General features: G+C 37.8%; 3 protein-coding genes and 1 pseudogene across 3 annotated transcripts; all 4 read right to left on the bottom strand.

Moving 5' to 3' along the window:
• Positions 1–14,535: 14,535 nt before the first annotated feature.
• On the bottom strand, positions 14,536–15,453 carry LOC101392729 (olfactory receptor 5H2-like; annotated as a pseudogene).
• Positions 15,454–30,173: 14,720 nt separating this feature from the next.
• LOC101403613 (olfactory receptor 5H2-like) lies at positions 30,174–31,106 on the bottom strand. The gene has a single exon (XM_004439933.2). It carries the CDS (start codon positions 31,101–31,103, stop codon positions 30,174–30,176), a length of 930 nt encoding a protein of 309 aa, XP_004439990.1. The 5' UTR covers positions 31,104–31,106.
• A 7,943-nt stretch (positions 31,107–39,049) lies between these two features.
• LOC101403354 (olfactory receptor 5K1-like) lies at positions 39,050–39,994 on the bottom strand. The gene is given in 1 exon segment (XM_014794958.2): positions 39,050–39,994. A coding segment is annotated over 1 exon segment (936 nt). The 5' UTR covers positions 39,986–39,994.
• An 8,888-nt stretch (positions 39,995–48,882) lies between these two features.
• On the bottom strand, positions 48,883–49,839 carry LOC101392476 (olfactory receptor 5K4-like). Its single transcript, XM_014794946.1, is given in 1 exon segment — positions 48,883–49,839. A coding segment is annotated over 1 exon segment (957 nt).
• Between the last annotated feature and the right edge of the window lie 22,250 nt (positions 49,840–72,089).

Raw genomic sequence — 72,089 nt, 5'->3', positions numbered from 1 at the left:
ATCCTGCAGCTTCAGGACCCACAGTGCTCCTTCTGACCTAGTCCCTTCCCCCACCCCTGGTGGTGGCACAGATCTTTCTAGCAGTGGGTACAGCATCCCAAACACAGATTTCCCCAACAGGGATGGGGTGTCCTGACCCGAGGTTTCTAAAAGTTCGACAGTGTGCTCCAGAAACCAGAGGCTGCAGCACCAACAACACCTGCATAAAGCCAGTGGGGGAAACAGAGAGCCAGGTAACTACAGAAGCAGAGGTAGTGCTCAAAGCCTGGTGACACCAATGGCAACACCTGACACTGCAGCCACATTATAAGCAGCAAGGCACCAGCAACCTCAGAGGCACAAGCAGCACAAGGAGGGCACTGACGACACCTCTAGCAGAGGCAGTAGAGGTTGGAATGTACAGGCTCTCAAGTACAACACAGATCAGAACCAAAGTATCAAAAGCCGTACGCAAATAGGAGAGGTGTTTACTACCACAATGCACTGGCAGAGGATCAACTCATCACATACCATGAAGAACTACAATAACACGGCAGAGCAGAAAAAAAATGATAACTCTCTAGAAACCAAACTTAAAGTCACAGGTTACAATCTAACAGAGAATTCAAAATAACTGTCATGAATAAACTCAATTAGTTACAAGAAAACTCAGAAAGACAGTTCACTGAGCCCAGGAATAAAATTAATGAGCAGAAGGAATGCTTCACCAAAGAGATTGAAACTCTAAAAAAAAAAAACCAAACAGAAATTCTGAAGATGAAGAAGACAATAAATGAGATGAAAAATAAAATAGAAAGCATTGAAAATAGAGGAGACCACATGCAAGAGAGAATTAGCAAGCTCAAAGATAGAAATCTAGAAATGATTCAGATGGAAAAGGAGAGAGAACTAACATTTTTTAAAAATGCAGTAAATCTTTGAGAAATATCCATCTCAATTAGAAAGAGCAACAGAAGGATAATAAGTATCCCAGAAGGAACTAGAAAGAAAGGAGCAGAGAGCTTATTCAAAGAAATAATAGCTGAGAACTTCCCAAACCTGGAGAAGGAGCTGGATATACAAGTACATAAAGTTAATAGAACTCCTAATTATCTCAATGCAAAAAGACCTTCTCCAAGGCATGTTATAGTAAAACTGCCAAAAGTCAATGAAAAAGAAAGAATATTAAGGGTGGGTAGAAAGAATAAAATAACTTACAAAGGAACCCGCATCAGGCTATCAACAGATTTCTCAGCAGAAACTCCACAGGCCAGGATAGTGTAGAATGATATATTCAAAATATTGGAAGACAAAAGCTATCAACCAGGAATACTTTATCCAGCAAAGTTATCCTTCAGATACGAAGGAGAAATGAAAGCTTTCCCAGACAAACAAAAGCTGAGGGAGTTCATTACCACTAGACCTGCCTTACAAGAAATGTTGAAAGGAGCCCTCCTACCCGAAACAAAAAGGCAAAGCTTTACGAAGCTTTGACCAAGGTGATAAATAGACAGACAGAATCAGAAAATTGCAATTCTATATCAGAATAGGTTAGTAAACACTTAATAAGAACATAAAGGATAAAGGGAATGACAACATCAAAAATAACTATAACCACTTCAACTTGGTCACAAATTCTCAACACATAAAAGGATAATTTGTGAGAACAAATCATAGAAGAGGAGAGGAAAAGGATGAAAACTGCATAGGCTTATGCAGGCAAGATGCTATTGACAGAAAAAGGACTATCTCATCTATGAGATCTTTTATACAAACCTCAGGGTAACCACAAAACAAAAAATCAGAGCAGAGTCACTAATAATAAATAAAAAGAAAACTGAGAAAAATATCACAAAAAAGCACCAAACTAAATGGCAGATAGAAATACAAGGCAAAAAAGGTGGAAATAATAGAACAACCAGAAAACAAGAAATAAAATGGCAGTATTAAGCCCTCATACATCAATAACCACTCTAAATGTAAATGGATTGAATTCACAAATCAAAAGAGCCAGAGTGTCTGGATGGATTAAAAACAATACCCAACAATATGCTGCCTCCAGGAGACCCATCTCAGCTCTAAAGACAAACATAGGCTCAGAGTAAAGGAACAGAAGATGATACACTAAGCAAATGGCAACAAAAGAAAGTGGGTATAGCCATTCTTATATCAGACAAAACAGACTTCAAGCCAAAGAAGATAACAAGATACAAAAATTTAAGAAGACTGAAATCATATCAAGCATCATTTCCAACCACAATGGTATGAATCTAAAAATCCACCACAAGAAGAAAGCCAGGAAAGTCACAAACATGTGGGACTATACAACATGCTACCGAACAACTATTGGATCAATGAAGAAATCAAAGCAGAAATAAAAACATACCTGGAGACAAATGAAAATGAAAACACAACATACCAAACCTTATGGGATGCAGCAAAAGTAGTACTAAGAGGGAATTTTATAGCAATAAAGGCCTACCTAGAGAAATAAGAAAAATCTCAAATAATATTACACTATACCTAAAAGCACTAGAAAAAAGAACAAAGCCCAAAGTAAGTAGAAGAATGGAAATAATAAAAATCAGAGCAGAAATAAATGAAATAAAGACTAAAAAAATAATAGAAAGGATCAGTGAAACTAAGAGCTGGTTCTTTGAAAACATAAACAAAATTGAAAAACCCTTAGCCAGACACACTAAGAAAAAGAGAAAAAGCTGAAATAAATAAAATCAGAAATGAAAGAGGAGAAATTACAATGGATACCACAGAAATACAAAGGCTTACAAGAGAATAATATGAAAAGCTACATGCCAAAAAAACGGATAACCTACAAGAAATGGATAAATTCTTAGAATCATACAATCTCGCAAAACTGAGTCAAGAAGAAATAGAGAATCTGAGTAGACCGATCACAAGTGGAGAGATTGAAATAGTAATCAAAAATCCCCCCAAAAACAAAAATCAAAGACCAGATGGCTTCTCTGGTGAATTCTACCAAACTTTGAAAGAAGATTTAATACTTAGTCTTCTCAAACTCTTCCAAAAAATTGAAGAGGGGTCTTGGGAGTCAAGATGGTGGCATAAGCAGACTCGGAACTCACCTCTTCCCATGGACACAGCCAATTTACAACTACTCGTGGAAAAATTACCCCTGAGACAGAACTGAAAACTGGATAAGAGGAACTCCTGCAACAACGGACAATCCTAACTGAGGTAGAAGCGGCAGAGACTCCCTTCTGGAGAGGAAAAATGCCGCCTTCACAAGCTGCCAGCTTCATGGCCTCCGGGAGCAGCCCACAGGTACGCAGCCTCCCTGGAGGCGCGGGGCCCTGAGCCGGGGAGCGCCCCCGCTGTGGGCATTTTGTGGACCCAGCACAATCAAGACCAGCGGCATAATATCTGACTTTACCTGCTACTAAAGCATTGGGGAGTACCCCCAGAAAACCCGGTTCACAAAGAAACTAAAACTGGCTCTTAAAGGGCCCGCGTGCAAACTCACCCATTTCAGAAAGCATCCTAAAATCACCAGAAAGAAAGGTGCACGGTGCTGTGGTGAAAGGAGACTCACCTAATAGGCCCTGAGTGCATCTCGGTGAGGGGTGAGACCTCTCCAGGGACTGGGACATTGGCGGTGGACATGGTTGTGGCTCGGTGTGGGCGTGCTGACACAGATGCCATTGGAGTTCTCCCTGAGGCCTGCTAGCCCAGGGTCTGCCCCACCTGCTAGAGCACCTATTTAATCCAGCTCAGCCAGGGCAGGCAGCCCACCCTAAAGACTGACCCCACCCAACAACAAGCCCTCAGGCAACTTGTGGGCCTGCATAGATTGGTGACTGGATTCTCTGCAGCCTGGCAACTGAGCCAACTTGAACAGGGCAGGGTGTGCACAAGGAGCGGGTGGAGAGTGTGGGGCAGTGGTGGAGTGTGTGGGGCTCCCACCGTGGAGAGATTGGGTCCGCTTGGTGAGGTCGGGGCACTCACACGGGGCAGGACTGTGTTGACTGTGTGTGGGGACCTGTGGGTGGCAGGGCTTGTCAGCTGCAGAAGACTTGTGCTTCTCAAAGACCCACATAGGAGGTTTGCCCCACCTTCCAAAGCCTGAAACGATTGGGTGCTCCTGTGCCTGAGGCCAGCCCCACCCAGCTGCAATCCTCAGAGAGCTGACAAGAGACCTAATAGGCTAGAGGCTTACAGCAATTGTAAGGCCCTGAGCCTAACAACCTGCCATGCTGGGGGCCTACTCTCTTAAAAGAAATACTGCAACACAAATGTGGTATTAGAACTTGCAGCCAACTGTGCTGGAGCTCCCCACACCTGATAAAGAGACTGAAGGGCCCACAACAACTACAAGCAGCTGAGCATTACAACAGCTGGCCAGGAGCATAACTCAGCCTCCCTGGGTGCCTACAGGGAGAGCAAACAGGCCACAACAGAAGGACACACATAGCCCACATAGGGGTCACCCCAAGAACATTGAGAACTGAGGGAAGCACACTGGAAGCCTCCTAAGGCATCACTTGCATAAGGTCACCTATCCAAGAGCAGGAGATGTAGCTGACCTACCTAATACATAGACACAAGCACAGGGAAAGAGGCAAAATGAGGAGGCAAAAGAATACATTCCAAGTAAGGAAACAGGACAAAACCCCAGAAGAGGAACTAAGTGAAACAGAAATGAGCAACCTACCCAACAGAGAGTTCAAACTAAGCGTGTTAAGGATGCTCACTGATCTGAGGAAAAGAACAGATGAACTCAGTGAGAATGTCAACAAAGAAATGGAAGATATAAAAAAGAACCAATCAGAAATGAAGAATACAATGCTGGAAATGAAAAACTCATTAGAGGGACTCAAAAGCAGAGTAGAGGATACAGAAGAACGGATCTGTGAGCTGGACAAAAGACTAGAAGAAATTACCCAAGGAGAACAGGTAAAAGAGAAAAGAATTAAAAAGAGTGAGGATAGTCTAAGGGACCTCTGGGACAACATCAAGCACACTAACATCCGTGTTATAGGTGTCCTGGAAGGAGAAGAGCGAGACAAGGGGGCAGAGAACCTATTTCAAGAAATAATAGATGAAAACTTCCCTAACCTAAGGAAGGAAACAGACATCCAGGTACAGGAATCACAAAGAGCCCCAAACAAGATAAGCCCAAAGAGGCCCACACCAAGACACATCATAATCAAAATGTCCAGAATTAAAGATAAAGAGAGAATCCTAAAAGCCGCAAGAGAATATCAAGTTACAAACAAAGGAAACCCCATAAGGCTATCAGCTGACTTCTCAGCAGAAACCTTACAGGCTAGAAGAGAATGGCACAATATATTGAAATTGCTAAAAGGAAAAAACTTACAGCCAAGAATACTCTACCCAGCAAGGTTATCATTCAAAATGGAAGGAGAGATCAAAATTTTCCCAGATAAGCGAAAATTAAAGGAGTTTGTCACCAAGAAACCAGTGCTACAAGAAATGTTAAAGGGACTGATTTAAGGGGAAAAGAGAAGACCACAAATAGGAAAAATTATCTATTTCCATGATTAGAATGTAATGGATACAAATACACAAAAAAGAGGTTAGATATGATAGCAAAAACATAAAAGGAGGGAGGAGGGGAGTTAAGAGTACAGCTTTCAGACAGAGGTCAAACTAAAGTGACCATCAATTCTGTATAGAAGAAGAAAGGAACAGAGAAGGACTACTAAAACACTGAGAAAAAAAAAAAGTTAAAAAATGGCAGTAAGTACATACTTATCAATAGCTACTTTAAACATCAATGGACTAAATGCTCCAATTAAAAGGCATAGGGTGGCTGACTGGATAAAAAAACAAGACCCATATATATGCTGCATACAAGAGACACATTTCAGGCCTAAAGACACCCACAAACTGAAAGTGAAGGGATGGAAAAAGATACTCCACGCAAATGGCAATGAAAAGAAAGCTGGGGTAGCAGTACTCATATCAGACAAAATAGACTTTAAAACAAAAACTGTAAAAAGAGACAAAGAAGGGCATTACATAATGATCAAGGGAACAATCCAACAAGAGGATATAACACTTGTAAGTATCTACGTACCCAATGTAGGTGCATGTAAATATATAAAGCAATTATTAACAGACATAAAAACAGAAATAGACAGTAACACAATAATAGTAGGGGACTTTAACACTCCACTTACACCAACGGATAGATCATCCAAACAGAAGATCAATAAGGAAACATTGACCTTAAACGACACACTAGAACAGATGGACCTAGTAGATATATACAGAGCATTCCATCCAAAAACCGAAGAATACACGTTCTTTTCAAAGGCACATGGAACATTCTCCAGGATTGATCAAATATTAGGCCACAAAACAAGTCTCCATAAATTTAAGAAGATTGAAATAATACCAAGCATCTTTTCTGACCACAACGGTATGAAACTAGAAATCAACTATAGGAAGAAAATCGGAAAAGCCACAAATACGTGGAGATTAAACAAAATGCTACTGAACAACGACTGGGTTAATGAAGAAATCAAAGAAGAAATCAAAAAATACCTGGAGACAAATGAAAATGAAAATACAACATGCCAGAATTTATGGGATACAGCAAAAGCGGTTCTAAGAGGGAAGTTTATAGCGATACAGGCCTATCTCAACAAACAAGAAAAATCTCAAATAAACAATCTAACAATGCACCTAAAGGAACTGGAAAAAGAAGAACAAACCAAGCCCAAAATCAATAAAAAAAGGGAACTAATAAAAATCAGAGCAGAAATAAATGAAATGGAGAGAAAAAAAACAATAGAAAAAATTAATAAAACCAAGAGCTGGTTCTTTGAAAAGGTCAGCAAAATTGACAAATCTTTAGCCAGACTCACCAAGAAAAAAAGAGAGAAGGCACAAACAAGTAAAATCAGAAATGAAAGAGGAGATGTTACAACAGACACCTCGGAAATACAAAAGATTATAAGAGAATACTATGAAAAGCTATATGCCAACCAATTCGACAATCTGGAAAAAATGGATAAATTCCTAGAATCATACAACCTTCCAAAACTGGATCAAGAAGAAGTAGAGAATTTGAATAGACCAATCACCAGTAAGGAGATCGAAACAGTAATCACAAACCTCCCCAAAAATAAAAGTCCAGGACCAGATGGCTTCCCTGGTGAATTCTACCAAACATACAAAGAAGACTTAATACCTATACTTCTCAAACTCTTCCAAAAAATTGAGGAGGGGGGGAAGCTCCCTAACTCATTCTACGAAGCTGACATTACCCTGATACCAAAACCAGACAAGGACAACACAAAAAAAAGAGAATTACAGGCCAATATCACTGATGAACATAGATGCAAAAATCCTCAACAAAATACTAGCAAATCGCATACAACAATATGTTAAAAAGATTATACACCATGATCAAGTGGGATTTATTCCAGGGATGCAGGGATGGTTTAACATTCGCAAATCAATTAATATAATACACCACATTAATAAAATGAAGAATAAAAATCACATGATCATCTCAATAGATGCAGAGAAAGCATTTGACAAGATACAGCATCCATTTATGATAAAAACTCTGAATAAAATGGGTATAGAAGGAAAGTATCTCAACATAATAAAGACCATATATGAGAAACCCACAGCTAATATCATCCTCAATGGTGAAAAACTGAAAGACATCCCTCTAAGAACAGGAACCAGACAAGGATGCCCACTGTCACCACTCCTATTTAACATAGTACTGGAAGTCCTAGCCAGAGCAATCAGGCAAGAGAAAGAAATAAAAGGGATCCAAATTGGAAAGGAAGAAGTGAAACTGTCACTATTTGCAGATGACATGATTCTATATATAGAAAACCCTAAAGAATCCACCAGAAAACTTTTAGAAGTAACAAACGAATATGGTAAAGTTGCAGGATACAAAATCAACATACAAAAATCAGTTGCATTTCTGTACACTAACAACGAAGTAGCAGAAAGAGAAATTAAGAATACCATCCCATTTACAATTGCAACAAAAAGAATAAAATACCTAGGAATAAACTTAACCAAAGAGGTGAAAGATCTGTACACCGAAAACTATAAAACATTTCTGAAAGAAATTGAAGAAGACACAAAGAAATGGCAAGATATTCCGTGCTCTTGGATTGGAAGAATCAACATAGTTAAGATGTCCATACTTCCTAAAGCAATCTATAGATTCAATGCAATCCCTATCAAAGTTCCAACAACATTTTTCACAGAAATAGAACAAAGAATCCTAAAATTTATATGGAACAACAAAAGACCCCAAATAGCTAAAGGAATCCTGAGAAAAAAGAACAAAGCTGGAGGTATCACACTCCCTGATTTCAAAATATACTGCAAAGCCATAGTAACCAAAACAGCATGGTACTGGCACAAAAACAGACACACAGATCAATGGAATAGAATCGAAAGCCCAGAAATAAACCCACACATCTATGGACAGCTAATCTTTGACAAAGGAGCCAAGAACATACAATGGGGAAAAGAAAGTCTCTTCAACAAATGGTGTTGGGAAAACTGGATAGCCATATGCAGAAAAATGAAAGTAGACCCTTACTTTACACCATACACGAAAATTAACTCCAAATGGATTAAAGACTTGAATGTAAGACCTGAAACTGTGAAACTTCTAGAAGAAAACATAGGCAGTACGCTCTTTGACATCGGTCTTAGCAACATCTTTTCAAACACCACGTCTGACCGGGCAAGAGAAGCAATAGAAAAAATAAACAAATGGGACTACATCAAACTAAAAAGCTTCTGCACAGCAAAGGAAACCATCAACAAAACGAAAAGACAACCTAACAATTGGGAGAAGATATTTGCAAACCATACTTCTGATAAGGGCTTAATCTCCAAAATATATAAAGAACTCATGCATCTCAACAACAAAAAAACTGCCAACCCAATTAAAAAATGGGCAAAAGACCTGAACAGACATTTCTCCAAAGAAGATATACAGATGGCCAACAGACACATGAAAAGATGTTCAAAATCACTAACTATCAGGGAAATGCAAATCAAAACTACAATGAGATATCACCTCACGGCCGTCAGAATGGCTATAATTAACAAGACAGGAAACAACATGTGTTGGAGAGGATGTGGAGAGAAGGGAACTCTCATACACTGCTGGTGGGAGTGCAAACTGGTGCAGCCACTATGGAAAATAGTATGGAGATTCCTCAAAAAATCAAGGATAGAACTACCATATGATTCAGCTATTCCACTGCTGGGTATTTATCCAAAGAACTTGAAAACACCAATTTTATAAAGGTACATGGACCCTTGTGTTCATTGCAGCGTTATTCACAACAGCCAAGCCTTGGAAGCAACCTAAGTGCCCATCAAGGGACGAATGGATAAAGAAGCTTTGGTATATATACACAATGGAATACTACTCAGCCATAAGAAACGATGAAATCCAGCCATTTGTGACAACACAGATGGACATTGAGGGTATAATGCAAAGTGAAATAAGTCAGAGGGAGAAGGTCAAATACCGTATGATTTCCTTCATTAAGTAGTATATAATAACAACAATAAACAAACACATAGGGACAGAAATTGGATTGGTGGTTACCAGAGGGGAAGGGGGGAGGGAGGAGGGTGAAAGGGATAATTTGGTACATGTGTGTGGTGATGGGTTGTAATTAGTATTTTGGTGGTGAACATGATGTAATCTATGCAGAAATAGAAGTACAATGATGTACACCTGAAATTTTTACAATGTCATAAACCAATGTTACTGCAATAATCTAAAAATTTTAAAAAAAATTGAAGAGGATGGGACACTTTCTAACTCATTTTACAAGGTCAACATTACCCTGATACCAAAACCAACGACAACACAAAAGAGGAAAATTACAGGCCGATATTTCTGATGAACATTGATGCAAATTCTCATCAAAATATTAGCAAATCGAATTGAACAATACATTAGAAGGATTATATACCACGATGATGTGGGATTTTTTTCCAGGGATGCAGAGAGGGTTCAATATCAAAATCAATCAAAGTGATACACCACATTAACAAAATGAAGAATGAAAATCACGTGATCATCTCAGTAGATGCAGAGAAAGCATTTGACAAGATTCAATATCCATTTTTGATAAAAACTCTCAATAAAATGGTTATAGAAGGAACATACCTCAATATAATATGGCCGTATATGACAAACCCACAGGCAACATCATTCTTAATGGTGAAAAACAGAAAACTATTCTCATAAGGACAAGAACAAGACAAGGATGCTCACTTTGCCACTCTTATTCGATATAGTCTTAGAAGTCATAGTTAGAGTAATTAGGCAAGAAAAAGAAAGAAAATGTATCCAAATTGGAAAGGAAGAAGTAAAACTACCACTATTTGCGGGTGATATGATCCTATATATAGAAAACTCTAAAGAATTCACCAAAAAACTATTAGAAATAGTTAACCAATACAGTAAAGTTGCAAGGTACAAAATCAACATACAAAAATCAGTTGCATTTCTATACACTGACAAGGAACTAGCAGAAAGAGAAATCAAAAATACAATCCCATTTACAATCACAACAAAAAGAATAAAATACCTAGGAATAAATTTAACCAAGGAGGTGTAAGACCTCTTCACAGATCTTACAAAAGTACAAAACAGTATTGAAAGAAACTGAAGAAGACAGAAAGAAATAGAAAGATATTCCGTGCTCATGGATTGGAAGAATTAACATCATTAAAATGTCCATATTACCTAAAGCAATCTACAGATTCAATGCAATCTCGATCAGAATCCCCATGATAATTCTTCACGGAAATAGAACAAAGAATCCTAAAATTTATGTGGAACAATAAAAGACCCCAAATTGTCAAAGCAATCCTGAGAAAAAAAGAACAAAGTTGGACACATCATACTCCCTGAGTTCAAAATGAACTACAAAGCTGTAGTAATCAAAACACCATGGTACTTGAAGAAAAACAGACATACTCTTCAATGAAATGGAAGTGAGAGCCCAGAAATAAAAGTACACATGTGTGGAGAGGTAATCTTCGACAAAGGAACCAAAAACATTCAATGGAGGAAGGAAAATCTCTTCAATAAATGGTATTGGGAAAACTGGACAGTCACATGCAAAGAAATGAAACTAGACCATTATCTTACACCATACACAAAAATTAATTCAAAATAGATTAAAGGCTTGAATTTAAGACCTGAAACCAAAAGACTCCTAGAAGAAAACTTAGGCAGCAAGCTCTTTGACATCAGTCTTAAAAGTGTCTTTTTGAAAACCATGTCTCCTCACGCAAGGACATCAAAAGAAAACAAAGACAAATAGAACTACATTAAACTAAAACGCTTCTGCACAGCAAAGGACACCATCAACAAAAGGAAAAGACAACCCACCAACTAGGAGAAAATATTTTCAAATTATATATCCAATAAAGGATTAATTTCCTAAATATATAAATAACACATACAACTCAACAACAAAGAAACAAACAGCCCAATCAAAAAATGGGCAGAGGATATGAAAGGATATTTTTCCAAAGAAGATATACAGATGGCCAAGAGACACATGAAAAGATGTTCAACATCACTAATCATTAGGGAAATGCAAATCAAAACTGCAATGAGATCTCACCTTACACCTGTCAGAATACAATGGCTATAATTAACAAGACAAGAAATAACAAGTGTTGGAGAGGATGTGGAGAAAAGGGGACCCTCGTGCACTGCTGGTGGGAATGCAAACTGGTGCAGCCACTATGGAAAACAGTACGGAGATTTCTAAAAAAATTAAAAATAGAAATACCATATGATCCTGCTATTCCACTACTGGGTATTTATCCAGAGAACATGAAAATACTAATTCTAAAAGACATATGCACCCCTGTGTTCATTGCAGCCTGATTCACAATAGCCAAGACATGGAAACAGCCCAAGTGCCCATCAACAGATACAGATAAAGAAGATGTGGTATATATGTTCAATGGAATTTTACTGAGCCATAAAAAAAGATGAAGTCATCCCATTTGTGACAACATGAATGGACCTTGAGGGTATTGTACTAAGTGAAATAAATCAGACTGAGAAAGACAAATACCAAATGATTTCACTCATATGTGGAAGATAAAAAAAACCACATAGATAAGAAGAACAGATTGGTGATTACAAGTGAGGAAGAGGGTGGGGGGAGGGTAAAAGGGGTAAAGGGGCATAAATGTATTGTGACTGATGGAAACTAGACTTTTGATGGTGAACACAATGCAGTCTATACAGAAACTGATATATGATAATGAACACCTGAAATTTACACAGTGTTATAAAGCAATATGACCTCAATAAAAGGATTACAAACCAAGGAGACCCCAACAAAGGATAAAAAAAATTGAAAAAGAGTATGCACTCACTGCATTCTATGTACTTGTGCTCTCAGATTCAATTCAATTTTACAAATATTTCACGAATACTTATTTAGGACCTCATGTGTAAACCACTGTGTTAAGCACTGAAAAAGACAAAAAGAGTACTAAAGATGCCCAAATTGTAATCTAAAAAAGCCTGTAGGCCAAAAATATGTATTACACATGGTAATTTGTGTCTTAAAAAAATAATAAACCTCTGAATGATTCATATGAGGGAGAATCCTATCCTCTTTGAAGTAATCTGGAAATGTATCATGGAAGCTGTAATATTTGAGATACACCTTGAAGAAAGGATACCATTTCAATCGTAAAAGAAGATAGAGCATTTATGTGTGTGGGGGGGTGGGATTTTTATGGAGAGACCTGCATTAACAAAAGGATCTGTCTGAGAGGGCGATGTGCCCAGAAGGCTTCCAGTAACTCACTTTGAATATAACACAGGGTCCATCAGGGGAATTGTAGACGCAGAGACTTCAGAGTTTAACCAAAGTTTTATTGGACAGGACTTCAACTAATGCCAGGAAGCAAATGCAGGGTGACGTATAATATATATATATGTATGTTTAAGTATATGTATTTATATATATGTTATATATCATGTAATCTTATCTACATATATGTTTATATATATGTATTTATATGTGTTTAAATATGTAGATATGTTTATATACTTTATAATCTGTACACACACATGAACAAAGAAACATAAACAGATTGACATATATATATGCACACACAGATCTAGATACATATATCGTGTATGCATCTAATTTGTTACCACTGACAATACATTAAAAGTTTTTGAGAGGAATATGATTTAATCAGAGTTCTCTTCTCGAAGAACAATCTGGCAGCAATGTTTGGGAAGTAACAGAGTCTCCACAAGATGTGGGAGATAGTCACTAGAGTTTTGCAGTGCACAGAGACTCTTAGTTATGAGGGTGAGGGCCTGAGTGGTATCAGCAGGAATGTGTATGGAAACAGTGATGAGAGAGGAAGGGCAGGGGTGAATGTGAAGATGGGTCACTCATGATACTTAGAGTATGTAGTGAGATGAAAGCTAACATCGAAGGACTTGTAGGGCACAAAACATCCAAACTCTCGCTCATTTTCATGTCTTCCCCAGACACTCACTGGGCACCATGACATTGTATCCTCTTATATTATTTGAACTTTAGTAGCATGCATTTTGAAGCCTCTCCTGGTCAACAACGCATTCCAATAACCTTTATATATTACTGATTTCTTTACCTTATTAGTTTTCTTTTTTTTTTAATTATAGGAAGATTGTAACCATTTACATCCTATTCCACTTCTGTTTACTCTCTATGCCCAATTAAATTCGGCCATCTCATCTCTTAATTTTTTGAATTAATGAAGCATTTCAGATTATCCTACAAAGTACCAACAGATGGAAAGTGCCTTTCAAGTCATCAATGAGAGGCAACTCTCCCTTATTACTCATGGACACACACTGGGCTAAGAGCATCCTCTTACAGTTTGGCCCAAAATTCACTGTCTTGACACTCTTCTCTTTTTCTCTTCATTGTTTTCCCATTTCTTTTTATATCTCTGTGTGATATGTGATATCACATATATCTCAAGGAGCGAAATTCACCATGTCCCAAACAAAGTGGAATGAAAGACCTTTGATGACTAGCAGAATTTCTGGGATTTGCCTCTGTTCACTCAAACACAGGCCTGCCTCCACTGTGGAGTTAATGTGATGTGTGTCTCCAGGCTGCCCAGCTGTATTATCATCAAAGACATCATAACTGAGTCCTGTTCAGAGTAACTACGCTACTTTACTGCTTAAAGCATTCATGAAGCCACATTGAAAATATACATCATATAAAATATTTTATTTCTTTTCTTCTTTAATTATTTTAGTATGACATGATCCCCTGATTAAAATTGTTTCTATGTTTTTAATTAACATATGTACATATATTGAGGTGTTTATTAGGTACTCCCACCTTGTCACTAAAATGCTAGACCAATTATAACTACAAAAAACTTGCACACAAAGCAAAATAGAGCCACATCTAATCTGCATATTTTGTGGCTGTTTTAATAAAAAGAGAACAGATATTAGCATGAGCTATTAGTATTTCTCTTTTATATTTTTGCCAGTGAATCTTTGACTTTCTTATTTCTCAGGCTGTAGATAATTGGATTTAACAAAGGAATGATGACAGTGTAAAATAGAGAGTCCATCATATCTTGGTCATCTCCCTGTGCAGATCCAGGGCGCACATACTTGAAGAGAAGAGGGCCATAGTATAAAGAGACAGACAGGAGATGGGCGCCACAGGTGGAGAAGGCTTTCCCGATGCCTTGTACAGACTTCCTTTTTTAAGATTGTAAAGAGAACAAGTGTATAAGAGACAAGAACAGTCACAATGGTGAACACCTGTATTGACCCAGAGACAATAAACACCACCAGGACATTAATAGCAGGGTCAGTACAGGAAATCTTAAACAATGGTATAATGTCACAGTAAAAGTGATGTAATATGATAGAATTACAGAAGGTTAATCTGAATAAAAATCCTACACGAATTAAGGCATGAAGAAGGCCACCTACAAATGATGAGACTATATCAGTCGGATGCTTAGTCTATTGGTCATAATCACTGGATAGAGTAAAGGTTTGCATATGGCCACATAGTGATCATATGCCATTGTTGCCAGCAGAAAACATTCCGTGGTTGCACTGATTGCAAAGGAAAAAAATTGTATCATGCATTCAGGGAGAGAGATCATCTTACTTGTGGCAAAGAAGTTCACCAGCATCTTAGGGGTCACTGTGGATGATAACCAAGCATCCACAAAAGCCAGACTCCAGAGGAATAAGTACATGGGGATGTGAAGGTGAGGGTCATTCCATATGAGAGCAATCAGAACAAGGTTTCCCATAACGGTGATGAAATATATAAGCAAGAACACCAGGAACAGGAGGATTTGCCAGTCTGGTTTATATGTAAGTCCTGTGAGAATAAACTCTGTCAGCAACGTTGCATTTTCCTTTTCCATGTCCTCACTGGGTGCTGCCTGAAATGATGTGGAGTAAATGAAAAGCTTATATCACCGAGGACTTATCACATGAAAATACACAGGAGGAGAGTTGAAATAAAATTATCCACATCAGAATTTCCCCTTAATGTTTTTTATTACCTCTATAATAGATGGAATCTATATTGGGGGAATTGAATAAATGGAAAAATGGGGTAATTTCATTTAAAAGTGTGCAGAAACAGATTGAGAAAAAGGGAAAGTCATTCTAAGTGTGTGTTAAATTTGTGAGGAAACCATTGAGTGTGATAGGGAAGTTCTGTTTGTGGAACAAGGATGTCGGGTCAAGGGAAAATAAGTCTGAAGGGCCTGGGTAATGAAATGAATTGAATGACATGTGAGGGATATTGAACTTTATTCCTCAGGCAATAAGCATGCACTGAAAACTTAAAGATGTGGACTGGTCTTGTAAGATAGTTTTAAAATTAAATACACGGCAGTGTAGAAAGTTGTCTGCTGAGAGGGGAAATTGCAGTTGGAATACTAGTTGGGAAGTTGATACTCTTGTCCAGTGGTTCCCAAGTCAAATTACACATCAGAATTGTCTGAGCAATTTTTTTGCCAGATATAGATTCTGAGATATTACTGTAGAAATTGATTCAGTGAGTCAAGAATGAGGTCTAATATCTGCATGTCACAAATGTTCTCCATGTATTCAAATGCATGTGGAGTGCCTAGTCAACGAGTGATATGACATTAGAAGTGATGAGGAGGAATGAGAGATAGATGTAAAAGAATTCAGAGTGGAGAGTCACTAGGACCTGGTGACATATTAGTTGGGAGGAGGGTGGTGAGTGAAGGAGAGAGGAGTCACTTGATGACTGGGTAGATGGTCGTCAGATTTAGATTGAGAACTCAGATGTAGTGGCCAGTTTGTGGAGAGAGCATCCCGTGAACTGAGTGGTATGGGTCAACTAGAACTTAATAGAAATAAGGTCCTTGGAGTCACCAGGGGAGCTGAAGGCATGTTTATTGATGACCTATACACTGGAGAGAGTGCATAAAGTAAAGAGAAGAAGAGCATGGAAAGAAACTTGAGGAAGTGTATTAAGGAAGTTATAAAGTGGATACACAGCGTATATCTATGGCCAACATCTGATGTCCTTTTTTTCTTTTTTCTTTTTTTTTTTTTTGTGAGGAAGATCAGCCCTGAGCTAACATCCATGCAAATCCTCCTCTTTTTGCTGTGGAAGACCGGACCTGAGCTAACATCCGTGCCCATCTTCCTCTACTTTACGTGGGATGCCGCCACAGCATGGCATGACAAGCAGTGCATCGGTGAGCGCCTGGGATCCAAACCCCTGCTGCCAGCAGCAGAGCGCACCCACTTAACCACTATGCCATGGTCCGGCACCTCTGATCTCCTTTTCTACCACTTAATCTTGGTGGCTGGCAGAGGTTACCACCACTCAAGAAGCCAAAAGAGCTGGAAACTGAGTTTCCCATCCCCTTGTACCTGTAGTGAGGGGACTTGTCCTAGATTTGGATTATCAAACCCACTTAACTTACATTTGGAATATGAAAGATGGAGAAAATGGTACAGAAACATAGAGAATATTGGTCACAAAGGCAGCAATAGGAAGACTCCAGCAAATGCATCCTGCACCAGCAGCAAAGGCATTGTCAGTGTGAGCTGCTTTCCAGGGTCAGCAGCAGTGACAGTGGCTCTCATTGAGTTGCTGATGGGACTTGATTTTGGCTGTTGATTGCCCTTTTTGCTTCCTTCCATTCTGCCCATTTTTTCAGCTGATTCCTCCAATCTTTCTTGCATTTCTGTGATAAAGCCGACTTCCATTCAATTAACTCATTTCCTGTTGCAACCAAGGAAAGAAAGAAAGACTACAGCTCACAGCAAAGAAAGACTAGGGAGACACCAGATAAGGATACTGAGTGATCAGAGAAGCAGGAGGGAGACGGGACAGCTGAGTGCTGTGGACTTAGAGGGAAAGACGCTCAGGAAGAATGAAGGGAAGTACACGTGAAATGCCAAATAAATGCTCTAGTAGGACAAGGAGTGCTCAGAGACTGAGTGTGGATGTTAAGGCATTGGTCGTGGCTTTAGTGAGAGCAGTTTCCATTTTGGGATAGACGTGAGGCCAGAAAATCATGAGACGTGAAAGGGAAACCGGTGGGTGGAATGATACGGAGAACTCCAAGAAATGTGGGAACAGTTGGCATTTCTCTTCTTCTCCTAGACACCTGTAGGGTTGTTTTTCCTCTGGAACATTTTAGTAAAAGTTTTCACAAGAGAGGAGAGGAGATAAGGCATGGAGAGGAGGGAGGGAACAGAAGTGGGAAGGAAATATGTAAGAAAGCAACATGGAGGTGAGTGAAGATGGAAAAGAACAGAGACGGATGGTCAGTGCAGGAAAGACCAGGAAGAGGGAGAGAGGAAGTCACTGACAGGCTGAGGGGAAGGGAGGGGCGGCTCCGAGGTTGGGGTGAGTGTTTGTTGTCACCCTGGTGTTGCTTAAGGTTGGCCGTCCTGAGAATCTTGTTTTCCTTTTTTAAAAAATCCAAAGTTTACTTTCCTATGGAATTTGTGTATGAAAAGAGACTTTCATTTTAAATTTCATTTTATAAACCGTTGTTCATAAATATATTGGTGCTGCTCGACAGTTCTTTCCATATTTGAAAGCTGCTTTCTCTCTGTTGTTACAGCGATTAGAACTGACCTGCGCTTGTTCTGCTCTAGAGTGCTCTCCTCTCCACCAGGTGTGGGGGTTTCTGTTTGTTTGGGGGTTTCTTCTTAGGGGAATAAAACTGAGCAGAAACAGGATCCTGAGTACCGGCCATACAAAAAATGAACGTCAGTAATTCCAGGTGTTAAGTAGGTTTTTATACTGAATGGTTTCTTCCCTGCAATCTTGTTTTTTTTTTAATTTTTAATTAATTTCTTCCCTGCAATCTTAATCACTAATTGATTGACCCCTAAAAGTTATTTTGTGTGTGGGTAGTTATTGAGTCATAAATGCTGGAAAGCATAGTAGAGGGACATTTTCTACATAGTTTATATACATATATATATATATCTCAGAAATATATATATCAGGAAATATATATAATTATGCATATGTTAAGATATATAACATTATGTAAAATTACTTGATCTCTATATATATCCATTTATATTCTATAGTACATATATATATTTCTACGGTATAGCTACAAAAGCTCAATAAAATTATCATCAGAAGTGAGTGAAAGGATAGACAAATTAATATTTCAGTATTTACCTTAAAGTTCTAATCTCTGGTTAATTATACAGAATGGATGTGCCTGTCACAATCATCAGAATGATTACTTGTATAGGAAGCATAGGACCTGAAACTTTAAACCCACTTGTAAATTACTTAACTTTCTAGTTCACCAAAATTTACCTTATAAACTCATTATACTTAGGTTAACAAAATAAAAAAAAAAACGCTGTTCGAGGGAAGAGTTCAGTCTACAGCCACTTTGCATATCCCAGTTTTAGTCACAATAAAATAATTAATTCACTATTTTCTCCTTATTGCCACACGGCTACTTTGAAATTTACTAAACCCAATCTAAAATTATTGTAAATTAAACACTATTTTAATTTTTCTATAAAAGAATACTGAATATTACAGAATTCATTTTACTCTTACTCATATCTTGTAGGAAATTGTGGCTATCCGTTCTCGGACTTAGGTTTCTGAAAGTAGAAAAATATACAACAGCACAGGAATGACAACAAAATAGGAAGCAACTCTTTGCACACTGATTCACTTTGGAGGCTTCATTTCCCATGCTCAGGAAAATGTGGTTTATATTAATTTGCTCTCAACACACGTCAACCAATGGTACAACTGTGTGCTTTTGCCAGAAGAGAAAGCAGTGAAGAAATAAAATTCCCCTGATAGCGCCCGAGGATTCAATTTAGAGCAAAGCTAAGCTGTTGTTCTGGGCATCAAGGACTTGGACATGTGTGAGAAGTCCAGGTTGTCCCACGGGGCATTACAGACTCTGAAATCATGAACATAAAGTCATTGTAGACGGTGCTTTATGCTAAATTTTTACCATAGATGACACTTCTGACATATTTATGCAAACTCCAGTTTATGTATAAATTTTGAGGCTCCTAGTGCTTTGGTTAGTATGGTCTTGTCTGAGCTAATCATACATGATGTTAATGAGGCCAGAGTTGTAGATTCCCTTCAGGAGCCAACCAGAAGAAAGTTGTCCTCCTCATGCAAACTGCAGTTCACATTCAGACCTGGATGTAACTCCCCACTTTAGGCTGAAATCTTATGAGAAATCTTACTAGGCAGAGGTCAGGGAGGAGCAAAGTGAAAACAGAGCAAAGAACCACAGTGAGAAGAGGCCCAGATCAGAGCTTCCCAAACTTTAATTCCTGTGAATCTCCTGGAGGCCTTGATAAAATGCAGATCCTGTGTCAGAGGTCTGAGTGGGGCCTGAGGGTCTTCATTTCTAACAAGGTGATGCCTGTGGACACCTGCCATGCACAGGGCCTCCTTCATTGGAGGACCTAGGTTATCAGAGAGCTAGGTCACTGGAGAAGCTCAACATGGTAAATGAGGCTGGCATGCCACGAGAGAAGTGGGAGGAGCCAGATGGGGTCCGGGAGGCCAGCCTGGGTGGGATCACAGGGGGTCTGGAGGCCAGGTCAGGGCCTTTGTGCTTTAACCCAAACTAAAGTTAAGACTATTGAGGAATATTGAACATGGTGCTAAAGTGCTCAGATTTGCCTTTAAGCATTAACAGAGTGTTGACAAAGAATGTTCATTTAGAAAATCAATGACATTATTATATCAAAAACGTATAACGTGAAAATAGTAATATTTTAGTTTGATATCTGAAGAGTAGAAAGATGTTTAACCTCCACTCAGGACTTGATTGGAAGCTAGGGGGAAAGCAAAGGGCGTATTTTTTGGTTGACTCAATTGTCACTAATACTGTGTCCTTAGAATTTTGCTAGTGAAAGTCAAAAAAAAGAAGAAAAGACAACATATGTAAAGGAAAAGTGACTGCAAAAACTCAGCAGACAGGTGAGTAAGCTGTGTGATGTGCAGAGGTAGCTGCAACATAACCCAAATTTGACTTAAATTTACTGCCCGCTTCAATTCTGTGCCATTATCTCCTAACTCAGATGTTGCCTGTCTGGGAGTACAGAGGTCTACATTGCTGCCTCCAGTATGAGCAGTCTTTCAAATTTAGTCATTTTAATATATGGGTCGTGCTACCTCCTTGTGGTCTTCATATGCATTCCCCAATAATGAATTTTATTGAGGATATTTTTGTCTTTATATGACATCTGTATATCTTGTTTAGTGAAGTGTCTGTTCAAATCTTTCACCCATTTTCTGATTGAGTTATGTATTTTCTTATTGAGTTTTGAGAGTTCTCCATATATCCTGGATACAAGCTTTTCATCAGATATGTGATTTGCAAAAATTTTCTCAAGGCTCTGGATCTTCCTTCCCTCCCACAAAATATCACACTCATCCATTATGCTGATTGGACCTGGTGAGCAAGGAGAAGCAACTAGCAGAGACTTATTCTTAGACATGTATATGCCAGAGGGTGAAAAATAAATCCAGCACAAGTTCAGGGCCCACTGATCTCAGTGACATTTCTAGGGGTCCAGTTGTGTGAGTCGTGTGAAGACGTCCCTTCTCAGGTGAAGGATTAGTTATTGCATCTGGCCCCACCTGCAACCAAAAAAGAGGCACAACACCTAGTGCCGCCTGTGGCTTCTTGAGGCATCATTATCCAAATATGGGTGTATTCTTCTGACTTATTGAATGAGTACCCAGAAAAGCTGATCGTTTTATGTGTAGCTCAAAGCAGGAGAAGGATTTTCAAAAGGTCTAGGCTGCTGTGCAAGCTGCTCTGCCGCTTGAGCCGTATGATCCAGCAGAAACGATGGTGCTGAAGTGGTGGTGGCAGATAACCATGCTGTCTGGAGGCTTCGGCAGGCCTTTATGAACAACACACTTCGCAGACCCTTAAGTTTGGAGCAAAGCCCTGCTATACGCTGCAGATAACTGCTTTATGTTTGAGAAACAGCTGTTGGCCTGCAACTGGACCTTAGTAGAGACTGAATGCCTACCCAAGGGCTACCAATTTCCCATGAGACCAGAAATGCCTTCCGTGAACTGGGTTTTATCTGATCCACAAGCCATGAAGTTGGGAGTGCAAAGCCGCACCATCATCCAATGGAAGTGGTACATACATGATCTACCCTGAGATGGCCCTGAGGCACCAGCAAGTTACATGAAGAAGTGGCCCAAATGCCTGTGGTCCCCACACCTGCTCCACTGGATTCTCTATCCCAGACTGCACTTACGGCCTCTTGGCGGAGGTTCTAGATAATAAGTAGACAGAGAAAGAAATTACCTGGGCCGGGTTTACTGATGGTTCAGCATGATATGCAGACACTATTTGAAAGTGGGCAAGTATAGCACTACTGCCACTCTCTGGGACATCCCTGAGGGACAGTGGTGAAGGAAAATCCTCCCACTGGGCAGAACTCTGAGCAGTGCACCCGGTTGTTCACTTGCCTAGAAGGAGAAATGGCCAAATATGTGATTATGTAACGATCATGGGCTTTGGCCAATGGTTTCCCTGGATGGTCAGGGAATTGAAGCAACAATACAGGAAAATTGATGACAAGGGTATTTGTGGAAGAGTTATGTGGATAGAGTCCTCTGATTGGGCATAAAACATGAGGATATTTGTGTCTCATGTGAATGATCAACATGTGACCTCATCAGTGGAGGATTTTAATAATCAAGTGGATAGGATGACCCATTGTGTGTACACTAGTCAACCTCTTTCTCCAGCCACCCCTATCTTCACCAAATGGGCTCATGTAGAAAGGAGCTATAGTAGCAGGAATGGAGGTTATGCTTGGGCTCAGCAACATGGACTTTCATTCATGATGACCAATTTAACTAAGGCCATTACTGAGTACCCAGTCTGCCAGCAACAGAGACCAACACTCAGTCCCCCAATATGGCACCATTCATCAGGGTGATCAGCCAGCTACCTGGTGGCAGTTTGATTACATTGGGTAGATTCCAATGTAATGGAAGGGGCAGTGTTTGTTCTTACTAGAATACACACTTATTCTGGTAATAGGTTTGTAGTCCTGCATGCAATTCTCCTGCCAAAACTCTTTCCATGTTCTTCCAGAATTCTTTATCCACTGTCATGCTATTCCACACATTGCTTCTAATCAAGGAACTCACTTCATAGCAAATTAAGTGCATCAGTTACCCCATGATTATAAAATTTACTTGTCTTACCATTTTCCCCAAGGTACTGGTACAGGTAGTTTGATATAACGATGGAATGGGCTTCTGAAACTCAGTCACAACACCACCTAGATGGCATTACCATGGAGGGATAGGCAAGATTCTCTAGAAGGCTGTATATTTTCTGAATCTGCATCCAATATTTAGTACTGAATCATCACACAAAGAAGGAAGTTACTGTGCTGGCTGGTGTGACTGACCGTGACTACCAAGGAGAAATTTGGTTACTCCCACACAATGGAGATAAGGAGAAGAATGTCTGGAATTCTGATCACTTAGAGCGTCTCTTAGTAGTACCATTCCTTGTCATTAAGGTGAATGGAATCCTTAACTAACCACGCCAAACAAGACTTCTAACTGCCCAGACACATCTGGAATGAAAGTAAAGAAATATGACCATGTAAATGAAACTGACCAACCGAGGTGCTTGCTGAAGACAAAGGGAATATGGAATGGATAGTAGAAGGAGGTATTTATAAATACAAGCTATGACCACATGACCAGTTACAGAAATGAGACCTGTCATTGCCGTGAGTATTTGCTCTTCAGTTTGGTAAGAATACATTTGTGTGTGTGTACATCTATATATGTGTGTGCATATATATGTATATTTATGTATGCATCCATAATACATAGCATGTCTTTGTTTTCTTTCACTCTTATTCTCTTATAATGTAACATAATATGTTACTTTATCTCATAGTAATTAAGTATTGTTAATTTTACATCATAGTATTTGTTACTAGATATCAATGAGAAGAGTAAACATTACTCAAGGATTTTTACCTCCTCCTCTGTGGAAGGGTTTAGCGCATTTTCGGTTGTATGCACATAGTTGTATCATGTTAGATGGAATTATGATCTTGCTTTTGTCTTCTTTGGAGTTAAGAATTGTTTGGGAAGTTGTGTATGGGTACCATGTTGATAACGGCTATACTTGTGATGGTTTGTTTTATGTGTCAACCTGATTCAGCCATGGGTTGCCCAGATATCTGGTTAAATGTTATTTTTGGTTGTATCATCTGTGAGGATGTTTCTGGAAAAGATTAGTATTAAATTAGTAGACTAAGTAAAGTAGTTGGTCCTCCCTAATGCTGTTGGGCATCATCTAATCTGTTGAGGGCCTGAATGGAACAAAAAGCAGAAGAAGGTTGAATTTGTTCTCTGCCTGACTGGCTAATCTGTGACATTGATCTCCTGCCCTGGGCTCTCACCCATTCTCAGGCCTTCAAACTTGCTGGAATCTATACCATCAGCTCCTCTATTCTCGTGCCTTAGAACTACAACGTTGGCTTTCCTGGGTCTCTACCTTGCAGAGAGTAGATCATGAGGTTTCTCAGTTTCCACAATCATGTGAGGCAATATCTTTATGTAATTAGATATAGACATGGATAAGATATATCTATGAATTGATTTAGATTTACCTACTTATCTATATCTATATATATATGTATATTATTTGCCCAGTACTCTGGACTACCCTGACTAATACAAACACTAGCTCTACATTTAGTGAACTTCTTTCTTTAACTTCAATAATAGAGGGAAGTATCATGATGCAGTTGTTAGCTGTGAACCTCAAATACAACTGACTTAGAAGGTATGTTCTCAGAAGAGGTATCATCACATTACAACAGCATAAGGATGATCTTGTATATGAAATTTCTTTGAGAATGACGGTCCAAAAGTTGATCCATCTTGACAAAGTTTTTAATAAGGAAATTTCCTTCTCATTAACTTTATTGACTTATGGCAGTGGGTTTTGACTGGATAATATCACTGTCAATCATGGAATAATCCAATTAAAGAATAATTCACTTCAGGTGTATGATACTTGTGATTGTCATGAAAGAAACTTAAGAAGGTGTGCTGGCCAGCAGCAGCCATCCCAGTAATCTACCAGGGCTCATTACAAAATCGAAAAAGAGTGGACATCGGCACCATGGTGGAGTGAGTGGTTCCTTTAGTCTCTTCTTTCTAAATTACAACTAGTCAGATATCCATTGACCAACAAAGGACTCCCTGCATAGCACACCAAATGCCTGAGAGATCCATGCATCTATACATCTGAAAGTGAATGGACTGCACCACTGAGAGGCAGTGGAAGTAGGGAGCATCTCCCTCCCACTCCCCAGTGGAGGTGATATTAAAGATGGGTCTTCAAAGTGCGCCAGCAAACAAAGGCTGTAGGGACTGACTCGGCGCTCTCGGCTTAGCCCATGCCCTCCCCTAGTGGTGGCAGTGCCCACACATCCTGCAGCTTCAGGACCCACAGTGGTGCTTGTGACCCTGCCTCCTCCTCCTCCCCTGCTGCTGGCACAGGTCTTTCTCGCAGGGGTTACAGCATCCAAAACACGGATTTCCCCAGCAGATGTGGGATGCCCTGGTCTGAGGTTTCAAAAAGCATGATGGCATGTGCCAGAACCAGCAACAACATTGGCAGCTTAGCTCCTGCCCCTCCCCCAGCAGTGGCAGGTGGCATCTGTATTCTGAGGCTTCAGGAACCACAGCAAACCCATGACCCATCCCCCAGTGGTGGTACCACAACACTGGCTCTACTAACAGTGTTGGATGTATACAAGTCTCTGGACCCCTGGCAGCAAGAGCGACACCTGTGAACCCAGAGCCACTGGCAGCAGTGCTGCCAGCAGTCCCAGATTACCCAGGAGCAGCAGTGTAGGTGGTGTATGTTGCAGCAACACCCCAGCCTGTGGGGAGCCTGTGGAGAGCCAATGGGAGAAAAAGAGACCCAGGCAACTCCAGAAGCAGCAGAAGTGCTCACAGCCTGGTGACCCCGATGGCAACAACTCATACTGCTGCAGGATCATAAGCAGCAAGGCACCAGCAACTCAGGGGCACAAGCAGCACCAGGAGGGCCCTGAAGATGCCTCTAGCAGAGGCAGTGGAGGTTGGAAAGTGCAGACTCTCAGACATAACCAGAAGCAGCTCAGAACCAAAGTCTCCAAAGTTGTACCCAAATAAGAAAGGTATTTACTACCACAAATGCACTGGCAGAGGATCAACATAGTATTGGAAGTTCTAGTCAGAGCAATTAGACAAGAAAAAGAAATAAAACGGGTCCAAATAGGAAGAAAGAAGTAAACCTGTCACTGTTTGTGGATGACATGATCCTATATATGGAAAACACTAAAGAATTCACCAAAAAACTATTAGAAATAATTAACCAAAACAGTAAAGTTGCAAGGTACAAAATCAACATACAAAAATCAGTTGCATTTCTATACATTAACAGCAAATGAACTAGCAGAAAGAGAAATCAAGAATACAATCAGAAAAAAACAGAATAAAATACCTATGAATAAATTTAACCAAGGAGGAGAAAGACCTATACACTGAAAACTATAAGACATTATTGAAAGAAATTGAAGACATAAAGAAATAGAAAGATATTCTGTGCTCATGGATTGGAAGAGTTAACATAATTAAAATGTCCATATTACCTAAAGCAATCTACAGATGTGATGCAATCTCAATGAGAATCCCAATGACATTTTTCAGGAAAAAAGAACAAAGAATCCTAAAATTTGAATGGAACAATAAAAGACCCCAAATAGCCACAGCAATCCTGAGAAAGAAGAACAAAGTTGGACGTATCACACTCACTGAATTAAAAATGTACTACAAAGCTATAGTAATCAAAACAACATGGTAATGGCACAAAAACAGACACACAGGTCAATGGAACAGAATTGAGAGCCCAGTAATAAAACCACACATCTATGGACAGTTAATCTTTCACAAAGGAGCCAAGAACATATAATGGAGAAAGGTGCACCTCTTCAATATATGTTGTTGGGAAAACTGGACATTCACATCCAAAAGAATGAAAGTAGATCATTATCTTATACCATACACAAAAATTAACTCAAAGTAGATTAAAGACTTGAATGTAAAACTTGAAACCATAAAACTAGAAGAATCCATAGGTGGTATGCTCTTTGACGTCGATCTTAGCTGTTTCTTTTTGAAAACCATGTCTCCTCAGGCAAGAGAAAGAAAAAAAAATAAACAAATGGGACTACATCAAACTAAAAAACTTCTTCATAACATCGGAAACCATCAACAAAATGAAAAGACAAAGGCAGTGGCAGAAAATATTTGCAAATCATATATCCGATAAGGGATTAATTTCCAAAATATATAAAGAACTCATACAACTCAAGAACAAAAAAATGAACAACCTGATCAGGAAACGGGCAGAGAATATGAACAGACATTTTTCCAAGGAAGATGTACAGATGGCCAGCAGGCACATGAAAAGATGTTCAACATCACTAATTATTAGGGGATTGCAAATCAAACCTACAATGAGATATCACCTCATGCCCATCAGAAGGCTATAATTAACAAGACAAGAAATAGCAGGTGGTGGAGAGGTTGTGGAGAAAAGGCAACCCTCATGCACTGCTGGTGGGAATGCAAACTGTTGTAGTCACTACAGAAAACAGTATGGAGATTTCTTAAAAAATTAAAAATAGAAATACCATATGATCCAGCTATTCCACTTCTGGGTATTTATCCAGAGAACATGAAAATACTAATTCAAAAAGATATGTGCACCTCTATGTTCATTTCAGCATTACTTAGAGTAGCGAAGACTTGGAAGCAACCCAAGTGCCCATCAATGGATGAATGGATAGAGAAGATGTGGTATATATGTATAATGAAATGCCACTGAGCCATACAAAAAGACGAAATCATCCTGTTTGTGAAAACATGGATGGACCTTGAAGGTATTATGCTAAGCGAAAAAAATCCAAGAAAGACAAATACCCTATGATTTCACTCATATGTGAAAGATAAACAAACAAAAAACCATAGGTACAGAGAACAGATTGGTGGTTCTGAAAGGGGACAGGGGTAGAGTGAGGGTAAAAAGGGTAAAGGGGCATATATGTACGGTGACTGATGAAATCTAGACTTTTGGTGGTGAACATGATGCAGTCTATACAGAAACTGATATATAATAATGTACACCTGAAATTTACACAATATTATAAACCAATATGACCTCAATAAAAAAGAAATTGAAAAAGAGTAATGCACTCACTGCATTCTACTTACTTGTGTTCTCAGATTCAACTCAATTCTACTAATATTTCACAACTAGTTATTTAGGACCGCATGTGTGTAAACCACTGTGTTAGCACTGCAAAAGATGAGAAGGGTACTTAAGACTTCTAAATTATAATCTAAAAAGGCTGAAGGCCAAATATAGGTATTACACAAAGTCATTTGTGTCTTAAAAGAATAAATAAACTACTGAATGTTTCACATGAGGGAACATTCCTATCCTCTTTAAAGTAATCTGGAAATGCATCATGGAAGCTGTCATATTTGAGACAGGCCTTGAAGAAAGGATAGCGTTTCAATTGTACAAGAAGATGGGGTATTTGGTAGTGGGGTAGGGGGCGTTTTTGTGGAGAGAGCTGTATTAAAAAAGTATGTACCTGAGAGGATGGTGTGTTCACAAGTCTTCCAGTAACTTGTTTTGAATATAACACAGGGTCCATTAGGAGAACTGTAGAAGAGACTTCAGAGTTTAACCAAGGTTTTATTGGAAAGGACTTCAAGTAATGCCAGGAAACAAATGCAGGGTGAAGTATAAATATATATATATATGTTTATACATGTGTGTTTACATATGTGTAGATATGTTTATATATCATGTAATCTGTACGTACACATGAAGAAATAAACATAAAGAAATGCATGTATGTATATATATACACACAGATCTAGATACATATACCATGTATGCACATAATCTGTTAGCAATGACATACATTAAAAGTTGTTGAGAGGAATATGATTTATCAGAGTTCTCTCTCTTTTTTTTTTTTTGTGAGGAGATCAGCCCTGTGCTAACGTCTGTCAATCTTCCTCTTTTTTTGCCAAGGAAGACGGCCCTGGGCTAACATCCATGCCCATCTTCCTCCACTTTATATGGGACGCCGCCACAGCAATGCGTCAATGCGCGCCCGGAATCAGAACCGGCGAACCCCGGGCCGCCGCAGCGGAGCTCGTGCACTTAACCGCTTGCGCCACCGGGCCGGCCCCCGGAGTTCTCTTTTGGAAGAACAGTCTGGCAGCAATGTTTGGGATGTAAGAGAGCATCCACAAGATGTAGGAGATAAGTTACTAGAGCTTTGCGGTTCACAGAGACTGTCATTTATCTGGATGAGGGCCTGGGTGGCACCAGCAGGAATGTGTATGGACACGGTAATGAGAGAGGAAGGGCAGGGGTGGATGTGAAGATGGGTCACTCACGATACTTAGAGTATGGAGTGAGATGAAAGCTATTGTTTACGGACTTCTAGGGGACAAAACATCCAAATTCTTGCTCATTTTCATCGTCTTTCCCGGCCACACACTGGACACTACAACATCATATCCTCTTAACATTAATTGAACTTTGGTAGCATGCATTTAAAGTCCCTCGTTGTCACAAACACAATCCATTAACTTTTATATATTACCTAATTTCTTTATCTTAGTAGTTTTCTTTTTTTTTTAATTCTAGGAAGATCAAGCCATTTCCTGCCTGTTCTGCCACTTCTTTTTCCTCTCCATGCCCATCCCAATTCAATTCTCAAGCTCATCTCTTAGCTTTATGAATTAGGAAAGCACAGCAGATTACCAACAAAATATACACCACTGGAAAGTACATTTCAAGACATCATAAACAATGAGAGGCAAACCCCCTTCTCCTTACTCATGGACGCACACAGAGCTAAGAGCATCCTCTTACAGTTTGGCCCAAAACTCACTGTCGTAACTCTCCTCTCACTTTTTTACTCATTGCATTTCCATTTCTTTTTAGTTCTCTGTGTGATCTGTGAGTTTTAGCTCCACAGAAGTGAAATTCACCATGTCCAAAAAAGTGGAAGGAAAGACCTTTGATGGCTAGCAGGATTCCTGGGATTTTCCTCTGTTCACCCAAACACAGACCTGCCTCCACTGTGGAGTTAAATGTGATATAAGTCTCCAGGTTGCCCAGGTGTATTATTATCAAAGACATCATACTTGAATCCTGTTCAGAGGAACTACACTATTTTAGTGCCTAATGCACCTATGAAGCCACATTGAAAATATACAACCATGTAAAGTATTTTATTTGTTTTTCTCTTTAATTATTTTAGTATGACATGAACACTTGATTAAAATTATTTCTGTTGTTGAATAATATACACACATATATTAAGGTCTATATTAGGTATTCCCACCTTAAGTCACTAAAACACTAGTGCAATTAAAATTACAAAATCTTTGCACACTAACCAGAACAGAGCCATATCTAATCTGCAAAATTGTGTGACTGTTTTAATAAAAAGAGAGCAGATATTACTATGAGATCTAAACATTTCTCCTTAACATTTTTGCCAGTGAATCTATGACTTTCTTATTTCTCAGGCTGTAGATAATTGGATTTAACAAAGGAATGATGACAGTGTAAAATAGAGAGTCCATCATGTCTTGATCTTCTCCCTGTGCAGATGTAGGGTGCACATACATGAAGAGAAGAGGGCCATAGTATAAAGAGACAGACAAGAGATGGGCGCCACAGGTGGAGAATGCTTTCCTGATGCCTTGTACAGACTTCCTTTTTAAGATTGTAAAGAGAACAAGTGTATAAGAGACAAGAACAGTCAGAATGGTGAACACCTGTATGGACCCAGAGAAAATAAATAGCATCAGAAAATTAATAGAAGGGTCAGTACAGGAAATCTTAAACAATGGTATAATGTCACAGTAAAAATGATGTAATATGATGGAATTGCAGAAAGTTAATCTGAATAAAAAACCTCTATGAATTAAGGCCTGAAGAAGGCCACCCAGAAAGGAGAAAACTAGTAGCCTGATGCATAGTCTATTGGACATAATCATTGGATAAAGTAAAGGTTTGCATATGGCCACATAGCGATCATACGCCATTGTTGCCAGCAGAAAACATTCTGTGGTTGCACTGATTACAAAGGAAAAAAATTGTATCATGCATTCAGGGAGAGAGATCATCTTACTTGTGGCAAAGAAGTTCACCAGCATCTTAGGGGTCACTGTGGAGGATAACCAAATATCCACAAGAGCCAAACTCCCAAGGAATAAGTACATGGGGATGTGAAGGTGAGCGTCATTCCATATGAGAGCAATCAGAACAAGGTTCCCCACGATGGTGATGAAATATATAAGCAGGAACACCAGGAACAGGGGGATCTGCCATTCTGGTTCATATGTAAGTCCTGTGAGAAGAAACTCTGTCAGCAACGTTGCATTTTCCTTTTCCATGTCCTCACTGGGTGCTGCCTGAAATGAAATGGAGTAAATGAAAAGTATATATATCACCGAGGATTTATAATGTGAAAATATGGGCAAGAAGAGTTGAAATAAAATTATCCACATCAGAATTTCACCTTAATTTTTTTTATTACATCTGTAATAGATGGAATCTATTTTGAGGGAATTGAACAAATGGGAAAAAATGGGATAAATTCAGTTCAAAAAATGTAATGAGCAGATTGAGAAAAAGGAAAGTCCTTCTAAGTATGTGCTAAATTTATGTGGGGAAACCATTGAGTATGACAGGGAAATTCTGTGTGGAACTGGATGTTGGGTCAAGGGAACAGAAGTCTGAAGGGCTTGAGTAATGGAATGAACACAACAACATGTGAGGGATCTTGAACTTTATTCCTCAGGCAATAAGTACACACTGAAAACTTAAGAGATGTGGAGTGTTGGTGTAAGATATTTTTGAAAATGAGTACATGGCAGTGTACAAAGTAAGCTGCTGGGAAGGAAAATTGGAGTCAGGAATATCAGTAAGGAAGCTGACACTCTTGTCCAAGGGTGGTTCCCGAGTTAGATTACACAAGAATTGTCTGAGGAATTTTTTGTGCAAAGATAGGTTGTGAGGTATTACTGCAGAAATTGATTCAATGTGTCAAGAATGGGGTCTAATATCTGCATTTTAGAAATGTTCTCCGAATGAATCAAATGCATAGTCAATGAGTGATATGACATTGGAGTAATGAGGAAGAATGAGAGATAGAGGCGAAAGAATTCAGAATATAGAGTCACTGGGACTTGAAGACATATTAGATGGGAAGGGGGTGGTGAGTGAAGGAGAGAGGAGACACTTGATGACTGGGTAGATGGTTATCAAAATTGAGACTGAGAACTCAGATGCAGCGGCCACTTTGTAGAGAGAGCATCCTCTGAACAGCCGGGTGAGATAGCTTACGAGTATGAGTCTACTAGAGCTTAATAGAAATCATGTCTTTGGAGTCACCAGGGTAGCTGAAGGCACACTTATGGGTGATCTATCCATTGGAGAGAGTGCATCGAGTAAAGAGAAAGATGTGGAAAGAAATTTGAGGAAGTTGTTAAAGAGGTTATAAAGTAGAGACATGGCATATATTATATGGCCAAAATCTAATCCCCTTTTCTACCACATAATCTTGGTGGCTGGCAGAGGCTACCACCACTCAAGAAGCAAAAAGAGCTGGCAACTGACTTTTTCATCCCCTGTGCACCTGGCCTGAGGGGACTTGCCCTAGATTTGGCTTATCAAACCCACTTAACTTACATTTGGAATATGAAAGATGGAGAAAATGGTACAAAAACATAGAGAATATTGGTCACAAAGGCAGCAATAGAAAGACTCCAGCAAATGCATCCTGCACCCACAGCACAGGCATTGGTCACTGTGAGCTGCTTTACAGGGTCTGCAGAAGTGACAGCCCCTCTCATTGAGTTAGTGTTGGGGCATGCTTTTGGCTGTTGATTGGCCCTTTTGCTTCCTTCCGTTCTGCCCATTTTTTCAGCTGATTCCTCCAATCTTTCTTGCATTTCTGTGGTAAAGCCAATTTCCATTCAATTAACTCATTTCCTGTTGCAACTAAGAGGCCTGGCTCACACCGAAGAAAGACTAGGGAGACACTAGATAAGGATACTGAGTGATCAGGGAAGCAGGAGGGAGACGGGACAGCTGAGTGCTGTGGACTTAGAGGGAAAGACGCTCAGGAAGAACGAAGGCAAGTACAGGTGAAATGCCAAATAAATGCTCTAGTAGGACAAGGAGCGCTCAGAGTTCACTGAGTGTAGACGTTAAGACATTGGTCGTGGCTTTAGTGAGAGCAGTTTCCATTTTGGGATAGACGTGAGGCCAGAAAATCATGAGAAGTGAAAGGGAAACCAGTGGGTGGAATGATACGGAGAACTCCAAGAAATGTGGGAACAGTTGGCATCTCTCTTCTTCTCCTAGACACCTGTAGGGTTGTTTTTCCTCTGGAACATTTTAATAAAAGTTTTCACAAGAGAGGAGAGGAGGTAAGGCAAGGAGAGGAGAGAAGGAACAGAAGTAGGAAGGAAATGTGTAAGAAAACAACACGGAGGTGAGTGAAGATGGAAAAGAACAGAGACGGATGGTCAGTGCAGGAAAGACCAGGAAGAGGGAGAGAGGAAGTCACTGACAGGCTGAGGGGAAGGGAGGGGCGGCTCCGAGGTTGGGGTGAGTGTTTGTTGTCACCCTGGTGTTGCTTAAGGTTGGCCGTCCTGAGAATCTTGTTTTTTTGCTTTTTTAAAAATCCAAAGTTTCTTTTCCTATGGAATTTGTGCATGAAGAAGAGACGTCAATTCTAAATTTCATTTTATAAATTTTGCGTTGTTCATAAATATATTGGTGCTGCTTGACAGTTCTTTCCGTATCTGAAAGCTGCTTTCTCTCTGTTGTTACGGCGATTAGAACTGACCTGCGCTTGTTCTACTCTAGAGCGCTCTCCTCTCCACCAGGTGTGGGGGTTTCTGTTTGTCTTGGGGTTTCTTTTTACCAGAATAAAACTGAGCCCAAACTGGATTCTGAACACAGGCAATACAAATAATTACATCAGTAATTCAGTTGTTAATTAGACTTTTATATGGAATGGCCTTCCTTCCCTGCAATCCCAATCACTAAAGAATCGAAAACCCTCCAAGTTACTTTGTGTGTGGGTACTTCTGAGTCATAAATGCTGGAAAGCATGGTGGAGGGACATTTTCTACATATTTCCTGATATATATATATAGTTGATATATATAAATATGTATCTAAATACTTAATGGTCTCCATATATGTACATTTATATTCTATAATACTCATATATATTTCTATGATGTATATACAAAATACTCAGTAAAATTAATGTCAGAAGTGGGTGAAAGGATAGAAGAGTTACTATTTAAGTGATTTATCTTAAAAGTTTTAACCACTGGTTAATTAAAGAGAATGAGTTTTTTTGTCCGAATCACCAGTATGATTTCTTATATAAAAATCATGTGAACTGAAACTTTAAACCCACGTTTAATTATTTAACTTTTTAGTTCACTAAAATTTACCTTATAAAATCATTATGCTTAGATTAACAAAATAATAAAACATTGTAGCAGGAACAATTCAGTCTTATACTATTTTACATATCCCAAAGTTAGTTATAAAATAAAATACACAATTAATTATTTTCTTCTCATTTCCACATGGCTATTTTGATATCTTATAAACCCAATATAAAATTATTATTAATTAAATACTATTTTAGATTCTATAAAAAATACTGAATGTTACAGAATTCATTTTTCTCTTACCCATATCTTGTAAGAAATTGTGGAGATCTGCTCAAAGAGTGAGGCTTTCTAATGCAGAAAAATATACAATAGCACAAGAATGACAATAACATAGGTAGTGACTCTTTGCACACTGATATATTTTGAAGGCTTCATTTCCCAAGCTCAGGAAAATGTTGTTTATGTTAATTTTCTCTGAATACAAGAGTCAACCAATTGAACAAATATGCTTTTGCCGGAAGAAGAAGGAGTGAAGAACTAAAATTCCCCTGATAGCGCCCGAGGATTCCCTTTAGGACAAAGCTAAGCTGTTGCTCTGGGCATTGTGGGCTTGGACATGTGTGAGAAGTCCAGGTTGTCCCACAGGGCATTACAGACTCTAAAATCATGAACATCAAGTCATTGTAGACAGTGCTAATTTTAACACTTGAAATTTCCACCACAGATGACATTCTGGTATGTTTATGCAAACTCCAGTTTATGTATAAATTTTGATGTTCTGAGAGCTTTGATTAGCATGGTCTTGTCTGAGCTAATCAATCACAATTTTAATAAGGCCAGAGCTCTACATTCCCTTCAGGAAACAACCCCCAGAATGTTGACCTCCTCATGCAAACTGCAACTCACATTCAGACCTGGACCTAACTCCCCTCTTTAAGCTGAAATCTGCTGAGAAATCTTACTGGGCAAAGGTCAGAGAGGAGCCAAGGAAAAACAACAGAGGACCACAGCGGAAGGAGGCCCAGATCAGAGCTTCCCAAACTTTAATGCCTGTGAATCTCTTGGAGGTCTTGTTAAAATGCAGATTCTGTGTCTGAGGCCTGGGTGGGGCCTGAGGGTCTTCATTTCTAACAAGGTGATGCTTGTGGACACCTGCCATCCACAGGGCCTTCTTCACTGGAGGACCTAGGTTATCAGAGAGCTAGGTCACTGGGGTAGCTCAACATGGTAAATGTAGCTGGCATGCCAAGAGAAAAGCAGGAGGAGCCAGGTGGGGTCTGGGAGGCCAGCCTGGGTGGGATCACAGGGGGTCTGGAGGCCAGGTCAGGGCCTTTGTGCTTTACGCCAAATTGAAGGAAAACTATTGAAGGATTTTGAACAAGGCGGTAATGTGTTCATATTTGCCTTTAAGCATTAACAGAGAAGTTGACAAGGAACATTCATTCTGAAAAGAATGACATTACTTTTCAGTTCTGGCTCCCTCCCTTCTGGTGTTTACCACGCATTCATGTGCACTGGCACTCTGATCAATCAGATGAAACCTGGAGGCATAGATAGACATAATTTCTTCTTAAAGCTTTAACTATAGAAGTCTCAGTTCACCAGGATAAGATAATTAAACAGAACATGTGCTCTAAGTATTTAAAAATATGTTTAAACAACAACGTGATTTCTCCATAACCCAATAGAAATAAGACAAGAGTCTTATTTTTCAAAGCATAATGAAAGGTTCTTAGTATTCTCATATACAAAAACATATTTCCAAGAATATCAAGATTTCTTTTTTTCCAATTCTTTGGAGCTTACTTGAAATATACTGCTTTCCTTGATATGATCTAGGAATTAATTAGATATTTATAAAAGTCAATTTACTTGACAAAGAACATGTCAAGAATTTTCCATGTTACTGTAGCACTAAGGCTTGGTAAATGCCCATAATGGTAACAGAATATTGTTCAGTACCTGCAGAAGGAAACTATATCTTCCAAGAAAGTTTGAAAAGGCATCATTGAAATTACACATGTAATGAAGTTAAATATAAAAGTCTTGGAAAAGGAATTCATGTTACCCATTATCTTTCTTATTTTTCCACTTAGCATTTCTCAGCCCACTTGACAGCTTGGCTTCTTGAAAGTGTCCCTCTCATGCTACCTTTAATTCCTTGTGCTGTGTACAGTATGACTCGGTGGTTATGAACGTGGTTGTGCAGCCAGATAGTCTGGTTTGGTCCCTGAGCTCTACCTTAGTATTTCTGTGGGCAAATTATGAAGCCTCTCTGTCCCTCATTTTTTTCACTGAGTTTATAGGAAATTAAAATATCGTAATGAAATTAAAAGACAGTAGATGTGCTGAATAGTTAAATGGATAGTGTTGAAGAGTATGTATAAGCTGAAAGAGTGTCTGAGGATTAATTTAAAAGAGAGTATAAAATGAGAGATGAGACAAGGGACATGAATGTGTCAGTCAGTATTTATTCAGTTGCAAATAAAGCATCTTTTCCAAACAAGCATAAACAGTGGGAAGATCTGTTGGATTATACAACCAGAAAGGATGGTTTATTCCAGAGACTCTGGGTCTGTTCCTCTGTGATTCCCTCAGCTGTGCTCACCCTTGTGGGCTGATTTCATCTCCAGGCTCGTTACTCTCTGGATGGCAGGATGGACGTAGCCTGTGGCAGATGTCATATCCACACACCGTGAAATTCAGAGGGACAAACACTACCCTTTTGAGGGATCTCTTCTGAAACAAAGGAAACATATTTCCCAGAAAATCTCCTCTTTTGTCTCATTGGCCCCCAAAAAGGCACATACTCTTCCCTTAGCAGACTTCTGGGATTCAGTGTTGCTATGGGTTGGGGGTGGGTGGTGCAGAAATACATAACCGGAATTGTGGTCCCCTTAGAAAAGAGAAAGGGAATGAATGCCTGCAAGTCTGACAGCTAAAAATATCCACTCAAATAGAGGGTGGATCCAGGAGACACAGCATCCATCTAATCCAGAGCTTCTCAAAATGTTTGGTATCTGAATTTGTTTACACTCGTAAAATATATTAGACCCTAAAGAGCTTTGTTTCTGTGCATTATATCTATCGGTATTTACAATATGAGAATTTAGAACTGAGAAATTAAAAATTACTTATTTATTAATTCATTCAAAAATCAAAATAATAAGCCTATTGCATATTAACTTAAATAATTATGTTAAAAACATACTGAAGGAATGTTTATTGAATGGGCAAATGTGGCAGGCACCTTATTCAGTATTGGTGATATGAGATCAGTTATGACATGGATGTTACTCACAGGAGGAGACAGGCCTTCACTTTATTACCCAAGAGTTACAAGTTACTTTCTTTTTTAAATGTTTCTTATATCTGCGCATTCCTTTCTTTTTAAAGTATTCTCCAGTTTCAGCTCCCATCATCTAGTATGTAAACTATTGAAGTTAGTCTCCTTGCTTCCAGCCTCTCTCCAATCAGATCAGTTTTCTGAAACTTACAATCATGTTACTCTGCTCCAGGAAGACTTCAGTGTCTGATGCCTCTAAGGTAAATTCAGATTCCTGAGGGTGGTATTTAAGATTCTCAATAACCTGATCCAGTTCCTCCCTTATTTCCCACACTCAGCAACAGCTCACTAACGGGTTTTTTAAACCATTTTTTAAGGCACATGTTACTTCTGATGTTACTTAAGAACTAAATACCCAGGCTAGAAGGATCTCCATTTTCTGACCTCCCAAGCGTGTGGGGAAAAGGGAGTATTGATTCAAATTCTCGCTCGGTTTGAAAGACCTCTATGAACAACTCAATATTTCAAAGTATGATATTTTTACTGAGGAAAAGCATGAAAAATCCTGTCTAACCAATTGGTAGGTAATATGTTTGAAAGGTCTAACTTAGTGCCTAGAACACATTAGGTTCCCAAGAAATTATTTTTTCTTTCATGTTTGCACACATAAGTAATCAATAAATATTTTTTTTAGATATTTAGAATTTTCACTATTTTCTGCCACATTTATGCTTGAACAGCACCTCCAGCTTTTTGTTAATGCTGTGAAAATATCAATAATTTACACTGGCATCAGCCCAGGTTGGTGGTATTCCTAAAAACAAACAAGTAATAATATCAAAAAAGAACCCCTTTATTTAGTACTATATTTAGGATTTCACTGTCCTTTATGATGAATAACTAATTAAACTATACTAAAATATTCAAATACATATGGATTTCAGTGTAAATAACATCATTTTCAACTACAGATTAATAATTCAGCAGTGCACAAATATTCTATTTCAGAGAACTGGAGAGTAAAACTACCATTAAAGATGAAAATGTTCTTGATTACAGAATACATATTATGTGTGAATTAAATTTCAAACAGCATCTCTTGAACAAAATCAAAGAAGTTTTGAATTAAATTTTTAAATATACAGTTTACTTTTAACATATGGAGTTGCTTAAGAAGGGTTTAATATTTGAGAACTTGGAATGTGCTGGAGTTTGTAAGATTATGTTTTGTGATTCCAGATATTTGCCGACAAATTAAATGGAGATGACCTTCTGTGCATACAGAATTCTATTCCTAGCATTTGTTGGGTTTGTTGAAAACTGTAACTCGCTATCCTCTGAAATAGGTAGTTACTAGTGTAACTAATTATACTCTGAAACGATTTGTGACCTCAAGAGTTACTATTTAGTTCACTCCTGATAGACCTTACTAGCTTAGATTTGGAACCAATGGTAGCAGAATCTCTCCTTTCTGAACTTATTTATTTGACTCATACACCATCATGTTTTAGTAACTTACTGTTTTATATACAAAGTGACCATTTTCTACTTCCTCTGTGTTCCTTGATTTTGAAAAAAGTTTTATCAAATTAAAATCAATTATTCCACAGAGGATATTTGTTTCACAATGTTATGAAATTATTTTCATAACTTTTTTCATAACATTTATTACTTCCTTATTTCTTAGACTATAAATAAAAGGATTTAATAAAGGAATTACTATTGTATAAAAAACAGCAACGGGTATATCTTTATCCCCTTCTTTAACTGAACTTGGTCGAATGTACATGAAGAGAAGAGAACCATAGAATATCGAGACAGAGAGAAAGTGGGATGCACATGTAGATAAGGCTTTACCTCTTCCCTCTTTGGATTTCATTTTGAAAATTGTGAAGGGGATGCAGAGATAAGAGATCAGCACTATGGTAATAGAGAAGATTTGGACTGACCCTGCAAAGGTAAATATCATCAATTGATTGATATAAGGGTCCACACAGGAGAGTCTGTATAATGGAAGAACATCACAAAAAAAGTGATTGATTTGATGAGACCCACAGAAAGTTAACCTAAACAGAAGCCCTACATGGATCATGGAATGCAGGTGTCCAGCGACGTAGGCCCCTGTGGTCATCCGAATGTAGAGTTTCTTCGACATCATGGTGTGGTACTGCAGTGGCCTGCAGATGGCCACACAGCGCTCATAGGCCATTGCCGCCAGGAGAAAGCAGTCCGCAGTCTCAGCAAGGCAGAGAAAATAAAATTGTGCCATGCATTCATAGAGGGAAATCATTGTGTCCTGTGAAAAGAAGTTCTCTAACATCTTGGGGGTAATGGCACAGGCACAGCAGGAATCCGTCAGAGCCAGGTTGCCCAGAAAGATCTACATTGGCGTGTGAAGACGGAGCTCCATAAAAATCAGTGCCACCAAGCCAAGATTTCCCACCATAGTGATCAGATAGATGGCAAAGAACACCACAAACAGGAGGGTCTTCAGCTCTGGGTGATCCGTGAATCCTGTGAGGATAAACTCAGTTGTCAAGGAGTGGTTATCTTCAATCATGTCCATCTTCTCTGTTGAGACAAGAATTATGGAGATATAAGATACTGATTTAGAGTATGTATAATAGTCTCTTCAAATTTTTCTTTTTACGGCAAGGAGAGGAGCTTCTTCTTTAAGCTTACCCTACTGTCTCTAGGATACAGGCACACAATCTCTCGGGAACATTCATTCCCCTAAAATGTTAGCTCCAGTGATCTCAACTCTGAAACTCAGGATTCCCAAGAATCTTTTGATAATTCCAGGGAGAATGCTTACAGTGGAAAAGGTTTGTCTTGATGAATTTATGCAACAATAGTGTACAAATTTAGTGTATCCATATTTTCTTCAGTGTTGCTAAATAAATTTCAGTGTTAGTTTATGTATTAAAGATCCTTAAAATAAACTTGAAATCAGTTTTCATTCATATACACACTTTTTGTGTGTGAGGAAGATCAGCCCTGAGCTAACATCCATGCCTATCCTCCTCTTTTTGCTGAGGAAGACTGGCCCTGGGCTGACATCTGTGCCCATCTTCCTCCACTTATTATATGGGACACTGCCACAGCATGGGCTGACAAGCAGTACATCGGTGGGCACCTGGGATCCCAACCCTGGGCCGCCACCAGTGCAGCGCACACACTTAACCACTACGCCACGGGGCTGGCCCCCGTATGCACACATTTTAACTGAAACAAGAAGTTTTCAATAGTCTCCCAGTGGAGTGAGTGTTTGGAAAGAGTATACAACAGATATATTAAATTTATATCTCATGAATTGTAAAAGAAAGCAAAGGATTAAGGAAAGGACTCTCGTCTTTAAAGAAAATTACTTTGGAAATATAAGAAAATAAATGTACATGGATTGTTACCTCTGTTGTCCCTTTTCCCAGGTTTCACACACATTTCCGTAAACAGTGACTTTGTCTTTGCCATTATTCCTGTTGAGTTTTCCCAAATACCAAAATCTTTTCCTTCTTCATGTAAAGCATAGTTTACATATAATTCTACTTAATACAGTTTTAACTAATTGCCCTAGAACGCACTGAACTCCATTTTCTGAATCCACGGGCATATTGTATACACCCAACACAATCTAGAATTGCTTGTATATACTCTACATGGCTTTTCGTTTCATATGTGTGTGCACAGTTTCCTTATTAGATTGTCGACATTTGAGGTGAGCTGTGACTTACAGTTCTTATAAGAGTTGTACAATGCTATAGACAAAAAGCGGTATTGATGCCAGTCCTGGCTCCGCCCCGAACACCTGGGATGGGTGAACTTGTTTTTAGTCCCTACCAATGGTCCTCAGTGACCTCTTTGGTTTCTGCAAGTTGAGATTGTCAATTTTGAAGAAGAATCTACAAAGGAAATTATTCAAAATTCATTATTTTAAAAAATTTAAGTATCATTCTTTTATCTGAATTGACGCACCAACTATTTTTCTGTTTCCTAGGAAAATTATGTAAGATTTTCTGAAGTATATCAGAGTAGGTTAAAAGCCAATAAAATTACACTTACCTTTATACTTTAGTTTTCTAACACTTAGGAGAAGAGAAAATCATTTAAATATTAATATGGTTTTTGAGAACAAAGTTTTTTTTCCACGAAAAGGCTATCTTCTGTCATTATTTAGTGATCCATTACGACATATTGACACTTGTGTCTCATCATATAAATTCTATGGTCACTCTAGGTTCATGTTTCCATAATTAAAATGTCCAAATAATGGCACAGGCTGAAAATTTTATTCATTTCTTTGTTTTAAAATATTAAATATAAGCCACTTAATTATTCAGCTAGAAATAACTTTCAGTGCATGTGCCTGAATTATTTAACAGAATTACTCTTTGTTCATACCTGTACATTTTGAAATTCTGCCTTATAATCAGAGAAGGTCAGCATGAATTGCAGTGAATTTTCTCATCCTAGTTTCATAGCCCTCAGTTTTGAGAATAGCGGGAACCATAAGTAGGAAGTTGAAATCTAAGAACAATGTAAAAATATCAAATAATTCAGATAAATATTTATGGATGCTAATATTAAAATTAACAATAAATTAGAATACTTCCCTTACCTAGATCCACTCAGAAGAGTTTGGTAACATCTTGTTATTTGTTTTATGCTGTTAGGTGTCATAAAATGTCAGATTATAAATTTTGTCACCAAAATATTTGGGATTAAAAGAAAGATTAGGTCTTTCTTTTAGGTCAGTGTCAATAATTATGTCCCTTACAATGCAAAGCTAAATTTTCCATCAAATCCTGAAGCGATTTCCCTGCACTGACATCAGTGTATTTCTATGGGGAGGTTCAGTCCCCAAAACAAATAAACTCCGTGACATTAATTAAAGATGCCTTGTGAGACAATGAGGTTAAGGCAAACGACCTTCACTAAAGTCATTTGATGATCATGTCGCTGGCTTTTATGTAACTGACCTCATTATACAATTCTGTTTATTATTCTGTGCATAAAATGTGAAAAGAGCAGAAATGAGCCTCAGATTGGTTTGACCTGTAACTGGAGGAATTGATGTGGTTTATGAAAGATGATTAGGATGTGGAGAGGAGAGTAAAAGGTGTGGTAGGTTCGGCCAGGGTCATCACCTTCTTCATCCTATGAATTGAATCTGCCCCACATCTTGCAAAATACTCATTGGAAACTTTGATATTATTATTTAGTCCCACATATGGATTACTGAAACACAACCTTACTTCCAAAGAAAGGAAGTCACATTTACATCCCAACAGGACCATACAAAGCAAAATAACTGTGGATCAATATACTCAATAAACTCAAGGAAAAAGTGTGAGCCAAGGATTTCATATCCAGATAAGCTATACTTTCCAGTTAATACATGTAGAAGGAAGCAGGGAAATAGAACACCACTATTAGAACACAATGGTAATAATTGCTGTAGGCAAGATGCCTTGGTGGGCAAAACTTTAAGGAAAAAAAGGACATTTTCAGAGTCTCTAAATATCCCTCCCAAATATTTTATTAATCACTGGGGTGGTCTCAACATATTTCCACAGCGTCTGTGATACTCCTCCCTCCAGGAGATACAGCACAGTCCCCTCCCCTGAGTGTAGCTGGACTTAGTGACTTGTTTCTAGTGAGTGGAGTATGAAAAGGGGAAATAGTTAACTCTGCAGTGGAGAAACTAGCAGACCCACCTTAACCCAGTGGTCAAGGTTAACATCACCAGTAATAAGTCATGTTGATGTCATGTACCCCGATATGATACAGTGAGAAGGACTCTTCACTTCTGTGATAGCCTCCTCAAAATCCATAACACAGGTCTAATCATGAGCAAATATCAGACCATCCAAAAATTTAGAGACATTCTATAAAATATTTGATCAGCAATCTTCAATATTGTCAAGGTCACGAGAGACAAGGAAACACTGAGAAACGGTCACAGATTGGAGGAAGACAAGGAGACATGAAAACTAAATGCAAACTGGGATCCTGGACTGGATCCTGGAGAAGAAAAGTGGCATTAGTGGGAAAACTGTTAAAATAGAAAATAAAGCCTGTAGTTAACATCCTTGTTTTGGTAAGTGAGCCGTGATTAATTAATATGCTAACATTGAGGAACTTGGGTGAAGTCTACATGGGAACTCTCTGTACTCTCTTTGTAACTCCTCTGAAAATCAGAAATCATTACAAAATAAAAACTTAAGAAAAAGTAAAAGAAATAAGTGGAGGAGAAGGGAGAGAGCTAATGTAAAATATGCTCATTGACTGCCACTTAATATGAATTGTAGACAAATAATATTATTCAAAGCTGACAAACCAAAAATAGCATCATAAATACAGAACAAGAGGATTGGATATGTGATAAAGGTCTTAACATAAGGGTAACAACTAAAACAAAACATAAATCGTCTAAAACAAAAAAAAGAAATGCAAGAAATAAAACAAGCTGTATAATGAAACAGTAAAGATAACCTAATACAGCTGGTAAATGCTGAATGAAATAATATGAGAGAGTTTGGATCAAATACATCAGTCATAAAAATTAATGTAAATGGAATTAATTTACCTATTAGAATAAAAAGATATTCAGATTTGCTCAAGAAGGAAAACTCAGTTCTACACTTTGTACAAAAGCTACAACTGAAATGATGTGATTCAGAAAGGCTACAAGTAAAGTTCAGAGTAGAGATGTGTCAGAGAAAACGTAGGAAACAGTTTAAACACCCACTCATAGGAGACCAGATGTCCAGGTCCTGTTGTAAAGTAAAACAAAAAAACTTCAAAGTGTGCATGTGTGTGAGTATGTGTGTATTTTGTGTGTGTTGTGTATGTATATGAGTGTGTGTGTATATGCATGCTAACATTTGAGTAAGAAAGAAGGGGGAAAATAAGATGTAGATATGCATGCATGTTTGTGTATATGTTTTCTTATTTTTTCAAAGAGAGGAAATATAGACCAGAAACTAGTGAACATTATTGCTTAGACATTAAAGATGTCTAATTCCCTTTCTGAGAAAGGAAATGCACAGGTGTAGCCTAGACATCTTGTACAATCAGAGATGACTGCAGTCCTATCAGAAGGACTCAGGAACCATCTTGAAGTTTTTGAGCTGAGTTCCTGCTAGCCAAAGATGAGACAATTTTGGCATCAAAGTGAATAATAATTATAATGGTTTTAACCTGATAAAATGTATTCAGATCTATGAGTTCATAATGACAATTTTTTACACGTCAATGATCTTCACAGGGTATTAGGAAACAACTTATTCTGAAAATTGCTAATTAGATTCATTTCTTCTGCTTTTTCTCTGTGAATTTCATCTAGTATGTACTCTCAGCTTTGTTTTCATTGAGGAAGGAAAACTGTGAATCTTTAAAGTAAAAGAAAGAAGGCGAGAGAGAGAATGGGAAAGAGGGGAAGTGAGGGAAGAATGGAAAAGAGAAAGAAAAGAATGGAAAAAGAAAGGAATGGAAAAGTGAAGAAATATGAAAAGAGAGCCAAGCAGCCAAGGAAAAAAGAAACAAAGAATGCACCACTGTGTAGAAAAATTAATTTTAAAAAATTCCAGATATTCATTCTGAGATTTTATAAAGCCAGTGATAAGGAAAGCTTCTAAAACTTTCCAAAATCAACAAACGAATGGGATCAGAGTGACATGCAATTTCTCCAAAGCAATATGGCTTGCTAGACTATAAAGGAAGAATGCCCTCAGTGTTCATAAGGAAAATTATTTCAGGTCTAGAATTCTATAGAAACCAAGCTATTAATCACGTGTGAGGAAAGAACAAGATCATTGCAACATGTCTTGGCTCTAAATCTTGACTGGCAAAGAGGCAATCAGGAATTCTTAGCAAAATGAGAGGATGAACATGAAAAGGAAGACAGAGAGCTTGGACACTGGGCATCTAACACAGGAATTCAGTGAAGGGAAGTCTCAGCAGGACAGGTGAGCACTGGGCCGGGACAGCAACTTTTGCAGACTGGAACAGGAGGATGGAGAGCACCAGGAGAAAGTCTCAAGGATGAAAAAAAACCAAAAGATTGTTTAATACACTTGACTTTTTGAAGGAGATATTTGATAGCCACATGATGGATCTAATTGAACAAATGGGAAAATAAATTTTTATTAACTTTTTAAAAAAATCTCAAAGTCATACATAAAAGAAAATATAATCAAGGTACACTAGTTGTCAGCAGTGGAAAGTATTTGCGTGTCTCTGATAAAAACTGATTATTGAATTATCGAAAATTGTGATATACTGTCCAGGGTGAGCGAAATGGGAAGGTGTTAAATAAATAAATAAATAAATATTCATTTACCATAACAGGAAGTTGATTAATATGTCTACAGTTAATACTAAGAGACACAAAGGCAAATTTTAAGAGAAATAGTTTTCTAAACACAATTAGAATTTGGTTGTAGCTGAAATTCATAGGTCATGGCAAACGGAAGACTATAGTTTTTGCAATACGCCCTTTAGTACTCTATTTAAAATTGGTTTCTGAATAAAAATGAAAAAGAAATAAAGGACAACAGCAGGGGAGAACAGCTTGAAGCTATTGATGTTGCTCAGGTGAGGGATGATGGCAGCAGGGAACTGTGTGAAATAGCGTAAATGGAGAGATTTGGGCACATTTCAGATAGATTTCAGGGATAGAGTCGACAGATTTTGTGAAAACTTGGACGCACAAGGAAATGGAGATTACTCCTAATTTCTTCCTTGCCCAACTGCTTGGAAGACGCTATCATCAAGATGGAGAAGACCAGGGAGAACTAAGTTTACGGGAAGATTCAAGAGTTCCCTTTTGTTCATGTTAAATTTGAGATGTCTTTGAGACATTCAAATAATTACGTCCTGTTTGGCAGTTGAATACACGAGTCTGGAGATAGTGGACAGGACAGAGCTGGAAATAACATTCTGGGTCATCTTCATACTGATGATATTAAAAGTCCTAAAAAATAGATGGGGTCACATAGAAAGAAAGAATAAAGAGAATAGAATAAAGAATCTTATATCTGAACCTTATAGAATCCTAACATTTAAACTTTGAGTAGAAGCAGAAGAGTTTTCCCCAATCATAATACATATTACTACTTAGTTTAATTACTTTTTAAAATGTCTCTCTTTCCTACTAGAATATAAGTGTAGAGACTGATACTGTTGTGTTTTTGTTGTGCAGACCAGATAGGCTGGAAATAGACCTCTCTGTGATGCATGTGTATGTGAGTGTATGATTGTGCATGAACAAAAAGAAGGCATAAGAAATCAATGAGTAGGGGAAGAGTTGGTTAATAAATGCTTTTGGAATGACTGTTTAGCCATAAAAAATCAAACTTTATTTCTCATTTCACAGCATTCTAAAACGAATCCCAGTTGAGAAAAAGTGCTCTGTATAATAATTTAAGCTATGAGAAAAGAAAAAATACAAATTATGCTTATAAAATATCTCTGAATGAGAGGGAACTTATAAATTTTAACAAAAATGGAAGAGATAAACAGTTAACCATTTGATCTGGGACCATTCACTAATCAATCCTTTCTTTCCTCATTGATTTGTGATCTTCTTATTCTAACTGGGAGTTTACTTCAGACAATTTGGTTTTTTCCATTGATCTATCAACTGATTCTTGATTTTAAACCACACTGTTTTAATTATTGGAACTTCATCATATGTTTTAATATATAATACATCAAGTCTATTAGTTTTGTTGATTATTCTTTTTCTAGAGAAATTATAGAATTATTTTGCCAAAGGAAGTCTTCCTTGGATGTTGATTTGAGTTAAAATAACTTGTTGATTATTTTTGGTGATACAAGCCAAATAAAGTTGCATCTTCAATTTGTGCCACATACTAAATAAATTCCAGGCAGAATCAAGAGTGGTGTGCAAAAATTTACCTATCAAAAAAAGAAGGAGAGGGGGCGGGGGGTAGAGAGAGAGAAAAAATAAAGAGAGAGATAAAGAGGGAAAGAGAGAGAGAAGGAGAGAGAGAGAAAGAAAGAAAGAGGAGAGAGAAGAAGGAAGGAAGGAAGGAAGAAGGATGGAAGGAAGGAAGGAAGGAAGGAAGGAAGGAAGGAAGGAAGGAAGGAAGGAAGGAAGGAAGGAAGGGAGGAAGGGAGGAAGGGAGGAAGGGAGGAAGGGAGGAAGGGAGGAAGGGAGGAAAGGGAGGAAGGGAGGGAGGGAGAAAGGAAGGAAGGAAGAAAGAAAGAAAGAGAAAGAGAGAGAGAAAAAGAAAGAAAGAAAAATGGGAGGAGAAAAATGAGGAAGAGGAGGAGATAGAAGAAAAAGAGTAAAAGAAATATCATTTAATCATAGACCTCAGATTAAGAAAAGAAATTCTAAACAAAAAAGCATGAAGGATCACATAAGACAACGTTAATAAATACAAGTATAGCAAGTTAAAGTGTTTACCAATTATAAATAATACAAACAGATATGAAAATACTATGAACACAGAGAGAAATTATTTGCCACAAATAGCTACAACATTTTAATATCTTTTCTCTATAAAGTGGGAAAATTAGGATATATAGGAAATACAAATTAGGAAATAAAAGTAAGACAAAGGAAAAATGAACAGATAATTCATAGAAGTAAAATGGCCAATAAACACATAGAATATTAATTTCACTATTATTCAAAAATATAAAAAATAAAACAGAGTCTTCATTAATATGTTTTTAAATGGTTATTGAGTGTTTACTATGTAAGTTACTGTTCTGTATTCCATAATACATAACATGATTGATCCCTTCAGAAAGGTAAAGGACCTTCATCGTACTTCAGGTTAAAGGAGATCTTAAGCTACTGTAGCCAATTTCTTATAATTCATTGTTAATTGTTCTACAAAATATATATGTAACTGTGTGTGTGTGTATTCCTTCTCATTCCATTTTTTCCACATTCTTGGAGTCTTGTATATACCAAACTTCATTACTTTAAATATAGATTGCTGCAATTACTTTGCTTCTAGTCTCTCTCTTCCCAAACTAATTCACATATGTCTGCCAGGTCAGTTTTCTGAATGAAAATGGTCATTTCAATCTCCTACCAGGAAATTTTAAATGTTTCAAACACTCTACATAGGATCAGATATAATGTCTTCCATTAACTAGACAAGGTTAATCAAGGCTGACTCTTTTACATGTTTAAACATTTAATTTTGATGCTATGTTGATTTATTAAGGTTCGGAACAATAGTCGGACACAATTGCATGAGAGTGATGAGAATTGATAAGGAAAGTTATCATTGATTTACTGATCAGTTATCACTGACATTCTGGGAATGGTGGAATTTGGATTAATATTTGCCAGACAATTTTTAAATTCCATTCATATATCTTTTAATAAACACAGTCTAATGATTTACATATTAGTATTATATGTAAAAATGTATTTTTCGTTTCCTACCTCACTTATCTATAAAACATTTTAATAAATTAGAATCGGTTTTCCACAGAGGATGAAGTCTGTTTCAGAATATAATTCCACATAATTTTTCTCAGAATATTTATCACCTCCTTATTTCTCAGGCTATAAATAAAAGGGTTTGATAAGGGAATTACTATTGTATAAAAAATCGTCACTGGTATATCTTTATTCCCTTCTTCAAATGGTCGAATATACATGAGGAGACAAATGTAGAATATTGAGACAGAGAGAAAGTGGGATGCACAGGTAGAAAACGCTTTGCCTCTCCCCTCTTTGGACTTCATTTTGAAAACAGTGAAAAGGATGCAAATATAAGAGATCAAGATGGTGGCAATGGTGAAGATCTGAATTGGCATTGAAAAGATATATATCATTAGTTCATTGATAAAAGGGTCAGTACAGGAGAGTCAATAGAGTGGAAGAATATCACAGAAAAAGTGGTCAATTTGATGAGAACTGCAGAAAGTTAACCTTAACAGAAGCCCTACATGGATCATGGAATGCAGGTGTCCAGCGATGTAGGCCCCTGTGGTCATCTGAATGCAGAGTTTCTTCGACATCATGGTGTGGTACTGCAGTGGCCTGCAGATGGCCACATAGCGGTCATAGGCCATTGCCGCCAGGAGAAAGCAATCTGCAGTTTCAGCAAGGCAGAGAAAATAAAATTGTGTCATGCATTCATAGAGGGAAATCACTGTGTCCTCAGAAAAGAAGTTCTCTAACATCTTGGGGGTAATGGCACAGGCACAGCAGGAATCCATCAGAGCCAGGTTGCCCAGAAAGATGTACATTGGCGTGTGAAGACGGCACTCCATAAAAATCAGTGCCACCAAGCCAAGATTCCCCACCATGGTGATCAGATAGATGATAAAGAACACCACAAACAGGAGGGTCTTCAGCTCTAGGTGATCTGTGAATCCTGTGAGGACAAACTCAGTTGTCAAGGAGTGGTTATCCTCAATCATATCCACCTTCTCTGTTGAGATAGGAAATGTAAAGAAATGAGATTTTAAATTAGAGTGTGTCCAATTGTCCCCTCGAATTTCCCCAAGTACAAAAAGAAGCTCTTCTTCAATCATCCCGTGCTGTCTCCTGATGAGTAGCACACGCACAGTAGATCAAGTCTGTGAGGACTGAAGTATCACAGAGTGTGTACACAGGATTGTCTAGAAATGCCCATGTGAATTCCCAGGACAGAAAGCTTTTGCTGCATGCATTATCTAATGCTGACGTACAAATTCGTAGTCAGTATATACAATTTGCATTTCCAAAATTAGAAGACATTTTCTTACGATGTCTTTTTCTCCAGGAAAAAAATAAAAAGTTTTAAATCCTATACTATGGGATTAATGTAATGTTTGAAAATAAATTACTTTAGACATTTTAAATGTCTAATTTTTAAAACTCCACAGAATCTCAGTGGGTTTTAAAAATGGTTTCTCTAGTTTAGTATTCCTTCATGGATAAGCTTACCAAGAAATATTTTCAAGAAAGACCCATTTATCCTTTAAGACAGGATAAGAATACAGAACATCTTTAAATTTCCTGAATAAGTTAATTTTGATACCACTTACATTTAATTCAACACATTCTGGATCCTACTCCTGTATTGGTCTGACACATTTCCCCAAGAAGTTATTACTCTTAATTATCCATTTATCCTAATACTTTCTGTCTCTAGTTTCAAGTGTCCTAAATGCATGTCCAGCATTATGAGATTTGGTTACCAAGTCTCCATTCACAGTGTTTATATTCCTCATGATAAATACCCATCCTACACTCTCTCATACTTCTACAGAAACTCACGTCCTCATTTTTGCTGAATCCCGTGGAGATTCTACATTTATTATATGATTATTTATATTTATAAACTCACTATTTACTCCTAATCCACTATATATTTATTGGAATTCGATGATGACTCAAGTTTATTATATATTTATTATAGTTTAGCAATCATAATATTACAAGAAATATAGGTTTTAAGGAACTCTAAAATCCTCTTTCTTTTCTTCCAGAAATTGCTAAAAGTGTTTGACCTCATCATTTTTCAGATAGACAATTTTGGAGAAGAGCCTGTTGATTCTTCAAAGTACATTGTTTTAAAAATATATTTTGGTTAGTTTTTTTTCCTCTGCTTCTTTTCCTTATCTAAACTCAATTTAATATGCTGTTTTTCTATTTTCTCACATAATATAGTAAGGTTTTCTGGAGTTTTCTCACTAGAGAATTGTAATGAAATGAATAAAATGTTTGCTCTGTATATTTTAAGTCTATAACACTTTAAAAAAATCTTTCAGAATAATAGTATTTTGCAAAAACTTAGTAAAATTATTCAAAGATAGCTTTTTATCATTATTTAGTAAGGCCCAATGGTAAATCAACTGAAAATACTTTGTGGTCTCTGGGTTTAGTTACTAATAATCACAATTTTATATAGAAGATACTGGATCAGAAGAAGAATGAGTGAAAACTCATTTTCTCTCCCCCAATTTGAAATATAAATATTCAACTGAATTAGAAATCAGTTTTACTTTACCTTCCAGAATTACTTTACAAAGTCATTTACAGCCTTACCTGTGTATTTACTGATAGGGCAATGGTACTTTTGAACTCAGAATAGGTCAGAATCATCCACTGTGCTGTGTCTCATTAATGCTTTCCACAATGTCTTCAATTTAGAGACAAACCAAACAGTTATTAAGTAGGTAAAATGCATAACCAATTAAAAATGTTGAAGTACTTTAGGGAAATGTGTATTTCTGCATTTTAATAAATTAGAAATCAGTCCTCATATTTTGAGTTCACTGACAAATATTTTACAGTAGCTGATTGGCCACCTGATGTTATTTGTTTTTAGAGAAATTAAGCATAAAAATCTTAGTCTTTAAAACATTTGGGAATAAATTATGAAAATCTATGACACTCTCTCTGCCAATAGGTCAGTGACAATAATTATGTTAGCCTCAGGGCAAAGGTAAAGTTTTCCATTGATTTTAAAGGGATTTCCTTGGCATAGGCCTCTGGGTATTTCTGCAGAGACTCTTAACCTGAGAGACATGGTTCCCAAAACACAGTAAACCAAAAAGCATCAACTAAAGTTGGATATCCATTGAGACCCTGGGGTTAAATCAAACGGCCATCACTAAAGTCAGGTTAAGGATCATGTCGTAGATTTTCCACACAGTTGATCTCTCTCTCTCCCTCTCTCTCTCTCTCTCTCTCTCGCACTCTCTCTCTTTCATCATCCTTACTTAAAAACTATAGTGGAGACAAAAAAATTCATATTGATCACTTAATGGAGGAAGTAGGACTTCAACTAGATTTGAAGAGAGATTTGGATTTGTAGAAAAGAGATAAAAATGTGTGATCAACCAGGGTTGCATTCTTCTCCTTCACTCCTTTTGATGGATCTGACCAAACCCTATAGATCCATCCTCCGAAACAACTTTGACATTGTATTGTTTAGGTTCACGTATGCATCACAAGAGAACTTTTTAATTGGTCTTCCATATCCGTCCTTTTCCTGTTGTAGATGTGCTCTTATGCACTGGAAATGTTTTTGGTTCCTCATTACTCTCCAAACCAAATCTTTGTCCTTTATCTTAGTATACCAAGGGCTCCATAGGCTAGGCTTATATCACGCATGACTTTATTTTCTACCTTTCACCTTTAAGAATCCATCTCCAGAGACCTACCCATCACTTCTCTATTCCTTGGTGCACTTGGAGTTAAATCCCAACTCAGAATATTTACTCAGAATCTACTCTTCATCTTAAATGCCTTCTTTGATGTAGTCTTCTATACAAATCCTATTAATCTTTATATGAGGTCTGATTCACTCCATGAAGACATCTTCAACTTTTTGATCTGGAAAATACTTATTATCTTTATAATGCAAAGAGTTCTTCATCCTGCTTGACTTGTATGTCCTTCCAGCTCTTTTCTTTTCTTTTCTTTTCTTTTTTTTTTTGGTGAGGAAGATTAGCCCTAAGCTAACATCCACTGCCAAGCATCCTCTTTTTGCTGAGGAAGATTGGCCCTGGGCTGACATCTGGGCCCATTTTCCTCTGCTTTATAGGTGGGATACCTGCCACAGCATGGCTTGATGTGTGGTGCGTAGGTCCGTGCCTGGGATCCGAGCCTGTGATCCCCGGGCCGCCAAAGGGGAGCGCACGAACTTAACCACTACACCACCAGCCTGGCTCATGTCTAGCTCTTCTTCATCTGAAAGTCTTGTTTATTCTCAGCTGGATTAATTTTCTTTTTGACTTTCCACATTGCAAACTCTCATAGTTCCAGATAATATAGGCCCTCAAAGAATGCTTATTGAATTGGTTGCAGAAATTTCAACTAAATTAAATTCAACATTTATAAAATGATTATGAAAGACAAGTCACTGAGTCAGACCATGAGTAAAGAGTAGCCCACAGGAGGGCTGGGATTGGGAAGGAAGCTGCATAGATAGATAAAAAATAATCCTGCCTCACGGAGCTAACAATCAAGAGAGCGAAATCACTTAACTGACTATATTTAGAGCAGCTCAGACTGAGTTAAATAATAAAATAGGGCCATTAGCAAGGCATATGGGACACAAAGAAGGAGATAACCTAGAAGACTAAGAGAAGACATCACACAGACAGGACATTTGCTGTGATTCTTGAAGGATAACTCAGATCTCAATAAGCAGAAAATGTGAGCTAAGGTATTGTGGGCTGGAGGAACAGCGTGATTAAAGGGAAAGGCATGGGAGCTTTAACACATGAGGCATATTTAAGAAATGGAGAGTAAACCAGGGCAGCCAGGGGCTGGGCGCATCCTGGGAATAGAAGGAGACGTTGGGAGATTCCGGTTGCAGCTGGTTCTGCTTCTGCCCCCTCCATTTCGCTGCCACTGCTCTCTCACCACAATCACCACTCATCTCCTAATCGCCAAATCCAGAGCACATTTGTCAGTTATTACCGTAATTAGCTAACTATATGATTTGGCACTATTGACCACACTCGGAAACTCGTTGCCTCCTCAGGCCTCTGTGGTAACATTTTTTATTCCTGCATCTCTGGCTGTTTTTTCTTCATGTTTTGTTTTAGATCCTTCTTTCCTCACAAATACACATTTGTTGAAATAAACAAGTGCGTCCTTGAGTGCCTTTAGAAAATTATGGCACTTTGTTTTAAACACCAGCTACTAATTTATAAAGGACTTTCCTAATATTTAACTAGTAAATTACCATATTCCATTTTATCAATCAGCTGCTGTTGCAAACTAATCAGAATGTGCTGAATTTTTATATTTTTAAATAATAGGCTCAGGGCCAGCCCAGGGGTATGGTGGTTAAGTTTGCGTGCTCCTCTTCAGCAGCCCTGGGTTCCCGGGTTCAGATCCTGGGCATGGACCCACACACTGCTCATGAAGCCAAGTTGTGGCAGGCGTCCCACATACAAAATAGAGGAAGATGGGCACAGATGTTAGCTCCATGACAATCATCCTCAGCAAAAAGAGGAAGATTGGCAACAGATGTTAGCTCAGGGCCACTCTTCCTCACCCAAAAAAAAAAAAAAAGGCCCAAACCTCATTGAAATTCTTTAGAATATTTTTATGTAGGTGAGAAAATTCTGTTTCCAAGTTTTTAAAAAATATATGCAGACACGAAAATTTTTAATATGTTATTCAGATAATTTTTGCCCAGAAAATTGTATCAGGATATACTGAAAGACAAATATGTTTTCAAAATTCTATCTGCATTGCATGATTTCCTTTTGAAAAGCAGTTACTTTCACTCAAATATCACATTTATATTAAAGGAAAAAATAAAAGTGTTAATCGTTTCTAAAATATTTTTTGAATGGCTACTTATTCTCAGAGAATGAATCATCAAATTTAGACACTTGCCTTTTATTAGAAGAAAAAGTCATATCTCATCCTAAATCCAGCCACTCTTTTTTCTTTGTTAATTTTTTTTTTGAGGAAGATTGGCCCTGCCCTAACATCTGTTGCCAATCTTCTCTTTTTCTTTTTTCTTCCCAAAGCCCCAGGGCATAGTTGTGTATCATAGTTGTAGAGTTGTAGCTCTTCTATGTGGGACACTGCCTCAGCATGGCTGGATGAGCAGTGAGTAGGTCCCCGCCCAGGATCGGAACCGCGAGTACCGGGCCACCGAAGTGGAGCATGCAAACTTAACCACTATGCCACCAGGCTGGCCCCTCAAGCACTCTTTTAAGTATTAACACGATGCCCAGTGAACCTCTGTTCTGTGCATGGCCCCTTGTCCTCTGACTTCAACATATCATAAAGATTCTAGTATTTTAAAGACCATTTTAATTAAAAAATTGACCATAGCAATGCCACCGTGTATGTTCACATGCACTCCTGGCTTCAGCGTGTTTGCTGCAGTAGCTTGCCTGTGAAAGGTGAAACAATGATTTTCAAATCAAGTGGTATCTCTGCTTGTCCTGTTCACTGATTTATCCTGCAACAGTTTTCAGTGATAAAGGAACACATTTTACTTTGTTGCTATATTGTTTTTCTGTATTATTTCCACCAATTTTTAAACCAGTGCAGATATTTTCACTGAATAAGGAGGACAGGCGTTTCCCCAATGACAAATAGCTTTTTATTTTCACTTTTAATTAAATCACCTCAGTGAGGGCTTCTTCACCTTTATCCTCAGTCAAATGGAACTTGTGCTAGTGTGGAAGGGGAAGCACAACAACAGTCAGCAATGACTGAGCAGCTGTTTGTGCTAGACCCTCTGGTAACTTGTTTCATCTTCATCCCAGTCCTACAAGGTGGGTAATGTTGTCATTCCACTGCTGTATTTGAGGAAGCCGAGACACACTGAGCTCAAGTCACCCCCCAGGTCCCAACAGCGACAACTCACCGGCATTTGACCCAGTGAGCTTGACCCTAGAGTGCAGAGTCTGTGCTCTTAATCACCATAATGTCTTGTTTTATGTTAAAGGATATGAAACATAGAATTAAAAAAAAATTCGAGTCCTTTATGCCCTAGGTGCATGGTTTTAAATGTTTAGCCTGTAGTAATGCAGTGATAGCTCTATGTTTTCAACAGCTGGTATCACAAATCACATTTCAGGATGAGTTTCACTATTAATGATTGATAAAAACTCAAATTTCTAATGAAGTTTTTGATGTTATTGATATATTCTTTTGGCTTGCCTTTTTCAGATGATATTAGGGTCATAAATCCAAATCTGATTAAGTGCTTATAATAAGTGTAAGGGAAATGTCAGTTTGGCCATTTTCTTCCTCCTCCTCCTCCTATTATTATTATTATTATTATTATTAGCTTATACTTGCATAATAGTATTAATTTCAAACATTCATTTGCAGAAATGTATTTTTCACTTGACCATTTCATACAAAAAGTTGAGTTAAAATTATTAAAGATATGGGGCTTTCCCAGTGGCGTAGTGGTTGAGTTCGCGCGCTGTGCTTCGGCGGCCCGAGGTTCACGGATACAGATCCCAGGCGCGGACCTAGGCACCACAATCAAGCCGTGCTGTGGCAGGCCTCCCACATATAAAGTAGAGGAAGATGGGCACAGATGTTAGCCCAGGGACAATCTTCCTCAGCAACAAGAGGAGGATTGGCAAGCGATGTTAGCACAGGGCTAACCTTCCTCACCAAAAAAAAAAAAAAAAAAAAAACCGAATTATTAAAGATAATCTGTAAAATCACTTAACTGAGCACAGGTAAACTCAATGTACCACGACAGGCTGAAAACAAACCCGTGAGCATGGGAGTCACTACCAACACTTCTGAGTGCAGAATTCCTTCTTGTTTCTCAACATACCCACATACCACCACTGACACCTGACCGATTGACCCAATGCCCTTTCAAAGAATAACCGAAATTTGTTCATATACAAGGGAAATCAATCATTTATGGACTGATTGTCACTGAACAAAGGCAAAGAGAGATTTACAAAAGAAAAAAAACTCTATGAACTGTGAGACTTGATTTTTCCCTTGAGCAAGCGAGTTGTCCAGATACTATCAGGGAGAGCACTCTGTCCTGGGATAGACTGACTAACAGAATCTGTTATTTTCTGAAAAATCTTGTGATTTTAGCTAAGAAGTAGGGCATGAACATCTATGGTTAATGGCTCCTGGCGTCCTTGTGCCGCAGGCCCCCTCTCCGTTAAGTGAAGACTATCATTTCCCTCGTTTTAATTCCCTCCTTTTGGTCACTCTCAGCTACCGGAGAGTCAGGTTGACCAGCAGAGCTTCAGTATCACATTGATGCAGTATTCTCAATTGGATGTCAGCTCATGGAAATGGCTGGGAAGCAACATTGGAAGCACATGGACGTCAGACAGTACTGAAAAGAAAAAAGTATGCAGCCTGAGAGACTGAATGTACAAACAGACAATGGCCAGACCCTAGACAAAAGTGGATCTCTGACCCACAACCTGCAGCCTAAGAAACCAACCCCTTAGCTACAATAAACAGCACAGGAGGCCAACCTGCTACCTCCAGCAACAATCCAGGAAGTTAAATAATAACTTTTGTACCAGTTGGCCCCAGATGACCAGGACTTAATAACTCTCAGCTTCCTATTTTTTTCCCTGTTTCCAACTGAAGATGAAACAGAGAATGCCAAATACGCACCTATAACCAACCACATAGGATGCCCCACTTCTAGTTAGCCCGCCTGGAGCTTCCTCATGACAATAGCCTCCAGTGAGGGCACACCTGAAGCCTTCTGTTTTTTACCACTATAAGCTTTCCCACCCCTTGCCTGTCTGAGTCTCTGCCAGAACACAAGTGATGGTGGCTGCCTCCCTTGTTGTAGCAAGCTCTGAATAAATAGCCTTTGCTTTTCTCATTTGGTTGGTCTTTGTTTATTTCCACAGGACAATCACTAATATTATGAGAACTTTGGAGTCTGCTTTGTGTCTAGCCTAGGCCTATCCTAGAGAGTAAGTCCAATGGATGAGTTTGGTCAACTGAAAATAATCAATCGGCCCTTTATCTTAATTGATTGAAAGTTATGCTTTTCCTAATGTGTGCACCCAGGCATTAGTTATCGTATTAACTCTGTCTTGCCTGGCCAATAAATAGTTGACATCATTCTGTTATCTTGAACTATGACAGTTAATAAAGCTATGCTTGTCTGTAGGTGTCCTGGTAAATTACTGCATCAGGCTTTCAGTAAAATATGAGTAACCAGATTTGTTTATATACATAGAAAGGCCAGATAATAACATCAAAATACACATTTTAATGTGGAAATCACTGGAGGGCCATCTGATTAAAGAAAGATATCCCCAAGGGCATATTCTGAGATGATAAAAAAGTAACAATAGTGAATTTGATTTCTAAGTATCTTTTTCAAACAAAAAAGAAGAAGAAGAATTGGCCCTGCTAAGGCATGTAGATGTTTTGGAGTTACTCCTTATTAGAGAGCTCAGGGGGGTAAACAAATCTGACAACTCTGAAGATTGACAACCATGATGAATTTTTCATTCCAGCTTTATTGAGATATAATTGATATGTAACATTGTGTGAGTTTAAGGTGTACAATGTGATGATTTGATACGTGTATATATTGCAAAATGATTACCACAATAAGATTAGTTAACACATCCAACACCTCTCATAATTACAATTTTTTATGTGTGGTGAGAACATTTTAAGATTTACTTTCTTGACAACTTTTAAGTATATAATTAACTTTCAAGTTTCAAGGTAACTGTAGTCACCATGTTGTATATTAGATTCCCTGAAGTTTTTCATCTTATAACTGAAAGATTGCACACTTTGACCAACATCTCATCATTTCCCCCATCCGCAGCCTCTAGCAATCACCATTCTACTCTCTGTTTATTCACCTTTGTTTAGATTGAACATATAATTGAGATCATGCAGTATTTGTCTTTCTCTGTGTGATTTATTTCCCTTAACACAATGCCCTCAAGGTCGATCCTTATTGTCAAAAATGGCAGGATTTCCTTCTTTTTAATGACTGAGTAATATTCCACTGTGTATATATACCACATTTCTTTACCTGTTCATCCATTTATGGGCACATAGGTTGTTTCCATGTGTCGACTATTGTGAATAATGCTGAATAAACATAGTGGTGAAGAGGTATCTTTAGGATAGTCATTTGATTTTCTTTGATATATACCCAGACATGGGATTCCTGGATCATATAGTAGTTCTATTTTTAATTTTTTCAGAAAGCTTCATGCTGTATTCCATGGTGACTGTACCAATTTACTTTCCCATCATCAGTGCACAAGGGTTCTCTTTTCTTCATATCCTTGCCAATATTTATTATCTCTTGTCTTTTTTTTTTTTTTGGCTGAGGAAGATTCTCCCTGAGCTAACATCTGTTACGAATCTTCCTTTTTTTGTTTGAGGAAGATTTTCCCAGAGCTAACGTCTGTGCCAATCTTCTTCTATTTTGTATGTGGGTCGCCACCACAGCATGGCTGCCAATGAGTGGTGTAGGTCTGTGCCCAGGAACCGAACCCAGGCTGCTGAAGCAGAATGTGCTGAACTTAACCACAAGACCATGGGGCCAGCCCTCTCTTGTCTTTTTGATAATAGTCATTCTACAGGGGTGAGGTGATATCTCATTGGGATTTTGCTTTGCATTTCTGTGATGATTAGTGATGTTGAACATCTTTTCATGTACCTGTTGCTTATTTGTATGTCTTCTTTGGAAAAAAGTCTATTTGGGTCCTCTGCTCATTTTTTAACCTGATTTTTTAAAAAAAAATTTGTTGAGTTGTATGAGTTCCTTATATATTTTGAGTATTAACCCCTTATCAGATATACAGTTTGCAAATACTTTTTTCCATTCCATAGGTTTCGTTTTAATTTTGTTGATGGTTTCTTTTGCTGTGCAGAAGGTTTTTAGTTTGATGTAGTCTCATGTGCTGATTTTTCCTTTTCTTGCTTGTGTTTTTTAGTGTTACATTCAAAATATCGTTGCAAACCCCAATGTCAAAGGAGCTTTTCCTCTATGTTTTCTTACAGGAATTTTAAGGTTTCAGGTCTTACATTTTGTTTTTAATCCTTTTTGAGTTAATTTTTGTGAGTAGTGTAAGACAGGGATTGAGTTTCATTCGTTTGCTTGTTAATATCCAGTTTTCCCAGCACTATGTATTGAAAAGATGATCTTTTCCCCCATTGAGTATAGTTGGCTATTTTGTCAAATCTTATCTGACTGGATATGTGTGCACTTATATCTGGGCTCTCAATTCTGTTTCATTAGTCTATGTCTGTTTTTACGCCAGTCCCATACCGTTTTGATTACTATACATTTGAAGTCTAAGTTGAAATCAGGAAGTGTGATGCTTCCAGCTTTCTTCTTCTTTCTCAAGATTGTTTTTGCTATTGGGGCTCTTTTGTGGTTCCATAAGAATTTTAGAATTGTTTTTTCTATTTCTATGAAAAATGCAGATGGAATTTTTATAAGCGATTGCATTAAATCTATAGATGGCTTTGGGCAGTATGAACATATTAACATATTAATTCTTCCATTTCATGAACACATGATATTATTCCATTTATTTGCATCTTCTCCAATTTCTTTCATCAGTGTCTTATAGTTTTCAGTGTACAAATCTTTGACCTCTTTGGTTCAGTTTAGTCCTAAGTATTTTATTATTTTTGATGCTGTTATAAATACAATTATTTTCTCTATTTCTCTTTGAGATATTTTGTTGTTAGTGTACCGAAATGCAACTAATTTTCATGTTGATTTTGTATCCTGCAATTTTACTTAATTTGTTGATTAATTCTAGCAGTTTTTTTGGTGGAGTCTTTAGAGTTTCCTTTATATGAGACCATGTAATCTACAAACAAGGCTAATGTTACTTGTTCCTTTCCTATTTTGATGCCCTTTATTTCTTTTCCTTGCTTAATTACTCTGACAAGGATTTCTAATACTGTGTTGAATAGGAATGGTAAGAGTGGGCACCCTTGTGTTGTTCCTGATTTTAGGGGAAAATTTTAGCTCTTCTCTATTGAGTATGATGTTAGCTGTGAGCCTGTGGTATATGGCCTTTATTGCGTTGAAGTACATTACTTCTACATTCAATTTGTTAAGAGCTATCATCATGAAAGAATGTTGAATTCTGTCAAATACCTTTTCTGCATCTATTGAATGATCATATGATCTTTATCTTTCATTTGTGTAATATGGTGTATCACATTTATTGATTTGCATATGTTGAACCATCCTTGTATCCCAGGGATAAATCCCACTTGATCATAGTGATTAATCCTTTTAATGTGCTGTTGAATTCAGTTTGCTAGAATTTTGCTGAGTATTTTTGCATCTACATTCATCAGGGATATTGGCCTGTAGTTTTCTTTTCTCGTAGCGTTATTATCTGGTTTTGGTATCAGGGTAATGCTGACCTCATAAAATGTGTTTGAAAGTGTTCCCTCCTCTTCAAGTTTCTGGAAAAGTTTGAGAACTATTGTTAAGTCTTCTTTAAATGTTCAGTAGAATTCACCAGTGAAACAGTCTTTTCCTTGGGAAGTTTTTGATTACTTTTTCAATCTCCTTACTTGTTATTTGTCTGTTCACTTTTTGTGTTTTTTCATGTTTCAGCCTTGGTACATTGTATATTTCTAGGAATTTACCCATTGGTCTAGGTTATCCAACTAGTTGGCTTATAATTGCTCGTAGTAGTCTCATATGATCCTTTGTATTTCTGTGGGTTGTCATGCCTCTTTTTTCATTTATAACTGTTTGAGTCCTCTCTCTTTTATTCTTGGTTAGTATAGCTAGAGGTTTTACAATTTTGTTTATGTTTCAAAAAACCAACTCTTGGGGCTAGCCCCATGGCGTAGGTTAAGTTTGGTGCAGTCTGCTTCATATGCCTGGGTTCACAGGTTCAGATCACAATGATGAAATCACTGAACAATGCATGTTTCAGAATGTATCCCTGTTAAGTGATGCATAGCTGTATATATTCAAAGGAAATGAAATCAATATTTTGTAGAGATAACTGCATCCCCATGTTCATTGGAGCATTATTAACCATAGCCAAGACATGGAAACAACCTGAGTGTCCATTGATGGATGAATGGATAAAGAAAATGTGATACACACACACACACACACACACACATATACAATTTAATTCAGCCTAATAATGAAGGAAAACCTGCTGCTTGAAACAACATGCATAGACTTTGAGGGCATTATGCTAAGTGAAATATGTCAGACAGAAAAAGATAAGTACTGTATGATCTCACTTATATTTGAAATAAAAAGTCAAACAAAAAAACAAGCTCATGGATATAGAGAACAGACTGGTGGTTGCCTGGAGGAGGGGGTGGGTGAAATAGGTGAGGGGAGTCAAAAGTACAATTTCCAGTTATAAAATGAATAAGTCATGGGTTGTAATGTACAGCATGGTGTCTGTAGTTAATAATACCATATTGCATGTTTGAAAGTAGCTAGGAGAGTGGATCTTGAAAGGTCTCATCATGAGAAAAAACTTTTGTAACTATGTATGGTGATGGATGTTAACTGGACTTATTGTGGTGAATATTTTGCAATATATACAAGTATTGAATCAATATGTTGTACCCCTGAAACTAATACAATGTTGTCAATTATACCTCAATAAAAAAAGAAAGAAATTGAAATTACAAAAGTAAAAATTAAAAAGCCAAGCTTATAGAAACAGAGAGTAGATTGTTGGTTACTGGGGTGGGAGTGGTGGTGGGGAAAATGGGTGAGGATGGTAAAAGGGAACAAACTTCCAGCTATAAAATGAATAAGTTCTGTGGATATAATATACAGCGTGGTGACTAGTTAACAATACTGTATTATATAGTTGAATGTGCTAACAGAGTAAATCTTAAAACGTCTACCACAAAAAAAAGGTAACCATGTGAGGTTATGGGTGTATTAACTAACTTTATTGTGGTAATTATTTTACAATATATACATATATCAAATCATCATATTGTACACATTAAATGTACACAATGTTATATGTCAATTATATCTCAATCAAGCTGGGGAAGGAAAAGAATAGGTCTGTCTAGTAATTGAACAAAATGCCATCCAATTAAAAAATAATGCCCCCAAATTCTAGGAAGCTGTGATAGAACCTGTTCGTTCACATTTGGAAAAAGACCAGAACATTCAATATCTAAGTTTAATGAGATTTCCCACGTTCAAGTGTGTCTATTGCTATCATCTTCTCTGACCTGGAATAGTTGTGTATACATGATTCCAAGAAGACTCAGTTTTTCCAGGAACATAATAATATTCTAGCTAGCATTTGCTAGGCTCTTTCTATGTGCCAGGTTCTGTGTTAAATATTTTACTATTACTCTTGTAAATCTTCACAAGTCTCTGCAGTCAATGATATTCTCACCCTCCTCAACAATTTACAAATGAGAAAACAGAGGCACAAAGAGTTTGTGACTTAGCCAGGGCCAAGGGCTAGGAAATGGTGGAGCCAGAGTGCAGAACCCAGGGGTTTAAACCTAGAGTTTATGCCTTTGCCATTCTATTTTGCCCTCATTAATAATTGAGGGTACTGCCGCCCTGGACCAGGATGATATCTCATTTCTTATATATAATTAGTCCAGGGAGATTTGGGGAGGAATTGGAGGCACTAGTGAACTCCTGAGGCAGATTTCCATTAATGTAATCTGGGGTCAGCTTTGGATTCAGATTAGCAGAAGATGACCACTCCTTTCAAGTACGTAGGACTCAGGACTACCAAATCTTGGGAATCCCCAGGGAAGTATGGGATGGAGAATTGAGTTAGATATTAAAGGGAAAAGAATAAGTGTTAATGAGTCAGAAAGAACAGAGAGAGGGGTTATAAGAAATTTCAGAGAGCAGCCATTACCACTAGCATCTCGCTCTCATGAGTGAACCACAGCTTGGTAGTAGGTGAGAGGAGGGAGGATGTGCAGACAGCTTGGCTTAGGGCCAGAGCAGAGAAAAAGTCTTTTGTCCTCAATGCTAAAGTTGACTTTGGGTTTTATCAATATTGTGTAAACACTATTCTCATTTGGTGACATCAATGTTACCTTTCCTAACAATTCCCTGTTGGTTCCCTAATAATGTCCACTGAGCATTGCTCATAAATTATGGATACACGTTTACAATTACAGAAGTTTCCCTATTCCCAGTCTCTAAGCATCAATCTTTTAGTAGAGTCTCTGGAGAAGACTCTCAGATTCACTCTTGTATTTTCAACAGAGAGTGTTAATTGTCTATGCATGTCCTCAGTTAACAAGAGAAGGAGACTATTAGCCAGGGTACTGTCCTCGTGATTCTCAGTTGATGGATTATTTTTCAAAGACTAATAATAGTCTCAAAGAGGGAAATATTTTGGTCCTTTCTGTTCTAAGAAATAAGTGAAGAAGCCCCTCCCCTCATTTAGTAATAAAACGAGAGAAGATTCTCTGGGTCTTCTGTGTCAGATTTGTCGAACTTTGTTGCTAGTGCCATGGAGTAGATCCTGACTCCTAGTGCCCCTGTCGACAGCAGAGGGAACCCTGCCTCATCTTTTGCTCCATCCTCTCACCTTCAGTTGCTCTATCAGACAAAGCTCTACTGCTATGCATAGGGTTTTCATGGCCAGTTTTTTCAGAAGTGGGTGGACAGATCCTTGTTCCAGGTCTCAGTCTGGAAGCTCCACTGAAACGTGTCCACCATGGATGAGGCTGGTATTTGAAATCCCAGTGGCATAGCTTTCAGCATCACAGCAACATGCAGCCACCACAATATGACAACTGACAACCAGATTGTGTGGTTACCCGACCGGGGCAGAAACCTGGGCTGCTGCAGTGATCCCCAGATCATAACGACTAGACAATCAGGCCTGGCTTTGTTGAAGCTATGATTTATATTTGTAATACATGAAAAATCAGTATAAACAATGGAGACTAGTCTAGCAGTAAACTTTAAAATAATGGAGAGAGAGGAACAAATTCCAGCTTCTTTCGGAAAGCCTTAATTTAATCCATTTGTAATTATGTAGATAATTGTAATGGGTATAAAGCATCAGGGAGTGACTTCCACGTCTCTTTTCTTCCTTTTTAAATCCTTTCTTCTTCCCTTTCCCAGTCTCTAGTTCTACCTCGGTCTCTTATCCTGACCTAAATGTTGGTCTTCTTCCCCCCTTTTCTCTTCCCCTCTCCTTCTTTTTCTCAGTCATTTTCTCAGAGCTCCTTTGCTTGTCCTTTACTCTCCCAACTTGTCTCCAGGTGTGAGAGTGGAACTAGGACGGTTCTACCTTCAAGCCTGGTGTTCTCTCAACTCTTTCAATCTATATCTTGAGGTCTACGCTGGGTTTTTTTCAAGGAGAGAGCTAGTTGTTCTAGATTTGTCTTGAACCAGATCAGATCATGTCCCAAGGGAGGTTAATCTAATTTAAGTGAGAGGAATGAGAAACACATTTTTTTTGAGACTAAGTTCTGTAGCAAGGAAAACTGAAGCTAGTTCTTTAATTATAAACTAGCAAATTCGTCATATTGTATATCGGCTGCTTACTGGACATGTCTATGTAAATGCCTAGTAGGCATCTCAAGTTTATCCTGGGCAAACCTGAGCTTCTCTGCTACTATCAAACCCCAATTCTATTTCTCTTGTGTATTCCCCATTTTAGGAAATGGTGACTCCATTTTTCCAGTTACTCAGTCCAAAAATATGATCAGTCGTCAAATAAATGTCAGCACTACTATCAAAATGTATTCAACTACTTAATGAAGGAAATCATACTGTATTTGACCTTCTCCCTCTGACTTATTTCACTTTGCATTATACCCTCAATGTCCATCCATGTTGTCATTAAGTAGTAGATAATAACAACAATAAACAAACACATAGGGACAGAGATTGGATTGGTGGTTACCAGAGGGGAAGGGGGGAGGGAGGAGGGTGAAAGGGATAATTCGGTACATGTGTGTGGTGATGGGTTGTAATTAGTATTTTGCTGGTGAACATGATGTAATCTATGCAGAAATAGAAGTACAATGATGTACACCTGAAATTTTTACAATGTTATAAACCAATGTTACTGCAATAAACAAAAAATTAAAAAAAAAATGTATTCAAAATCCAACCACTTTTACCATCCTGGTGCAAACCACCATTTCTTACCTGTTAATGCAAAGTCGTCCATCAAATTTCCCTGCTTCCACTCTGTCCCCTACAGTCTTGTCTCAACAGAGCACCCAGAGTTACAGGTCGTGTAATGTCACTCTGCTCACAACACCTCAGTGGATCCCCATTTCACTTGTGTGTAAAAGCCAAAGTCCTTACAATGGCTTATAAGGTCCTGCCTATTTTTCATTGGGAGGCTTGTTTTGTTCTAATTGTATTGTAGTAGATTTTTATATATTTTAATTACTTGTCCTTTGTCAGATATGGTTTTGCAAATATTCTCTCCCTGTTTGTGGTCTGCCAATTCATTTTCTTAATGGTATCTTTTGATGAACAGAAATTTTCATTCTGATGGTCTAATTTACCATTTTTTGATGGTATTTCTTTCTATGTCCTGCCTAAGCAGTTTTGCCTGCCCACAATTCTTGAAGATAGTCTTCTGTTTTCTTCTAGAAGCTTTATGGTTTTAGCTTTTAGATTTAGGTCTATGATTAATCTTGAATTAATTACTGTGTATGATTAGAGGTAATGGTCAAGGCTTATTTTCTTCCTGTAGCTATCTAGTTTTTCCAGTGTAATATGTTGACAAGACCTTTCTTCCTCCATTGGAATGCTCTCAAATGTCTATTGAAGTTACTTTATTCATATGTGTACGCCTGTTTCTGGGCTCTCTCTTCTCTTCCACAGATCTGCTTGTATAACCTTGTTCCTATATCACTCTGTATTAATTACAATAGCTTCATAATTAGTATTCAAATCAATCAGTGAGTCCTCTAATCTTTTTAAAAAATTTCCTAGATTATTCCAGCTGTTTGCATTTTCCTTTACATTTCAGAATCACTTCGTAAATTTCTACACAGGATCAGAATATTTTGGTTGGAATTGCATTAAGTCTACAGATAAATTTGGGAATAATTAACATTCTAATGATATTGACTCTTTCAGTCCATGAACATGGTATATTTTCCGTTTATTCAGGTTTCCTTTAATGTCTCACTGCAAAGTTTTACAGTACTCAGAATACAGGCCTTTCACATCTTTTGTTAAATTTATTCCTTAGTAATTTATCACTTTTATAATATTGTCAATAGGGCTTCACTTTTTATTTTATTTTCTAAACATTTGTTGCTAGAGTATATAAAATTACAATTGATATATATATCATTTTATACTGCCACTTTACTAAATTAACCTATTAGTTACAATCATTATTTTATAGATTCCTTAGAATTCTCTAAACAATCATGTCCTCTTTGAAGAGGGAGAATTTTGTTTCTTTTTTTCTTATCTTTATGCCTTTTATTTCTTTATCTTGCCTTATTGCAATGACTAGGACCACCAGTAAAATATTGAATAGAAGGGGTGAGAGTAGACTTTCTCATATTTTTCCCAATTTCAAGGCAAAGTGTTCAATATTTCTCGGTCTATATAATATTAGCTGTAGGTTTTACATAGATGACCTTTAGCAAGTTGAGGAAATTCTATATGTAGACTGCTGACCATTTTTTTTTCCAAGAATGAATGTTAGATTTTTCACATGCCTTTTTTACATCTATTGAAATAATCACTTTTTTTCTTTGTTCTGTCAATATGATGAATTAAAATGATTGATTTTTTAATTGTTAAATCAATCTTGCATTTCTGGAATAAAATCAAATTAGAATATCTTATCCTTTCTATTTCTGTACTGTATTTGGTAATATTTTATTAAGCATTTTTGCTTCTATGTTCAGAGGGATATGGACCTATACTTTTTAAAACATACATTTGTAGGGGCCAGCCTAGTGGCGCGGCAATTAAGTCTACGCACTCTGCTGCGGTGGTCTGTGGTTCGCAGGGTCCACGATGCACCCAGGCGCAGATCCTGGGCGAGCACTGATGCACCGCTTGTCAAGCCACGCTGTGACGGCATCTCATATAAAGGTAGAGGAAGATGGGCCTGGATGTTAGCTCAGGGCCAATCTTCCTCAGCAAAAAAGAGGAGGATTGGCATCAGATGTTAGCTCAGGGCTGATCTTCCTGAAAATAAATAAACAAACAAACATTTGTCTTATGTTGCTATCAAGATTATACTGGCCTCATAAAATGAGGTGGGAAGATTTCTAGACATTTGATTAAATTTGCCAGTGGTTTCAAATGGTTTTATTTGAGCCTAGAATTTCCTTTTTAGGAAAAATTTGATACTAATTCAATTTATGTAATAGATATGGAGTATTTAGCTTTTCTCTTTCTTCTTGTGACTGTTCTGGGAAGTTGTACTTCTCAAAAAATTTATCAATTTATCTAAGAAACCTCGTTTTATTTACATGAAGTTGCTCATATTTTTCCTTTTAATACTACAAAACCTGTAGTAATAGTCTCTTTCATTCCTTATGTTAGTGATTTGTATTCACTCATCACATCTGTTTAATTCTCACTAGCCTTATCATATTTCTTGATATTTTCAATTACCCTAGTTTTAGTTTGTCGATTTTCTGTATTGTATATCTGCTTTAGGTTTTTTTTTTTTTCTTTGAAGAGTTCTTCATTTCCCTTCATTCTTGAGAAGTTCCTTTATCATGGTAATACTAATGGTAGAGTATCTTAATTTTTACTATGTAAAAATATCTTTACTGTGCTTTTATTCTTGAAATATATTTTCATCGGACATAGAATTCTCGTTTGACATTTTATTTTCTTTCGTCAGTTTAAAGATGTTGTTCTACTCTCTTTCTTTTGGGCTATATTGTTTCTGATGAGAAGTCACTAATTAGTTTGTTTTTGTTTTTCAGTGCTTTCTTTCTCTTTTATTTTTTTTGGTGATCATTTATACCTCAGTTCTCTTATAGGTGCCATTGTCATAGAATACAACTCAAATATTATCATGTCTTCCAGAATCAGCATATTTTAATTTTCCAGTTACATATTATTTTTGGTAATTTTCTAAACAGTTCATTAAGATGTCTAATATTGTAATAAATCTTACCTGAATGTTTTTATGTTATAAACAACAATAATACAACAAAAATCATAGTAACGACCTCAGGAGAAATAATTGGAGTCCTTGAAAAATACAGGAAATGTCATGATAAGATTGTCAGTTATTGCTGTCAAGTAAGACTCATTTAGAGGGTACCTCCTCAGAAGAGATAAACATCACATTATTCTTGCAAGTGGAACATCTTATGTATGATTTTTTTTTAAGAATAATGGTGCAATAGTTGATCCAGCTTCACAATTTTTTTCTAATGGACAGATCTCTCTCCATTCACCTTATGGAAGTGAAGCAACGGGGTTTTGTTTGGCCATCATCCCTGTCAATCATGGTTCCCAGGAAAAGTTATGTGAGTTTCACAATTCTTTATCCTTTGAAACAAATGCCCTATTGAAATCTGCATCCACCTTCCCAAAACAGAGAAGAAAGTAGAATACAGAGGGTGGAAAGTTTTGGAATAGTTACACGGTGATTTTTAGGTAGAAAAGAGAGGATTTGTAGAAACACCATTTTGATTCGTCTCCAAATATCTTGATATTATAATTTTGCTCCACTGATTATTTTAAAACAGTGGTTGTCTTAGTCTGCTTGGCTGCTGTAACAAAACATCATACATTGGGTGGCTTTATATTTTACAGTTCTGGAGGATAGGACGTTCAAGATCAAGGTGTCAGCAATACAGTACATGAGAGAAGCTGCTTCTTGGCTGGTACACAGCTGCCTTCTCACTGGGCTCACAGGGCCTTGTCGGGAGAGTGCTCACGTAGAGAGAGAAAGCTCTCCTGTCTCTTCCTCTTCTTGGAAATCCACTAATCCCATCAGGAAGGGCACACCATATAATGACACAATCTAATTACCTCCCAAAGACCCCACTACAAATACCACCACATTGGGGGTTAGGACTTCAACATACAAATTTGGTGGGGGGACCCAAAATTCAGTCCAAAACAGTGGTTCAATAAATATGATCCCAAACCAACGGCATTAACATCGCTGAATCAGAAACTCCATCAGTGGAGCCTGTCTGGTGTTTTTCTTTGTTTTTTTTTTCAGTCTGTCATTGGCTATTTATTGCTTTTATATTTCATTTTTTATTTTTTTAAATTATTTTTTGAGGTCATATTGTCTTATAACATTGTATAAATTTCAAATGTACATTATTATATTTCAGTTTCTGTATAGACTGCTTCTGCTCCCTCAGGGGAACAAAAAGAGGGCAGATGACCTGGTCTAATTTGTGAAGTGAACTTCCAGATTATAGAATAATTTTATTTTTGAATGCTTGTCTATTTTAAATGAAGCATCTTTAAACCAAACAAATGTTTAAACCAAACATCTTATTGAATAGCTTCTCCCTGATATTTTGTCATATTCTATCCCAGGAGCCCATCCTAGCAATAAGAAGAAAAAAAATAATTCACTTTAGGTGTAAGAGATTTGTGATTGTCATGAAAGAAACTCTGGAAGCTGAGCTGGCATGCAGCAGCCATCCCAGGCCCAGTAATCTCCTGGGGTCATTACAAGATTGAAAATGAGGGATGAACTCTTACTGCATTCTATGTATTTGCGCTGTCAGATTAACTTAATTTTACAAATATTTCACAAATACTTATTTAGGACCTCATGTGTGTAAATCCCTGTGTTAAACACTGCAGAAGACAGAAAGAGACAAGGACAACTAATTTATAATAAAAAAAGCTTGTAGTCCCAAAATAAGTATTATACAAGGCCAAGTGTGGCCTCAGAGGAATGAACTGCTAAATGTTTCAAATAAGTGAGGTAAGTGTTTCAATGAGCATTACTACTCTCTTCAAGATAATCTGGAAATGCATCATAGAAGCTGTAACATTGGAGACAGTCTTTGAAGAAAGGACAACATTTCTGTGTTTCCTTTCTCTATGGAGAGACTTGTATTAGCAAAAACGTGCACCTGAGAGAGAAAAGGGTGTCCAGAAAGCTTTCTGCAACAGATTTTGGGTGAACACAGGGTCCATTAGGAGAATTGTGGAGGAAGACACTTCAGAGTTAAAACAAGGTTTTATTTGAAAGGATGTTAAATAATGACAGAGTGAGCAAATCAGGATGAAGAAGAGAGAGAGAGAGAGACGGAGATAGAGCTAGAGATAGAGAGACGTAGGGATGTATAGATAGAGATCTAGATGTAAATATATATATCATATAATCCAGATATACACATGAACAAATAAACATATGTGTATGTTGGTATACAGATCAGGTACATATACTATATTTGCACATAATCTAGAAGCAGTGACAGTCCATTAAAAGTTATTGAAAATGGATACGATTTAATCTGAGTTGTTTATGAAGAATAACCTGGCAACTATGTTTAGGAAGTCAGAGTATCAACAGGGTGTAGGGCTAAGTAACTAGAGGTGTACAAATCACAGAGGTAGGTAGTTGTGAGGGGGAAGGCCTCAGCGGTATGAATAGGAAAGGGTATGGAATGCCAGTGATGAGAGAGGAAGGGCAGGGGTCGACATGAAGACAGGTAACTCATTATACATGGAGTAGGGAGTGAGATGACAGATAACATTGAACGGCTTTTAGAGCACAAAACATCCACACTCTTGCTCATTTTCATGTCTTTCACAGCCACCCACTGGGCAGTATGACTTCACATCGTCTTAACATTATTATAACTTTGGTAATATGCATTTGAAACCCTCCTGTCAACAGCACATTCAAAAAACTTTATATATTACTGACTTCTTTATCTCAATAGCTTCATTTTTTTTAATTCTTAGAAGATTGACCGTTTCCTTCCTATTCTGCCACTTTTCTTTTCCTCTCTATGCCCATGAAATTCTTCAATATCATCTCTTAGCTTTCTGAATTAGTAAAGCATTTCAGATTATCCTACAAGAAACAAAGACAACTGAAAGGTTCCTTTCAAGGCATCATAGACAGTGAGAAGTATCGTCCCATTCTCATTACTTGTCATGCACACTAGGCTAAGAGCATCCTCTTATAATTTGGCCCAACCTTCACTGTCTTAAGTCTCTTCTCATTTTTTCCTCATTGTTTTCCCATTTTCATTTATGTCTCTGTGTGACATAAGTCTTGAATCCCCACAAGGAGTGAAATTCACC

This window comes from Ceratotherium simum, chromosome 15 (assembly GCF_057802395.1).
Source record: "Ceratotherium simum simum isolate JZ-2026a chromosome 15, ASM5780239v1, whole genome shotgun sequence".
NCBI lineage: Eukaryota > Metazoa > Chordata > Mammalia > Perissodactyla > Rhinocerotidae > Ceratotherium > Ceratotherium simum.
Note: the sequence above shows the minus strand (reverse complement) of the source record. Positions and strands in the feature narration are given on the sequence as shown.

What these genes read in the sequence shown, in the direction of transcription:
- LOC101403613 (XM_004439933.2), bottom strand. Translation starts at nt 31,103, where the DNA reads ATGGAAAAGGAAAATGCAACGTTGCTGACAGAGTTTCTTCTCACAGGA.